The sequence below is a fragment of the Empidonax traillii genome, unplaced genomic scaffold, assembly GCF_003031625.1.
Source record: "Empidonax traillii isolate 1590-97213 ecotype Southwest subspecies unplaced genomic scaffold, ASM303162v1 scaffold1444:size425056, whole genome shotgun sequence".
NCBI lineage: Eukaryota > Metazoa > Chordata > Aves > Passeriformes > Tyrannidae > Empidonax > Empidonax traillii.
The window spans coordinates 324,102-394,521 of NW_020956637.1; the positions used below are offsets into that span (position 1 = coordinate 324,102).

Genomic DNA, 70,420 nt, shown 5'->3' on the forward strand with positions numbered 1-70,420 from the left:
CTCCCAAAAAACAGCCTCCAACAGCTCATTCTGTTCAGCTGCCCCTGAGGAGCTCAGTGTGAGGAACAGCAAGATTCCAGCCTTTCCAGGGCTCAGGAAGTCCAAGGCACACACCATCCTGTAAAGTCCCTGCCTGACAGTCTTTGGGACCTCAGGGGAGGGTCAGCAGCAACTGGGACCTCAAGGTCCTTTTCTTCACAAGGCAACATTAAATACACAGCCAACTGCTTGGTAAATAAAAACTGCAAACCCTTTATTTGGAAGATTTACAACAGTCAGCAATGCAACCTTGTGCTTCTCTGGACTCTTGCAGCTGTAATTCAATAAAGGAAAACTCCAGTTGGTTCCCACCACCCATAAGTTCAGCCAAATCCTATCTTGTCACACAAGCAGCAACTCAGACCCAGGCAGGACACTGTTGCCACGTGGTAGCTCAGGATGCTCTGTTGCAGAAAGAGGGAAAAAGAAAGGTATAAGCCTTCAGAAATATATAACACACACCCTCCTTGCTACTCCTCAAGCTTTTAATGTCCTCAGTCACTGCAAGCTTCTTACTGCAAAGAGAACATCAAACACACCAGGACAGCTCCTTTTCTCATCCCTCCCCTGGAAAACTCAGCCCCCCCTGAGCCTGATTTATACAACTTCGTGCCATCACCCACCTGTGAGGTCAGGTTAATTGGAGCCACGAGCTTAACCTCCTTCTTTCCTTCAGGTGGGACAGTTCAGTTCACTTTGTCCTCCTCCTCCTCCTCCTCCTCCTCCTCCTCCTCGTTTCCCAAACAGCCACAGATGGCCCAGGGAACTGTCTTTGAGATGTACTTTAAAGCCTCTGTGGGTGACTGATCCTGGAAGATTTGGGAAGCTTCAGAAGGCTTAGAGAGAATTACCGAGCGAGACAACTTCTCTGAGCCACACGTGCACCTCAACCACCTGTACCTGAAACATCCCTTTTTGCAACCTGCTGACCCATCCACAAAATCACACATTCAACTACCAAACACCCCTGTTTGTTAACTGGGCACTGCTGTGCCCTTCCAGATGACAGAACCCCCCCCGTGTGGGTGTGCACACACGCAAAGCCCTCGTGCACACCCTTGTGTGCAAGTGATCTCTGCTCTGCTTGTGTTTGGCTTGGCTGCACAGCCTGAGCTCTGCGGGCTCAGCCAGGAGATATCCAGGCTAAGATAAACACCAGGCAGCTGCTGGGAGCCAGGGATACTTTGGTGATTAACAGCTGTGTGGGGTTTACGACAGAGCCCCCCCCTTCCACCACCACCCCCCGACCTCCATGAGCCCTCCAGAACAGCCTGTTTCATTTCAGATTTCTGTTTGTCAGGAGAAGGCTGGGAGAGATCAGAGCAGATTGTCTGTGAAAATCACAGGTGGGAAACCTGAGGAGGAGGAAGCTGTTGCCTAAAATCCCATCCCTTTCCTCCCACTCTGGCTTTGCCCAGCACCTCATGTGTAGCCACAGCAAAGATTCCCTGAATGGGTTGTGTCGGAAGGGACCTTAAAGATAACACAGTTCCACCCCCTGCCGTGGGCAGGGACACCTTCCACTAGACCAGGTTGCTCCAAGCCCCATCCAACCTGGCCTGGGACACATTTTAGGCCTTGGTGCCTGATGGCTGCAGCTGATCATGTCCAAAGAGCATCAGGAGATTCCCAGTCTGACTTTGCCACAGCCAAGGCAGGACTGCTGAATGGAAACCCATCCCAGCAGCCCAGGGTGCCTCATGCACCGTTCCAGAGCCAAAGACGTTTGGAGGGAGAAAAGGGGTGAGAAGTGGAAGTTCCTGCAATGCCACTGTAAAAACAAAGCCTGGGGATTAGTTAATAATGTGTGGCCTGAGAAAACAAACACCTCTCCCCATAAAGACCCTGGTTCAAATGAACTGTTGTCATTAAAACCCACCATGGGAATGTCTGTTTTCTGCTGGGTCGAGTGTGAATTTAAAGGGAGAAATAGTCCTCTCAATGTCATCCATCCCCCTTGGGGGCTCTTCAAAATCCAGATATGGCTGAAAGATGCTGTGGACTGGACTCATCCCTGCATCCCATTTATAGTGAAACTAAACACATAGAGCTGCAAGTCCTTAAAGCTTTTATCCAGGGAGCCTTTGTTGAAGGCAAGAGCTCCTTGTCTTCAAAATGCTGAAGGATCTGGATCTGGATCTCTACTCCTTCTTCTCCTCTCTCCCACTCCCAGCTCTGTCCCTGCCCCACACCTGAAAAACCACGTCTAGCACTGACACATCCGAGCTCAGGGGGAGTGGAGACCTCCCTGGGTCAGCTCAGGTTGCCCTTTGATGCCTGATTGCAGCTCATCAAGGACCAAAGTGTAATAATGGAACAAGGAGAGCTCCCTCTGACAGCTTAACTGATGGGTGTAATTAGGGACTGGCCCACACAGCTTTTCATTAGTGCATGGCACAGCACAGGAATTATTGTGGCTGTTGTGGAGCAGTCCAGGAAAATGGTATTCCTCCCCAGCCTGCAGGGAAAAGGGGAACAGAAAGGCTTGATAACAACCACGATGCTCTTAGGGATTCAGGGTGTGTTTTCAGTGCATCCTGGGTACACCCAAGCACATTTTGGGTTCACTGCATGTGGTAGATTCTGAATTCTTTAAAATGCTGCAGCACCCCAGTCACCAGTCTCTGAGTCTCTGAGTCTGGAGTCTGTGATTCCTTTTCCACAGACACTTCCTTTTCTCTAGAAAAGCCTGACCCTCTCTGTCCTGAGCCCACAGGTTGGTGTTTTTGGCTGTGGTTCCCTCTCCAGCCCTCTCTGAATGCTGAGATGTCCTCCCTCACTTGTCTCTGCTGGGTACCTCAGGTGTCTGTATCACTTCCCCTGCTTCCCTTCCTGAAATATTCAAAATATTTTCTTACACAGCAAAACACAGCCAGACTAAGAAATACACTGATTTTCTAGGTAGAAAAAAAAAGTCCTCTGGGCTTCCCTTCCTCCCTCTGCCTTTCCAAGCAGAACCTGCTTCTCTCTCCTACATTTCAAACAAGATTTGGGATTTGTTAGTTTGGTTCTGCAGCTTCAAGTTTTCTTACTCCTGGGCAATGTCTGCTCTTCTCGTGGCTGCTTCATAGAAGAACTTGTGATTTTAAATGGCAAAGTGAAGGAAAAGGAAGTAAACTGGTTATTGTGCCAGAATCACTCCTGGCACTCCTCCCACTTCTATTTTTCCCTTACTTTATAAAGCTGGAATAAATCAAAGTGAGCAATACACCAGTGAACTGATGAAAGGGGAGCAGAATCAGCACTCTGGTCCCTTGTCCTGGTATAAAAAAGGTGTACTCCCAGTTTGCCTGAATTACAAGTGGTGGGGAAGGAGAATAGCCCTGGAGTGTTTATTAGCAGTCATAACCTTAATCAAATAACACTCAAGGATATGTAAAGAAATCTGTTCCACTGCAGCCTCCCAAGCCAAATAAAGGAGTAAATGGGACTTCTATCAAAAAATCCCTTTTAAACCTTCTGCCCGTTGGGCTCTTAAAAAAAAAAAGAAAAAAAAAAATTCTCCCAATGTCTTGGGGAACAGCCAGAACTCCAGAGGAGCCACCCTGGGTGAAACCAGGGTGCCAAGGACTCAGGCTCTGCTGGAACCACCTCCAGCCCTGGAGAGAAGTGATGGGCCAGGGCTATCCTGCCTGCTGAGAGGAGGATGAAGAGGATGAAAAGGATGAATGAGATGAGCTTCAAGGCATCTTCCGGCCCTAAAAATTCCAGGATTCCATGATTACATGATCACTGGCCTTACAGGCATCTCCCAGCTCAGAGATCTCCATCTGCCCATTTCACTTTGCATGGCAGGAGCCTCAGTCACTCCCTCTCCCCATCTATGGGGCTGCTCCAGTCAAGGTTTATATTATTATTATTACGTAGAATTACTTGGGAAGGGGGGAAAAAAAAAGGAAAGAAAAGAAACAGACTCTGTGTAATAGAGGTGCATGTAAATAATCACTCCCTAATCCCCTCTGACAATGAAAGATATCCAACCAGAAAAATCTTTGGGCCTGTAACTCAACCTGAAATTTAAGCACAAGGAAGTCATGTCAAAAGGGGACTTGGGTTCCCATAAAAGCCTCTCCACTTCCAGACCCTGGGCCCCTTAGCCAAAAAAACAGAGCAAACTTCCAGACATAACATCTGAGAAGCGCAGGCCTCACAAAGGGACTCTCTAACCTCTGACAGAGAGACAACCACCAGGAAAACAAGCGGGGCAAAGGAAGCCTTTGAGCCCAGATAAAGGACCTGCCACGGGACAGGGGCACGGTTTCCATCAGAGATCAAGCAGCCAGTGGTTCACCACCCCAAGAGGGCTGAGGAAAAGCCTTCCCAGGGGAGGAATTCCAAAACCAGACTGGATAAAGCCCTGGAGAAAATTTGTGGCTGGGGTCTGTTCTCCTTCACTCTGGTGCAACAGCCCTGAAGTTGAAGGATGACAGAAGAGAGCGGCTTGGTGTAGGAAGAGGAGCCCCTGGGCAGAGAGAGGGGGATTAAATAACCTAATAGTGATTTCAGTTCTCTGGCTCCATCACTTCTATCCCACTAAGGACACTCAGAGTGGGAGGTCTCCCAGCACAGCACGGGCAGGGCTGAAAATCCTCCTGGAAGCAGCACCTGGGGAGGGAAAGGCACCTCCACTGGAGAGGTTGTGAGGACACCTCTGTGTGAGGACACCTGAGGTGAATCCCTCCTCTGCAGTCAGTGATGATACCAAAAAGAAGGATGATGGGCCAAATTTCAGGTTACTTTTAAGAGTAGAAGGCCAGCTCGTGACCCAGCCTTTGGTTTCTCAACAGAGGAAGGAGATCCCTGGGACAGCATCACCTTTTCCAGGACTAGCAGCCATCCTGCTCCATTCCATGTCTCCACTCACCTTGCCTTGAGTGCCTGATCTCAGCAGCTTCTCATGGACTGCCAGAAACCCAGATCCTGTTCTTCCAGCCATCGAGCACCTGCCCAGAGCGTCTCAGAGTCTCCCCTTGCAGCAATGTCCTACAGTCCATCAGAAAGATCCCTTGGGGGTGCTATTACTGCTCTAGAAGAACCTCAAACTTAAAAAAAGAAGAGCTGCCTCCATAGCACACACAGAAATTTTCCTCCACAGTCAAGCAATGGGATGAGGGACTGGCAGGGGATGTGGGAACAGCATCATTCAATGAAAAGAGGTAACTTAGAATCCCAAAATAATTTAGGTTGGAAGGGACCTTAAAGCCCATCTCATTCCACCCCCTGCCATGGGCAGGGACACCTTCCACCAGCCCAGGTTGCTCCAAGCCCCGTCCAACCTGGCCTTGGACACTTCCAGGGATCCAGGGGCAGCCACAGCTTCTCTGGGCAACCTGTGCCAGGGCCTGCCCACCCTCCCAGGGAAGGAATTCCTCCTAATACCTAAACTTGCTAATACCAGAACGTGTTAACACCCAGTTTGCTCCCCTTGGTTTCTCCTGTTCTCTCAAATTTCTCTGTTTAACTCAGACCCCACCAACACAGGATGAGCTCCTGGAGCACCAGCTTGTGCTCTCAGTGCCCCTGTGGCCCTAACAGGTCCTGCATCTGCACTGCTGGCACACTGCACCCTCAACCTACACAGAGAGCAGCATCACCCTGAGAAAAAAAGGAATATCCAGAGGGAAGTGTTGGGAAAACAAGGAGCAGAGAACAAAAGCTGCTCAACTGCAGGGCTGCAGAGTGTGCCAGGAGCAGTGCTGGCTGCACTTCACCCCTCTTCATCCAGAGCCTCCAGACACAAGACTCCACTGGTGTTGGGTTCCCGCTGCATGTGACAGGATCCCTCCCCTGATACACCAGGAAGTCCCTCCCTGCTTGTTGGGAATTTTCCAGTACGATGGTTTCCCATCGGAAAGTGCCGACACACTTGAAATCAAAGCCCGTGGTGGGAATGTCCCAGTTGCAGGGAATCTTTCATGGGAGACTTTCCTTCATGCCCAGGCTGGAGCTTCCCCCTCGAGAAGTGTGAGCAAGGGCTCCCTGCATCCCACATCCCCATCACCTGGCAGAGCTGGTGACCCCCTGGGATGGGGACATCCCCCAGCCCTCTCTTGTATTTCCTTCTCCTCCTCTGCCCACCCCAGGACTGTGGGTTCTTGGCTCTGCAGACTGATTTTACCCCTTACAGGTGCTGTAACCCCCAGGGACACAGACCCTTCACCCTGCAGGCAGGACGTTGTTTGGGAACACGGGAAGTGCAGGTGGAATGTGAAGCCAAACTCATTTCTCTCCAAGGTCACCTGTCCACCAGATTCTCCTGAGGAAAACTGAGCAGAGCTTTGGGATAACCCCGAAGGAAACAGGCTCAAATCTGGGAGAAACTGCCATCCAGGAGCTGGGCTCTGTCCTGCACAGAGCTTGCAGGATGCTGTGCTGGCGTGAGGTTCACGAGTGTCCCCTGTCCCCCGTGGCTTTTTCCTTTGTCCCTCGGAGGCCTCGCGGTGGCTGAGACAACAGCACCATCTTGTGCCTCTGCTGGGTCTGGGGAAAGATTTTAGTGGCAATCCCAAAGCTCCCTCTCGTGGATCCTGCAGCCAGCGGGTCCCACCAGCCCTGATGCTCCTCTGCACATCAAGGCCAGGTTGGGTCCCCGTGCCAGGTGGTGGAACAAGATGAAGTTTGAGGTCCCATCCAGCCCAAACCATTCTGGGATTCTGTGATCCCTCGAATTGCAGAGTTCAGAGCAGGTGTGAGGGCAAATCAGACCTTGCACACTTTGCCTGCTCTCCAAATCCGCTCCTTGTGGCTCATTCATGCCCTGATCAACCACAACACCCAGATCCACACAAGGACATCCTGCAGGCAAAGGTTTATCCTGTGGGAGGGCAATTCTGTATGTGACAGCTCAAACCTGCCCCTGAGGATCACAGCACATTAATTTAGGAGCTACCAGGTGTCATTACATTTATTCTCCCCCCCAAAAAAAAACATCTGAAGGGCTTGGATCCTTCTAGAGGTGTTTGAAGACAAGGGAGGTATCTCCACACATGACCTGCAGTCCTGGGGCCCACAGGTACTCATGTGACAGGCAGCACAACTTAAACTGACCACTTCTTTGGAAGTTTGAGGTCGTTGCAGGAGGATCCTCCCTGCAAACACTGTGGGTGCCTGCCAGGCTTTCCACACGTCCAGGGTCAGAGCTGGCACTTTAACCGGATTCTGCGCAGCACTGGGGGGGGGGATTTGCTCATATCAAAGTGTCCCTAATCTTCCCCAAGTCATTTCTACCCCTACTGCAACCATTTTCTAATTTCACATCGTGAGGGAATCGGGTCCTTCTGAAGTTTTTCTCCCAGAAGGAACGAGATTGCAAAATTTCTCAGTGCCGTCTTATCTGCACTCCAGGCTAAACACAGCTGCTGCCAGGCAGAGGAGAGAAACTTCTTCTTAAGGACAATACAATCCACAGACCAAACATAAAGAGCTTTTTAAAGGGTATTAGTGGCTTTAGGTGCAGCTTTAGCTCTGTGTTTGCCACCTGAGTGAAGCAATGACTGCAGCCCTGCTCGCTCATGCTGGTCTCACATCTGGACGTCTCAGGGTACCTGATGTGTCCTCCTCTCTCTCCCATCCACAGAATTTTCCTCTCAAGGCACGACAAAGAGGTGCAGATTTCACACAGAATCACAGCACCACAGGACTTGGAAGACACCTTCAAAGATAAAGTCCAACCACCAACCCAGCACCACCGTAACCACCCCGAAACCATCAAGGGCCACATCCAGAGGCCTTTTGAAGACTTCCAGAGACAGTGACTCCGTCACCTCTCCGGGCAACTTATTCCAAGCTGTCCCTCACCATGCACGCTGAACCTTCCAGGGAATATCAGGCGTGCCAGCCTTGTTTTGTTCACTATGGATGAGATAATGTCTCTTAAAATCTGGATCCCTGACACGAGAGCGTCCAACCCCCTTCTGCCTGTGGCTGCCTTCCAGTTTCAGGACAGAAAGAAATGACCAGGAGAAATATGAGAAGTTAGTGACATTCTTGGCTTGGGAATCGTCAGCCTGGCGTGGAAAGGAATGTGATCAGAGAGAGCCATTGCAGGGGTTATTTTCAATAGCCATGCTGTTCTTAAGTGGCTTCTGGGCTCCAGGTGAACCTTGGGGGTGGAACAGGTTATTCCTTTAAAAAGGAATTGTGGCTCATCATGGCTATTTATACCCTGGATGCTGTTTTCCTCACGATGGACAGGAATGTATCCTGCTTTTCCAGGCAGGTGCTGGCAGGAATATCGCCAAGTAACACTGTGAGTGCCTGCCTTGAGTGACAGGGGGCTTTTCAGATGGGGCTCCTTTGGAGATGCACGTGAATCTGGGATAAAGCTCCTGGAACGTGCAAGGATGTGTTTGAGCTGAAGTGTGTTGGGAGTGACAGCCATAAAAGCCAGTTTATTGGAATTCACTTGCACAGACAAAAGTAAAAGCTTAATGGAGCTTGATGGAGTGTCAGGAGCCCAGAGCAGCCTTGGTTCAATAAAAGCACATTGGCTTTTGAGGTAGTGATGAAGTGCAGCCCTGGGAAGGCTCCTCACACTTTGTCTTCATCACTTTGTCACAAAAGGAGTGACAAGAAACAATCTCCATCCCCTCAGAGTTACTCAGTTGTTCCAATGGCAACTTCCTCTCCCAAGGCTGCTTCCAGAGGGGCAGGTGAGGTGATCTGGGTGACAAATAAAGAGTGCTGTTTGTGCTGGTGGCTGGAGCACGTGCATGGTGGTGGTGAGGGAGGAATGCAAGAATTTTTATTAGCCTAATGACTCAAAACTGAGCATCCAGTGGCATTTTTTGCAATAAACATGTCATGAGTGCCATCAGATGGAGGGCACTCGCTGGCAGCAGGAGGGGAGGTCAGGGCTGAGTGTCCTGCATCCTGTACCAGCCAGACATGTGGAGGATGAGCCCCCAGTCTCACAACCTGATATTAATTAACACCAGCTCAGCTCTTTCTCCCCATCCTATGCTGTGAGAGCTCCCAAGGCAGACAGGAATGGCATTACTTACAGAATCCCAGAACAGTTTGGGTGGAAGGGGACCTTAAAGATCACTTCATTCCACCCTCTGCCACGGGTGGGGACACCTTCCACCAGGCCAGCTAAGGGGAATTCTAGTGGATTTCTCCAAGAGAAGCAGCTCATAGCTGCCCTCACATGCACGTCACCACCTCACAGCCATCAAGTGAAGCTATTAAATACCAAGCACTTCCCATGAGGCTGACATTTTTAATCCCCACTCTGCCTTCTCTTTTCACACACTGGTGGCTGGGGCCTTTTCCCCACTGTGAGGGCTTTTCCCCTCCTCCCCGTTTCTCCAGCCTTATTGCTCCCTCCCACTCGCAGCTGAGAATTAAAGGACATAATAAAGAGCCCTTGAACTGGACGGCGGGGTGGGGGGTTGGAGAAAAAAATAAAAAAATAAAAAAAAAATCAGGTCCCTTGTTTGAGGCAGGGATTCATCTGCCTCTCCCTGTGGAGATGAAGAGGCCCTTTCACCCCAGCAACCAGAAGGTTGAAGCTGGATATGTGCTCACCAGTGTGGCCGTGGCTGGGAGCTGCCAACCCCGGGGACTGACGGCGGTGACATTTCTACCTCAGATTAGAGGGGATGGGGCAAAAACGCATTAAGAGTTGCTGGGGAGACTGTCCCTTCATAAGGCTGCACGCCTGGGAGCGGGCTGGGGTAGCTATGAAACGGGGCCACAGCGTGGCTTCAACCCTGTCTGCAGATTAAGGTTAATCAGAGCCTCCCCAGCCCACCGTGCTCTCCCAGCGGAGTCCAGACCGGCCGCAGGTGGGAGACCAGCCCTTCCAATATCCCCACCCAGCGCCCCTGCTTTGTTCTCTGCTGCTGCCCAGTGACTTTCATTACAAATATCCTGTTATTAGGGAGGAAGAGGGACGGGGGGGAGAGGGGCCCACACAAAGAGAAAGAAAAGGCTGCCTGCTAGAAACCCAGTAATTACAGGGCTTTGGCTTTCCTGCGGGAGGATTCACACGGATTCGACATGGCTGTGGTTCACACGTACGGCCCCTCTGGGGGCAGGCTCCTGGTTTGATTTCATTATCAGCTGCCAGGGGAACTTTTTGCCCCAAAATGAGTTCCCAAAAGGGCACGGTTGCACTTTTATTAGTTGCTTTGAAAGCAGTTTTGCTGTTGCCCCCAGCAGCCTCCGCGCTCACTTGGCCGCGGGATGGGAGAGCACAAGTGCTGTGCCTGGGGCTGTCAGAGCAGCCTTGTTATGGGCAAAAAGTATGGAAGAACTTCTTACAGAATCCCCAAATGGTTTGGGTTGGAAGGGACCTTAAAGATCATCTTGTTCCAGCCCCGTCCAACCTGGCCTTGGACACATCCAGGGATGGGAATCCACATCTCTCTGGTCTGTTGCTGATATGCAGTCACCACCAATTTTAGTAAAATCTGGTTGAATCAACCCTTCAAATGTCTCCTAACCCCACACACGTGAAGACTCTGTTCTCATACTGCTTATAAAAGATAAATCAAATCTGTGTTTGTCCTTTTACAAGGCAGGTAAAAAACGTAGCTCAGGTATAAATGTGTGCAGGTGAAGCCTCACAGGACCCAAACTTGACCTTCCTTTTTAAGTATTGCATGATTTTTTTTCAGTTCAAGCTCAGCACCCAGAACATTCAGTGTCAGGACTTCTGCACAGCTCTGGGCCAAGCACCAACCCCACTTTACACCTGGGTGAAAGGTGGCTCAGATTAACCAGGCCAAGTTCATTCTGGAAGCCTGAGAAAAGAGCAACCCAAACTGCCTCTTCCCTGCTCTAAAAGCACGTTAGACACCCTCTCCCCCTCCCATACAGATTGTACACAAACCTGAAAAGGGGCCTGTTCGGGGTAATTTTACACCATTTCTATTGGAAATGTATTTCAGAGCTGGTTTTTCACCTCCCCTGGCGATTTGCCAACAACTCTAGGACATTGGCAGGGCAGCTCACAGCAGCAGGGCTGATGATGAGACAGAAAACTCAGAAGGAAACTGAAGCAAGCTCAGCTCTTGGTTTCCAAACACGCTGAACGTTGCCTTGGTTCTCTCCCTTAATTCCCATCGACTTTTTCCTGCTCTCTTTATTTACTTCTTAATTTCCCCAGGTCTTAATCTCCTGTGCCCAGGCCCTGTCTACATGGGATTGACTCCCCAGCTTTTCCCTCTTCAGGGAAAGGTCAGGGATGAAGGTTGGTGTGGGGAGAAGAAAGGCAGAAGCAGACAGGCAGGGAGCTCTCATAAAGGTCTGGCTGTGAAGCCTCTCTGAGAAAATGCCACTTGGGGAGGCTGCAACAGCTTTAATCTGCAGCACAGGGGGATTAAAGGACTCGTTCTCACAGGACAAAATGGAACGGAAGGAGCAGAACAAGGGGAGGGTGAAGCTGCAAGGGGAGGAAGGGAGAAAGTTAAAGAGCTCAGCTCCAAAGAGCATCGGGGTTTAAAGAGCTCCAGTTGGAGAGGAAAAAAAAAAAAAAATGTGAAGTGGCCAGCACAGAAAAGGGCCTTTGGGCAATGGCTCTGCTTTGCTTTTTCACACTGAGCACACACACACTTCAGGCTGCTCCAATCGAGGTAATTTGGGATGTTTGGCTTTGTTGATTTTCAGGGGCAAAGGAGTAGGAGGGGGAAGCAGAAGGTTAATGAGGCTCCACCAGATGCGGCACTCGAAAGGAGCAGTGGCCATTCTGTGATTTGAACAGTGGTTCATGGCTTTGATCCTCACCCCTCCTGTCCCTCAAACCCCCCCCTTGTCCTTGAGAGAAGAGTGAAGGGGTCTGGGAACAGGAAGGAAGCACGTGGAACTGTGGGACACCCTCCTCAAGTGCTGCTTGAGCAGCCTTTTCACCCCTCCATCAGGCCTGGAGAGTAGAACTGAAAAGGTGAAGGGAAGAAGGAGACTTGAAATGCTTTTCAAAAGAAAAGGAAAAAAAAAAAAACCAACCAAAACCTCAATGCATCAATTGCAGATGTAAAGGCTGAGAAGCCACCAACATGGACAAGCAGCTGCACTCCCAACAGGGAAATGTGGCATTCCAAAACTGCTTGGAGCATTGCTCAGGAATTGCAGGAAAAGGGGCTTCTTAGGGCCAGGTAACCTCAAACCAAGGACTGCTTTGCCAGATCAGCAAGGTTTGGACATGGCCAATCCCCTTGTGAGTGATATAGTATATTCTTCTCAAAGACAGGAAGATTTTTCCAGTTTAGTCTTCAAAAACCTACGAAGAAATGGCAGCAGAGGAAGGTGAGACACCACCCATGAGTCCAGAGTCCCTCCCATGAACACACATCCCAGCCTAAGGCACTCAGAGAGGAGAGAAACAGGTTTCCAGCAGCCTTGATTGTAACACATTCTCTCATCTTTGATGTGATCCATCTTCCCAGCTTCACAGGCTTCCAAGCCAGGAGAGATGCTCCAGGCACAGTCAAATGTCTAAGGCAGGTTTTCCAGGCTATTTCAGCAGAGCTGGGGGCTGGTGGTGCTCTGTGCACAAATTCTGCTCAAGAGGGGGAAAAGGAAGGACTTGGTAACATAATAAGCAAGTTCCAGACAGAAAAGAGTGCAGCACATCCAGAGGAGACAGGGGCTTGAGTGGCATTAAGGTAGGAAGAATATAATTACCTGACCTGGACTGTGGCCAGGATAATGGTATTAATTTACTTCAACAAAGCCACAAGTGCCAAACCCTGGATTTTACATTTAAACCCAGATGATGGCAAATCACAGCGACCCTGACTCTGTTCTTCCAACTTTTGGCTGGAAGGGACAGTCCTCCTGAGAGGTTTCCATCCCTAATGCCTACCTTGGGAGCTCACCCTCAGCTTCATTTGGGAAGATCCATGCCATCCCAGTGGCTATAGATCTCCCAAAGCAATCCCTGCACCTTGCAGGACAGAGGAACATCTTCCCAGTCCCCACAACTCATCTGCAAGGAGGTGAAGCCACACTCAAGTGTCAAATTCAGCCCCAAGTTCGATCTGGTATTAATTATCCTCTGTTCTGATGAGATGAATGCTTAATCCTCTGGCTGTTGACACTGGAAATGGCCCAATCCACCCCGGGGTGGATATTATCCCAGGGAACCAGGCTCCAGCCACGATTCCCATGTCATGTACTGTACAAATGTTCACTGGTTTGCTGGGAATGGATTCCATGGGGTGCACAGGATCCTTCTGTGGCACAGCTAATCCACAATAACACATGACCCAAGCATTCATTGGATCAGGTTTTTCTTCCTCCTTTTTTTTCCCTTTGACATAATATTTCAAATTTCACATGGAATTTCTCCTTTTCAGACATTCCCCATTTCCTTAGAGCTTACCAGCTCTCCTGCTCCAAAGGGAACTTCCTAAGCTCCACTGCCCAAGGGATGTGGGGATGGGTCTTGCACAATTCCTGCTTCTCTGGGAATCCTTCCCTGTCTTCCAGGAGAAGGGCAATAAATCTCCAGGTGGCTTCCCTGGTTTCACGTTCCCTGGCAAGGCTAAACCCAGGGACAAAGCAGGAATGCTGATGCTGCCAGAGGTGGGAAAATCTCCTGTTTCCTGATTCCACAGTCAAGGACTGTGGCCTTTCCCATGTCTGAGCATGTGTGTGTCAGGAAGGAAAACCACTGTCCCACACCCACTGTCACCTGTCCTGCTTTTCGTGACACCTGAGAGATGCCTGTCCCCACCTTCCCACTGACACCTGGCCTTTCTGACTCCCCTACTTGCTCCTCTCTTCTCCAAGGATGCCTTAGAGACAGTTGCTGATCAAAGGCAAATTTCAAACCCAGACAAAGAAGTAAGTTTGAAATAAAATATTATTGCACACAGGTACTTGGGAGTGCAGGTTTGCTTCCCATTCAGCAACAAAACAGGTTTTTGAGACAATTCTACACCGATTCCAACAGCAGCACCACAAACAGCATGTACTGCTCTATATGTAACACTGACACAAGGCTGCAACTCTTTATTGAGATCAAATCTGGCTGCTCTCCCCACCCTCCCTTCAGCAAGAGGTGGCTGAAGCAAATTCCTTCTACAAATTCCTGCAGAAAAAGGCAATATGACGCACAGCTGAAGTTATTCTGTCAACCTTGTTTGTTTTCCCAAAGCAGTTTTTCTAGTCTTAGTCCGATGGAAATCAACTTCCAGCCCACCTGAATGCAGAAGTTTGCCTTTGCCACCGTTGTGCTCAATTTAATCCCAAAATTACAGCAAGGCAAAGAACTAGCAGGAGAAAAAAAGCTGAGCTTTTTATTGGATTTTTTTTTTTATTATTCCTTAACAACGAGATCTAGAGAGGGGCTATTTACTCCTGGGCAACTTCACCTCAGCTGTGAGACCAGACCAAGGAGGGAATGGGAGATTGAAGCCCAGCCAGTGAGAGCATGAGAAAAGGCTCAGCCTAAACGAGACAAGAAAGGGGGTTCTGGAGATTAAAACAAAGATCTCACAATCCCAGCTCCTGGGTGTGTTTCCAAATCTAACACTGACTTCAAAGTGCATGTAAGTAAATCTACCTCATCTCTCTCTGCCCCAGCTCCTCCCATGGAAATAAACACAGAGGGGGATGTTGCAGCTGGTACAACCCCAAATCATGGTGACACCATCCCAGCAAAGCACCAGCTCCCAAACTGGCAGTACCTACAAATTATCTCCTGAATATTCAGTCATTTGCATAACTGCAGAGGTGAGGTTTAACAGCAGGGACAACTTGGGCTTCCTGGCAAAGGAGAAGCATCAGCTCCTTCTTCCAGTGCCACATCCAGTGTGTGCAAGGACTGTGCTAGACTTTGGCCCTGACCTGGAGCTGGCAGTGCATAATTTACAGTCCTTTAATTTAATCCTTAATATTATCCCTAATTTATGACAGACCAGGGTCCTGGAACTCCAAACCATACAATTAATTAGGAAGCAACAGCAAACAAGCACACCAAGAGCATCTGGGAAGGCACTAAGTACACCAGAGCTCTGCTGCATCATCCCTGGCCGGTGGCTCCTGCTCCCACTCCTGACAGCTGGGGCAGTAAATGGAAGCAGCAGGGAAAAAAAGGGAAACAAGAGCCTGGCAGTGAAAGACAGGGTGAAGCAGCTGCTCTCCAAGCAGGTATTTAGGGAGATATTTGAGCCCTCCTTCCCAATAATCTCTGCTTTGGGATTATCCCGAAGCATCCTGCAACTCTTTGCCTAACACACTTTACACCTCCCTCCTTTCCCAAGCAAGTGGCCAATCTGCCATCCCCCAAGTGTCACTGCTGAGAAACAGTTCTGATAAAGTGATGCCAAACTGCTTTGCTTCATTATATTGGATTTTGCCTAATCTTGGCATGTCCTTAGAGCTCCCTAAAACTGTATTTTTGCAGACAGCAAGCCAATCCCTTCCTGTATTTTCACACAACACACACAAGCAGCTCACACTGCTGTGGGTCCATTATTAAGCAGCTCTTCTGGGAAGAGCAGAACAGGAATGTTGGAGTTACATTGCCCTTCCCTCCAAAAGTGCCATGGAGTATCCAGCTCCAAGGAACAGCAGGCAGTCTCTTCCCACCTGGTATTCCATGATTCTGTGGGATGAAATGTCCCATGGGGTACAGTAACTGTGACCCTGCATGATCCCTGCTGTGTCACACATGGCTCAACTTCCCCTGTGCCTTGCAGGTGACAGCCCCAGGGACTAAAAGGGGACTCAGAAAGGGAATCCTACAGTCCAGCCAAGCTGCCATTCCTCCTTAGCCTGAGGAGAGTTCTCTTTCCCACAGGATCACAGTCCACCCGCGTCCTACTGATCAGGCAGATGATGGGGAACTAGACCATGTCAGGGCAGTGGCAGTGGGAAGCAGCTGATCTTTGTCACTAAGGCAGGACAGCAGCTTTGATTCCTGCACTGCTCTCACCTCCCAGCTGTTTGGGCAGCTGGACACTGACTTCTCCACACTCCATTCCCTCCCCATCTTCCTTCTAGTAACACCAATTGGGCACTGCAGTCAGGATGATTAGACAGCAGGACAGCATTTCCCCTCCCTTCACCTTCCTTCAGGAACATTTACCAACATATCCCATCCCATCAAGTCTGTCTGTGCCAGTGCCAGGTGAAGGTTGACGCCACAAAAGCAAATCTTATGTGATGTCTCTGCCTTCAGGTGTTACAGTTGTTCAGAAACACCTGTGGGGCAGGACCACAGGGTTTGTGAGCAGCCTGAATATCCTCCTCCAACTGCTCAGGCATCTTCACTCCAGGCCCTCCATCAGGTCAGCAATGGAACAGATGCACAGTAGATGTTCAGCCCCTGACACTGGGTTTAATCCACCACCCAGCCAGGAGAGAGAAGCCTGGAAGTACCTTCCTTCAGCACTGGCTGGAAGAATTCTTTACAAGAAGCTCCCAGACACGTTCAGTAAACACTGAAAATCAAGTCATGCTATGCCTGTGGCTGCCTCTCTTCCCCACTGCTGGCTCAACCAGTCCTGGCTAAAGTGCTTTGTCCAGTCCACCACAAGCAGATGGTGCAGCAGCTGCAGCTCTGGGTTCCTCACAGGAGTCCTTCAGGACCAAGAACTCCAGCAGAATGTCCAAGAGGCAGAAAACCAGGTGCCTGAAACAGAGAGAAGACAAAGCTTAGGCTGGTCAGGGCACAGGAGGCAAAGCTCACACGAGGAAGGAATGTCTGACTGCCATCAGGGGAAAGAGGAATGATCTCAGACCCTGGAAGAAATGTTTTAAGGGATGATTCAGCTTTTATTCCACATCCCCCAAACCAGCAGGCACTGAAGCTGCTGAGCAGCACAGAAAACACAAACACACCTCCTGGAGGGAGGTGGCACGTGTTTCACAGGATTACTGAGGTTGGAAAAGACCCCTGGGATCATCGAGTCCAACCTTTGACTGAACATCACCTCGAGCACTGAGTGCCATGTCCAGTCATTTCCTAAACCAGGAATGGGGACTTCAGCACACCCCCAGCCAGCCCCTTCCAATGTTTAACAACCCATTCAGTGAAGAAATTCCTCCTGATGTCCAGTCTGACCCTCATTTCTCTGCAGTCCATTGCCAAACCCTTGCTTTCTAAACTCACAGTGCTGGGCACAGACAAAAAAAAAACCCCTACATGGATCTGCAGCTCCTCCAAAACCAAACTAAACTAGGATTGGTCTTACTGCCCTGACATCCCCTAACTAAGCAGGCCCAACAGCATAATTAACATGACTCAATAATTACCTCCAGCCAGACTGAGGTCCTGGACATGCACCCTCATCACAAACAAACCAGATGCCCTCTAATACTGCAAGTCTGGGATAATGAGCTGGATGAGTTCTATGCCAGGAAGCAGGAATTGCATGGCAAAGCCCTGAGCACAGCTCACAGATCCCATCAGAAGCCATCAGGGTAAAGACTAAAACCCACATACTTGTTTATCACAGGCTGGCTCAGGGACTCCAGCACCAGGTTCCAGCTCATCTGACACTTGCTGGTCCCAAGGATTTCTTGGATCACATCTGTGAAGAGACAAAGCTTTAGGAACTGCACATTTCCACAGGTCAGTCTTCTCCTGGTGGGTGCTGAATCACAGCTTGTGATGGTGCTCTGAGCCCGAGGCATCTCAGCCTCAGCATCACCATGACAGGAACAGGACAGACCGCCAGGAAAGGCTTCCAGGCTGGGAGGGCACATGCTGGCAGTGCTTTTTGATTCCCAAAGGATAGGGAGGGCCCCTTACACTGCAGCAAGGAGTTAAAAGTTCAGACTGCGCTCACACGGATTAGCCAGCAGGTGCTTTAATGCCAAAGGTCCCAAAGTCAAACTCCAAGAGAGGGAAATCAATCCAGTGCAACTGGGATTTCAGTCCAGTGGAAAAGCCACAGGCTTTGCCCAGTGGCTCTTCTCTGCCATGGGACACTTTAGCAGCAGGTGGGAACACAGTGTGGCTCTGGTTTTCCTAAACCCTGCCTTGGCTGAGATGGCTTGGCAGGATCTGCATCACCACTCTAAGCGTGGAATTGTGGCCAGCCCCCATCTGGGAATCACCAAGACACCCCTCCTGCCTCTCTGAGCTCTGCCGTTCCCCAAATGCTGACACAAACTATCCAGAACTGGGAGACTGATTTTTGCCTTGGCACAAGCAAACTCCATCTCTGTGTTTAACCACATTTCCACAGATTCCAGTGCACTGGAGGGCTCTCCAGCCACTCTTCTTTCCCAAGGCCAACTGACAAGTCCCTGGGACACACTTACTAGGCAGAATCCCCATCAGGCTCTGCAGGGCCTGATCTGCTGTTGCCTTCTTCTGCTCCTCTGTCCTGGGGGGTTTAGGCACTGCTGGTAAAACTCCTCCGGGCCAGATAGATTCCTGGAGCAACTGCAGGTACTGGACCCAACGCTGGGTGCAGGTCAAGTTAAACATCTGCACTTCCAGCCACCTGTGGGCACAGGGAGACAGAGAAAGGTTATGAAAAGTCAGGCTTGGGACCAAGTCAGGCCCATCACAGGCCCTGGAGGGGTAGATCAGTTTGCTGCATTCATTAACGTGCAGTTTTCAAGTCTGCACAGCAAATATTTTCATAAGTATTTATTGGCTGAGTTTCCCATGCACCAGAAGTAGGATTGGATCCCTTTGTTATGGACAAACACATGTGTAAAGTCACAGGGGAGAAGCAAGGGCCATGAAAAGCTCCATCATCCTGCTAATCACAGGAATCCGAGTGAATCACTGATTCCTAAAGGAAGCAAAGCTTAGGGATACAACTGACCCGAAGCTCCCATGTTATCTCCATGCACAAGCCAATACAAAGATGGAAAAACTGGCGTTTGAACTAAAAACAACCCCCAGGAAGGACTGGAAGGACATAAGCATGTTGTGGCAGCAACTGTTCCTCTCATCAGTCCTTCTTGCCACCAAGACAGTCAAGGCTGTCTTGCCTGGAGACCAAAACACACGTTCCAAGGATGGTATGGCATGAATATCCTACTGCTTTGCTGTCCTCTAGACCCTCTCCTTTCCTACTCTTCACTCCTGCTCCATCTACTGGTGGCAAGCAATGGAATCACAGAATGGTTTGGTTTTGGGACCTTGAAGACCATCTTGTTCCACCCCCTGCCATGGGCAGGGACACTTTCCACTAAACCACATTGCTCCAAGCCCAACCTGGCCTTGAACACATCCCTGTGGGGTGGGACAGCCACAGCTTCTGGGAGCAACCTGTGCCAGGGCCTCATCACCCTCACAGCAAAGAATTTCTTCGTTCTCATCCAAAATCCAACAGAATTGCTGGTGGGCCCTCCTGCTGGGTCTGGACTGTGCCCTTTATCTACTAACAACCTGCAGATCCCAAAATGCTGCTCCACAAACCAGCTTGGAGGTATTTGCAGCTGCACTGGGTTTGTCCCCACCAGCCAAGTGCTGGGAGAGTTTCTAAATCAACCATCTGGACCCTCTCTCCTGGGCATGAAATCCCTTCCAGTTCAACAGCAAAAGCCAGAGCTGTCAGTCAGAACCTGCCCCTGGCCTGAAATCTTTCCCCTCAGGATCAGGAGAGGCTATGGATGAATCCCTGATGGGACAGGATGGTTTTAGCCTGACTGGGTGGTGAGGGCCCAGGGAGGCTTTGGAGCTAAGACAGGAACATCAGCACAGTGCTGGGGTAGGGAAAAGGGTTGGGATTTCACCAGCATTTCAAGATTCCCAGAGGACAGGAGTCAGCCAGCAGGGCCAGGAGACCCATTCCTCTTGGCAGCCGCTGCTCGTGCTCGCAATTCCATCCCCACTCTGCCCCAGCAGCTCCAAGAGCACCGGCCCTGCCAAGGCAAACTTTATTTAACCTGCTCTCTGCCAGACTGTCTGCATTCTTCCCAGGCGAGGCATCCAGGCCAAGGGTGCCTTTCCTTGGGCTGATGTGAGTGGAGAGTCGGGAATAGCAGCACCTAAAGGTAACCAGGGCAAAGGAAGCAGGTTGGTATCGGGGACTGGGAGGAAACGTGACGTTCCCTTTGTCAGCAGGAAATGAGGTGCCAAGCTGCAAGTCTTGAGGGATGAACACCCAGGAAATGTTCATTAAAAATCTGAAAAGGAGCCCTGGTGCAGCAGGAAGGCCTGCTGTTCTCACAGTAAGGTCCTACTGGAGCATGGGCAATGATCCCAGTGATCCCAACTAATGGGAAGACACATTCCTTATGCTCAGCCTCACCAGGGACCACACATACTGATGTTGCTACAGGATAATGCCAGAGATCCAGAGCTTCCACCTGTCTTAGAGGACAAAGTGTCCCAGCCCAGTCCTGCGTGGGAAAGGCCATTTTGGAAATGCAATTAAAATTGTTTTAATCTCCAGCCATCAGCAGATTTAAACACTCTGGATCGTGTTAAACCCTCCAGCCATTCCCAACCAAATCAAAGTGTTAAACTGTGACTTTTCCAGGGGCAAGAGCTTTCATTAACATAGCTTTTTATTAACATGTTTTCCTTCACAGCCTGCTTTCCTGGCTGAGAAAACACGTGACAAGCAACACAAATTCAGAGCCTTGGGGACAGAGCTGCAAACAGTCAACCTGCACCAAGGAGATCAGATTGAACATTGACTTGAACCTCATTACAGCAACAGCCACTTCCCAGCCTTTAAAAGGTTGCAGAACGCAAAGAATGAGCTTTCTTTTCCTTAGAAACATTCCTAAAACAGAAACAAAAAAAATCAAGAAAACGCTGGGCAGAGAGAAAGCTGAACTTGAAGACAGCACATGTTTCCAGGCTGCTCAAGGGGCAAGTTGAGAACTGATAAATGCTGGAAGGTCCCACAAAATAAGTCATGGGATCATGGAATATCATGAATTGCAAGGGACCCACGAGGATCATTGAGTCCAGCTCCCAGCCCTGCACCAGGACACCCCAAGAATCCCACCCACCTCAACTCTCACTGTTGTTGTTGCAGCTCAGGGAGGGTCACACCAATGTTATTGAAAATGGCAAACTGATTTTTCCACTAGGCAGGGTTGCTGCACCAGGATGGGGATTAAGAGCACAGGAACTCCAAAGATCTGCTGGTTCAAAGCTGACCTTTGCCAGAAGGTCACAGATGATTTTTTTGTGCTATTAAAGGCCTAAGTATTTGAGATCCATGTGCCACACTGAAAGCACACACAGGCTGTTCCCAGGTAGAAATAAATCCACCAAGAAACATAAATAGACCTACCTTTTTTTATTTTTGAGTGGCTGGTGGGTTACTATTTCCATTCTGCTATTTCATGAATAAATAGCCTTAATAAGAAAGATAGAAAAAAATACACCTATCACTGAGCCATCTCCTTACACTTCAGCTGAGACCAGAAATAGATAAAGTGACCTCCTGGGCTCAGACATCTGAATGTTTTGATAATGCCCAATGCAAAGAGACAAATTCCAAAGGCTACAGAGTTCAGGAAGATCATCTGGAGGGGCATAACTTGCCCATGTCGTAAGGGACCTCTGTTGGAAAGAGCTGCTGATGGAGGAATGAAATGGCTGCTAAAAAAGAGCCAAATTAATGCCATGGCTTAAGATGGAACTCCAAGGTCAGCTGAAGGGATCCATTAGGACTGGAACACCCTGGGAATGAAAAACAAGGCCTGGTGGGAAAAACCTGGGCCTTCCTTCAGCACCTCGATGCAACAAAGGCTGCTGAGAAAGAGCAGCCTATGGAAGAGGCAGGCTGGGAGTCAGGGACAGGCATCTGGGCTCAGTTTTACCTGGCTGGATGCACTCACTTAAGTGGATTATCCAGAGGGTTGACCTGCAGATGGAGAGAGCTCAGCAAATAAAGGTTGGATAGGTTAGATTTTCTTAGCCTGAAAAATAAAGATGGACCAGGAATGGCCAAAGATGTACAAGTACTCTCCAAATGTACCAGAAGCTGCTCAAACTCTGCTTTTCTCATCCCTCAAGGTGAGGATAAGAACTGAGATCACTTGAGCTAAGGAACAATCATGTCAAATTTGCTAATTATAATTAAAATCTAAAGCTACAGCAATTATAATTTCCCCAAAACTGGGGATTTTAAGGATTTAGACAAACAGAAACTGGAGGCCACACTAGGAAGGAGACAAAGATGAGAGAGCTCCTCTGCATTAGCTGTATAAACACAAACAGCTCCATAAATATACATGAGCTGTGTGTAAGAGTAGCAAGTCCTGCTCAACACTGATTACCTTCCACCCCAGAACAAGGTCCTCCTTTCCCTGAGGAATTCACCATGGCTATCAGGAGCTCAAAAAAAGGCCTGTGAGACTAAGGTAGTGAAAAGGATTGAAGACAAAGACAACATCTGGAAAATACAAGGCATTCAAACACGATTCTTCCTGAAATCCAGAAAGGCTGGTGCTTAAATCACCAGATTTCTGTGCCATTTCACGTGTTGCTCGCTCAAAACACACCTGCAGCAAAAAGAAATCATGGAAACACACATGGGACTCCAATGTCTTCACCCAAACTGCTCTGGCTTTGCTTTTATCCACTTGGATCTCCCCAGGATGCCTTGGGGCTCAGGGAAGAGCGGGGTGTGAGGGGGTAAAAGTATGTGTTTAAAAAAAACCCCAAACCTCTTTGATTTTTCACAAAGCATCCTGGCTTTTGATAAGATCTTCATCAAGTATTTATCGAGCCAATTAAGCTCTCAATGGTGCCCCAGGGAGAGGCCAGGCTGTCTCAGCCAGGCCTTGCTCAGAGCAATTGCTTCATTAGCCCATTTCAGAATGAAAATACATAAAGCTGCTAATAACCCTTCAAAAACCAGGGTAAATTAAACCCAACAAGGACACATTAATTCCTCTCTATCCTTTTCTTCTTTGCTCTCTCTGAAATAGGAATTTGTTGTGTTTTTTTTTTTTTTTAAATCTGGAAAAAAAAGTTGGCACACCCAACTGTTGAAACAGAACCCGAGTTAAAATAATGTTGCAATTGTTATCAAAGCACAGAGTGCTTGCTTCATTCTACTGGCTGTTTTTGGAAGAACGCTGCTTCTAGAAGAGGGGGGAAAAAAAAAAATTTGTTTGGGACAGAGATTGAAAGCCAGATCCAAAATTTCCAGGTGTTTGGAGACAGCTGAATCGAGGCCCACTTCCAAGCTGATTTGTATTTACTTTACATATACACATGAAGACACAGAGTCCTGAAATCGCTTTTCCTGACATACCACAGGCCTGTCATTCCTGCTACTACTTAACAGACAAATCCAGAGAGGAAGATTAAGATGTCACAAGGTTGGTTCCCTCATTTACCGGGTCTGGTGCTGATTTTTAGGCTTGGTTTTTAGGGACAAGGACTTTGCTGCCACGAACCTGGGCCTGCCAGCACAGCTCCTCCACGTGCAGTCCTCCCCAACACGCCCAGATCAACTCCCCCTGGTAACAACCAGTGGATTTAGTTGCTCCAGTTGCATTGATATTGCAGTTTTGGCTGCTTGTTTCTGCCAGCAAAACTCTGAGATGCTGCCCAAGGCCTGGAGTGGGAAGCTACTGCTCCAAAGCCAAAGGAAAGTGGGACAATAAACCTTCCTGGCTTCTCCTGGCACCTGCAGAGCATGAGTCAACCCTAGCACCACCTTGGCTGTCAAAGGTGGCCTCTGCATGGCTCCAGGGCTGGGCAGAATTCCCTGCCATGGGCAGTGCACTCCCAGCACTCCCATCCCACAGGTGCTGCCCAGGCACACAGGTCCACTCAGGGACATCGAAGAGGGGCAGACAGTGGCGGCACTTTGAAGTCAAGAGGATGAAGGCAGCTGCCAAGGGTCTTTGTGCCCGTTCTTTTGGCACAGAGATCAAGGGAGAAGAAGAGAAAATCATATAAAAAGCACCCAGCAGGCAGCTCCCTGAAGCTACAGAGCTGACAGACTTACAGCAGCAGTTGCACAAGTGTCTGTGACACCTGGGCTGACAGTGACAGGCCACAAGAGCCCCAAAGCCAGGGTGACAGCAAAAAAACTTGCAAGAAGGCTCTCAAAAGTCACCTGCAATCAGTCTCAAAGCATCCCTGGCTCTCCATTTATAGCTCACAAGGACTGGAATGTCACCTCCCCAAATCTGCCAGCTTTGCTAAGGGATGAGGGGACAGGGGACAAAGCCCAGAGCAGCAGTGGAAATCACCCAAAGCAAAGATCAGAGCCAAGCAGCGGTGAGCTCCTGGGTAAGGCAGGGATGATTTGCATTTATTTTAAGTCATGTCAGTGGAACATGACACTATCAAAGCTGCCTGAGTAGTTCTACACGCTCCTTTCAGAAACAGGCACTTCCGAGCCCGGCACGGCCTCTGTGCCCCAGCCCCGCTCAGGTTTCCAGGGACAGGCAGTCAGGGTGAGCCAAGACAATTTACCCCACTCAGTGGTTTGCACTCCATGGCTTTCTGTTGTGCTTTCACAGGTCTGAAAGCTAGGAAAAGCTTACAGACCTGGATCTGCACCTCAAACACTCCCAGCTCTGTCCCTGGGATGCTGGCACTCAGCTGGGGCTCCTGTCTGGAAGGTGGAGCAGGGGAGCATCAAGCTGGTGGCTGTCCCCTGGCTCCACCACTGTCTCCAGCTGCTGGTGGCACTGGCAGCCCCTGACCCCGTGGGACCAGACTGAGGGCAGAGTGTGGGGTCACAGCCACAGCGTGGTTTGCGTGCTCGTCATGTATTTTTAACACCTCTTTGACTCACAAGGCTCTAAAAAGCACCCAGATTCTCCAAATGCTTTTGAGCTCTTCCACCAAACACCCCCAGAGCCCAGAATACCTCCATGTAGTCCACTTTGCAAACAGGTTCCTGTTGCAGCCTCCCAAGGGAAGAGAGATGTGCCTTTCCAGCCCGTGGGAGGGGAGCGGAGCTGGAGAGGGGCAGTGGGTTTGTTTACAGGCACAGACCCAGCACACAGAGAGAGGCTGCTGGAAGCAGTCCTTGGCCCCAGGGTCATTCCCACCCTCAGAGAGCCTCCCAGCCCCTCCACCTCCCCTCCACCCGCCTCTCCTTTCGGCTCCAAAAAAGGATCCCTCCCTGTTACATAATGGGGGGAGCGGATCGGGCCTCGCACACACGGCCTCCCTTTCCTCAACAATACCTTTTTCGGTCATGGAGCCTTCCTCTCCCACTGCCATCCAACTGACACTCAGGGGAGATGGATAGTGCCTGGCTCCAGCTATTCCAGCTATGGAAAGAGGGGAAGAGGAGCGTGGTGGGATGCTCCATGCAGAGAACGGTGAACGGGGCAGGTAGGGAGGTCCCATAATGGACAGTGGGGTCACAGCAATCACCTGATGGCAACAAAAGCACCCAAGGGAGAGGGGGATTGGCTCTTGAGAGAAACTGGTTGTTGTTCTTGGTATGCTTTTTGTTGGTTTGCAGGTATTTCTATCACTCTGCACTAAATGGGCCTCACGCCAGAGCAGAATCATCTTGCAGCTGCAAGGAGGAACAGCACCTAATCACCAAATACAAACTGGTAGAGGAGCACCTGCCATCAATCCCCTTCCTAACAATCAGAACGCTTCCAGGGCACCTCCTTTCTGCCCCATACCACCTCACCCACTGACAGGAACAGGGGAAGGACCATCTCTTGAGGGGATGATGCTCACATCTACTTTTTTCCCTGCAGCAGAGCAGCTACTAACACACTCCCCTCACTCTGCTCCACCAGCACAACTCATTTTGCTCCTGCACCTTTCAGAGCCAGGCATGTGCTGTGTGTATCCCAGCTTTCTAGTGGAAAATACCAATGCCACATGTGGGTGCTGCAGGTTCCCTGGGTGACCAGGACACAGATTAACAGGGCAGGATGATGTGCCTGCTCAGGCTCTCATACCTCCCTGCTTACACACAGGGATTGGGTTCCAGCTCATTTCCCAAGAGACCGGATCCCATTTTGGAGAAATGGCAGCAACGCCCACCTCCTGCTGCCCAAGGGCACAGACCCAGGAGTGGAGGCAGCAGTGCCTGACCTCAGAGCACTTTGGCAACCTCTCCTGAGTGCAGTTTAAGTTACCAGCTCAGTTATAATGTGCTGCCCTGCACATTCTCTGATGCCAACTTTGGGTGCCTGCAGGAGCGGGAAAAGCTCTGCTCCAAGACTGTCCCAAGCCCAAGTCCTTCAGGGCTCTAAAGAACCAAAACCTCAGCTAGTGACAGCCACCAACCCACACCAGAAAACAGGAATGCTCTGTTTGTGTGTCTTGGCCTAGAGCCTTACCACCCAGAGGCACTGGCCCTGGGACAGCTTGGCAAGTCCATCCCAGCTGGAAAGGAAGCCTTGTTCCCACTCCATGTGCATGTCCCTGCCCCAGGCACAGGCACTGCTGGCCCAGGGCAGAGCAGGGAGTGCAGCAGGGAGAGCAGAGGTCCTCGCAGGCCACACTCTGAGCTGGTTTTGACAAGCTGCTGTTCCCTTGGCCTGTTTATTCTCCTTTTGTAGACAGAACAAGCTGAGCAGTGAGAGCAGGAGGCCAGTTCTCCTTGGAGAGCCAAGGAGCTGGGCACTGCTGCCCTTTCATGAGGCAGGACTCCCATTCCCAGGGCTGGATCCATCCTTTCCCTGTCATTAAGGGATAGGAGGTTGCTTGCTACAGCTGCTTCCTTGCTCACAGGGAAACAGCTCCCAGTGCAAACCTCCAAGAGGTTTCTTTCACATACACAAAGCACCTTCTTTACAGAACCTTGTCTGATGCTCAGAAAACATTTACCCACACTCAGGCATCAGCTCCACTTAAGACTGTGCCTCCAAAGGGGATTTACCCTCCCAGAGCTGCCAGGTTGCTCACTCAGGCCTTACCTCTGAACAAGGGTCCCAAAGAGCAGGTTGAAGACCTTGTGAATGTTCTCTGTGCACAACCAACTCCAGTGATCCACCAGCACCAGGCGAAGCACATCCAGGGCCAGATCAGCCAAAGCTGTCTCAGAGTCTGCCAGGAGGAAGAGGAGGCTCAGATGAAGAAACCAACCCAGTGCCTGAGCAAACCTGGTGAAAAGCATCATCCCAAACTCACTCTTTTCTCCCAGTCTGGCACCTTTGTGCCACGCACAGATGACCTGCTGCAGCCCAGCCAGTCCAGGGAGCCTGCCCTTACCACTCTTTCACTTCCATACAAGCAGCCCCAAACCCCCACAAAGGGCCACACCAAACCAGAATGTGGCTGCTCCAAGGGCTCAGTTCCTTCTCAGTTAAAGAGAGGATGCCCAAAACAGGTGAGAATGAAAGCAGTCACTGTAGCTAGAGAAAGGTACACTGCTGAGGACTATTTTCCTGGTCTTCCCCATCACTTTCCCCTCTTCCAAGAGTTTCCCAGGCACAAGGCTCCAGATGGTGGCTGCAGGCTGCCATCGTGTGGCAGATCCCAATCTCGGCAGGAAGGTGGACAGACCAGATGCATCAGTTAAAACACAAACCCATACACCTCCTCACATATCCCTGCTGGCACAAGCCTGAGACAGCAAAACCTCTCTCTGATCCTCAGGAGAATGTCAAAACCTTCAGTGTAAAAACACTTTCTACTTGCCAGAGAATTACTTTTGGCCCCAAAGAACTCGAGGTGTTGTCCTGAACAGGCTCATTAATGTGTCACAAACCTACCTGGGGCAGCCACTCCTAGACCAGTGCCCTGACCTGAGCCTCATGCCAGGTTGGCCAGGGGAGATCAGGTGCAACAGCTTTCCCTAATTTGGATTCCCTGATGCCTCATCTTCCAACCACTCTGTCTATAGAAAATTTACACTCATAATCTACTGCTGAAAATGAAGGGGAGAGGGATTCTGGACCTTCTCCTTCCCTCTCCTCTTCCTCTCCCCACTGCATATGTGCAGGACTAATGAACTCCAGGACACTTCCCTTGGAAAAGACAGGGTAGTTGGCTCTCTTGCTCTGGGCCATGTCTAAGCTATTCCTCACTTGCTCTGCCCTCTGAGATTTGACTTCCCAGGGCAGAGTCAGAAGCAGGCAGTCCAGCTTCCCCCTAACCTCAGACAGGGACCATCCTCAGCAATTTCTGTTTATTCCCAGAGCATTCAAGTCCTCTTCCTCAGAGAGATGCTGGCCAGCCTCTTCCCAGAAGTCACTCCATGAGCAGACAGGGACACAGGCTGCCTTTTTATCCAGCTGCTCCAGACGTTTGCTCCCCTCGCCCTGCCAGCCCAGCCTGAAACACCCCAGACCTGCAGGCATTTGCCATCATTGACATTTAATCTCCCTCAGAATTCAGGGAACTTGGTGCACAACCCTGGCCTCCAATTCCAATCCTGCCGCCCCAAAGCCAAGTGTTCCAAGATTACAGGCAAAGCTGGTAGCACAAACTGAGTTTCAGGACATCAGACCCATCCTGTCACAAGCACATGTCAGAGCTTGCCCAACTTGAAACACTGGAGAGAAATTTTGGGGAAGTTCCAGCTGATACAGCTCAGCTATTCCAAGAAAAAGATTAGAGAACATATTTTTTGCTTGTGTTCAGGATAACCTTGTAACTGTTTCGAGAAGTTGTGGCACCCCTGTGCTTCAGAGGAGGGATTCAGAATCAGAAAGGGACCATCATTCCTTGAACTGGGATTACATTTTTGCTACTCCCATCAAATCTATCCAAACTTAACCTCAAAAGGTCCTTTTATAGTGCATGGACATATCAAGGCTAATTTGAGGCTATCAAGAAACTGTGATTTGGCCATTTTTCAGTTTCCAGGAGCTTGATTTTATAACATTGCCAGTTAAAACACTGTGTCCTTAAAAAACTTATTTGTGCAGTGACTGTGCTGACTCCACAAAGGTGAATATACAAAAGGATCCAAGACCCAATTTGCTTTCAACAAAGCCCAGAGCAATCACCAAGCAGGACTGGAAAAATTCAGTTTGCTTTCCCTTCAACCAAGGGCAAGGAGAACCGGTCCTGAAAACCCTGTAAATTGATTGTGGTCCCAAGGGAGAGAAATTAAAGCAGTAACAGAAGGGCTGAGCTCACCGGAGTTCGTGTCCAGATGTGTCCCCTGCTCTGGTGTGTTCATCCCATCTGCATCCTCCTGCACAGAGCTTCCCTTAGCTTCTCTGCCTCCCTCACCTTCAGGAGCTTTGCTAGGGATGGCTTCCAGCAGCTTCTCCTGCTTCTGGATGAAGGATTCCATAGCAGCCAGCGACAGGGTGCCAGAGACCTACAAAAGCCATGGTGAGTTAGCACCACACAGGCCTGGATGCCACCAGTCAGACAACCAGCCACCTCCTTGTCTGCACTTGGGGGCAGCCAACAACACATCCAGGCTTGCTCCCTGCCCACCTGGCACCTGGGAACGAGGCTGCAGCAGCCACAACCCTCGTGCACGTGGATTATTCCCAAACAGGGCAGTGAGTGGGATCATGAGGGGGTTCCAGGAGAGATGGGAACTTACGGCGCTGCCCTCCCTGATGGAGTACACTATCCTGTCATGAGCTTCACTCACACTCAGCACTGGGGTGATTTTACTGGATGAGAATCTCAGCCTGGACCTGAAAAGGAGAGACATGGCACAGTCAGTTTTCTCTGCAAGCTGTGAGGGATGAGTTTTCCAGCCTCCACCAAGACCCAGGACCTTTGCCCAGTGCCACAGCCAAGCTACAAAGTCTGATTAGAGCTAAAGTGGTTCAAACACAGCACCTGCACCCAGGATAACTAGGAGGTAGCAGAAAAACCAGGCAAGAAGAGCATTAAAGCATTTTTCCTGACCTACTCCTGAGCCAAGGCTTTCCAACATTCCCCACACAGAAGGGTGTGTTACACCTTGCTGATATCTTGCCTGTGAACATTCCAGCATACACATGGAAGCGTTCAGAAAAGCCTCTGAGATGAAACACACTCAGCAGGATTGTGAAATCCAGTCATAAAGACACACAGAAAGGACAGCACGAAAAGATGCTCAGGGTTATGGGACAAATTGTAAAACAACCTGTTTATCGTCAAGGAATGTCCTTTTCAGCCAAGATGCTTCCGAACTTGTACTTTTATTGGTTTGTCTTTTTGTTCAAAGCTGGCTTTTTCCAGCAAAACATACTTTTTGGGAACAAAAAGCAGTGTTTGTGCAGAAACCTTCCCTTTTTCAGTGAGGGAAGAGTCACTAATGAGCACAGTGAGGTTTGGCACTGCCAGCAGCACCAACAAACACTTGGTGAGCAACATACATGCAATGATCTTAAATTTACTCCTAAATAAACATTTAAATGCGTTCTGTGCAAGGCCACTGTGTGGAACTCATGGGAGAGGCAGGGGAGGGAACCTTCAGGTAAGTAATTTATAGCTGCATTTTCCAGTGGCTCATGACATACATGAGTCATGCACATGTTTAAGGTTAAAAAGGAATTCCCCAGGAGCATCAGGGTCTCTGCTGGCAAATGGCAGCACCTGACAGCTCCCTTGGGAAGAAAACCACCTTCTGTGGGAACCTAAGCATTCCTGGGAAACCCTTTGGATAACCAGGAACTCACAGCAAGGGAAGAAGAAAGCAACTTGGTTAAAGTACAACACCACATAAAGCACCAGGTGAGTTCTTCCCCACAGCGGGCTCAGTTTATGCATTAATTTCTTATTCTGGAGAGCTGGAGAAGCTCTTACTTAGTTGTCTTCTTGCCATCTGTCTGGGACTTTCCATCCACTTCAGACTCGCTCAGATCCTCGGTGGGGCTCTGGGGCTCTGACCTGGGGAATGCCGTCTTCAGGGTGTCCACAATAGCATTGACAACGATCTGCAGGGCCAGCGGTGCCGTTAGTTACTGATTAGACCCTTAGTCCTTAAAGATATTAAGAGTTTTCAAACTTGCACTGTATCTTCTATTAAACCCAAGGTTTTTTGAGATGGGGTCTGACCCTCCCGCTTTCCTACCTTGTCTATCCTGGAGACAACAAAGGGCTTCTTGACAAACGCGATCCTGGCGTCGGTGTTGAGGGCGAGAAATTCCTGCACCTCCTCACTGTTGGCAATTTCAGGGACTGCACACAATTGCTGCAAGGAGAGATGGAAATTCAGGGCTTTTTGGAGTCAACTTCCCAGCTTGATCATGTAACGATGTCACAGAGCTGTCCTGAGCTCTGCTTTTAGCTCACAGGGGCACACGAATATCTCACCTTTAAGAAGGATTCCAGCAGACTTTTCCTGGCTTCCACTTTATCGCTGTCCATGTTTCCAAAAGGGAGATCAGGGAACAGTTTCTTTGGGCCTTTGATGTCTAGAAAGGAAACAAAGCCATGAGCAAGCTCGAGAAAACTGGGGAACGAAAAAATTAATCTTAATTTAAAAGATTTTGAAATCCAAGATTAAAAATTAAGATTTTAAAATCTATATACAGATTTCAGTCTGTATTAAAACCTTAATATTCTCATAGTTAAGACTATAATCACACCCTGCCCAAGGAAAGACACTCCTCAAACCAGGTTTGCTGAATCAGACCTTCAATCCATATGCAATCTGTGCTCTGCTGGATTTCACATCTTCCATGCCTTTAAAGTTAAAAGCAGCAAGAACACCAGTCTAGCACAAGGACTCTAAATCATTCCAAGAGCCCAAATACTCTCAACAAAGCAGTTTTCCAGTCAACCAGTCAGAACCAAGGAATTATGTTGGAGTATGCTAAACTCAATGGAGCTTCATACAGAAGCAGCATTAGAAAAAACACTGTTTTGTTCCTAAAAAAAGCCCATGTCTATTTACATATTACACTATTTTCTTCTAAGCAAACAAGATTCTTTCCGACCCCAGTGTTTCCATTCACTGTTAAGGTGCAAAGCTACCAAACCAGGTGTTGTAATCAGAAAAATATTTTGAAACACTGGAATTTACTGCCAGAAGAGATAAACCCTCCAGCCAGCTCTGCACAAACCAACAGAGATGTGGGCACAGGCAGGGCAGAAAACCTTCAGGGATGAGGAGGATGAGAGGGTGAGGATTTACTCCAAGAGCTGTTGCAGGCACTGACTTTTGAGGAACTTGCGGAGCTCCGGTTTCTCCTCCAGCCGGGTCTGCAGGTTGAGGAACTCCCGATAGCGGCGGTTGACGGTGTGGTAAGCCACCTGCTGAAGGCTCCCTGCACCCTCACCCTCCAGCACTGTCTCATACTGAGGAGGAAAGCAACAACAATAATCCTTACACATCCCCAAAACAAGCCCAGTGTGACCCTTGGCTAAAAGTGGGAACCCCCAACCCACCCCCTGTGCCCGACATTCCCTCACCGCCAAACCAAATTTGTTGTGGAGACACTCACAGAGCAAATCCTCACCTCCAAACCAGTGCCTCCAGTCAGGGCAGGGACCTGGGAGAAGGGGTGAGCGCCAGGGGAGCCCTTACCTTGACAGTGTACAGGGTGTAGGGGTGGAAGCCAGTGCCGCTGTGCTCCCGGGCAGTGATGGTCCCAGTTATCCGCAGGTTCTGGATCACGACAGGCCCGTCGGGGCTGCTCAGAGGCTCAAAGCTGAAGGTGCTCATGGAAGCTGTTGGGGAGGATGTGAGCAGGGGCAGGGACTGCCCAGGCTCTGGGGGAATTTGAGGTGGGCCCTCTGCTGCCCCCAGATCTCTCCCCAGGCTCGAGGGTCTCTGCGAGGAGAACTTCCTGGGGACTGCCGGGCTTTCCTCCTCCTTCTCCACCACTGGCTCGATCTGGATGTCAGGGCAGGAGCTCAAGGCAGAGGTGGAAAGCAGCCCAACATCTGAGCTGGGAGCAGGGCCCTCCTCCAGGTCCCCTGTTCCATCTTCCAAAGGGGCCGGGCCCTCTGGCACAGAGGGGTCCTGCAGGGGCTCATCAAGGAGCTCCCCAGTGGGGGATGGTGCCAGCAGGTCCGTGTCCTGGCCCACGCTGGGCGTGGAGGGTTCCAGCTCCAAGCCCTCGCAGGGGAAGAGGGATCCCAGGGCTCGGGGGCGCAGGAAAGGCTCCTCTGTGTGGCACGACCTGCTTGTCTCCTCTCCCTCCTCACCAGCAGCCCCTGCCTCTCTACTGAGCCCCTCCCCAGCCCTCGGGGAGGGGGGTAGCCCAGCAGGAGCCGCATCCACCTGTGCTGGGAAGGGCAAGGAATCCGGCACCGGGGGTGCCGGGTGGGGCTTCCCGCCGCGGGGCTTCTTGGAGAACATCCCGATGAGCAGCAGATTGATCCAGTCGGGATCGGACATCTTCCTGACGGCCGGCAGCAGCACGTTGCAGGCCACCAGCTCCACCACCACGAAGCGCCCCGTGCGCGTTTCCAGGTGCGGCCACGGCACCAGGGCCCGCAGCAGCGCCTCCACGGCGGCCCGGGCGCACCCCACCTCGGCCGCGGGGCTGAGCAGGGCAGGGTGCGGCCCCGCCAGCCGGCTGTACTCCCGCCACAGCGCCCCGCCGCCCTTGGGGTCGTCCCTCAGGGCGTCCCGGGCCCGCAGGAAGCTCTGGAGGTGCCGCCCGCAGAGCAGGAGCAGGCGCCGGGCCAGGGCTCGCCGGTCCACCCGCGCCATGCGCCGCCGCAGCTCCGCGGCCAGGCCCACCATGGCCCTCTCCACCTCGGCCTCGAAGGCGGGCTCCCTGCTCACCGTGCGGTACCACGAGGCCACGAAGTCCCGCACCACCTTGCGGATGGTGCTGGCGATCTCCCGCTCCAGCCGCGCCTCGTCGGCGGGGCAGCCCGGGGGGGCCCGCAGGGAGCTCACGAAGCGCTCCAGGCGCAGGCGGCGGCCGCGGGGAAGCAGGGCCGGGGGGCCCAGCCAGCCCCCCAGCACCGCCAGCGCCCCGCACAGCAGCCCCAGCGCCCGCAGGTCCAGCAGCAGCTGCAGGGCCAGCAGCCAGCCCAGCGCCACCGCCAGGGCCAGCAGCGGCCGGCGGGACCCCGAGGGGCCCTGGCCCGGCATGGTGGGGTGGGCGGAGGGGGATGCCAAAGCGCCGAACACCGGGGCTGGTCAACGAGAGACGAGGCTCGGCACAGCTCGACCCGCACCGGGGCTCGCCCGGGCTCCCTGAGGGGGTGCTGGGGCTCAGCTGAGCGGGACCCTCAGCAGACACCGGAGCTCGCCAGGGACCCCCAGCCCGGGCTCTGCACTGCGGCTCGTGGAGCACAACACGCCGGGGCCCGGAGCTCAACCACCCGGCACCCTCACTGGGGCTTCTCAAGGACTCCCTTCAGCGGGCCCCGGGGCTCCTCAGCCCCCTCACCGCCCGGGCCCCTTCACCCTGCACCGACAGCGACACAAACCCCCCCCGGCCCCGGCGCTGCCGGAGCCGCTCCGAGATCCCCGGGCCCGACTCACCGCCCCGGGCCCCGCCGGCACTGCCCGCCCCCTCCGCTGCCGGCCTGGCGCCCCCTGGCGGCGCGGAGGACTCACGGGAGCGCTCGGATTTAAAACCGCAACATTAAAAAAAAAAAAAAAATAATTATTATTTTTTTAAGGGCTTCGCAGCAGCGCGAAATAAGTTTTCACCCGCCTCCACACGTTTTGTTTTTAAGACGCGTTAGGAAAAGTGTGTAAGCGCGACCGGTGGGCCTTTTATTTATCTTTATTGTTATTATTCATATGTATTATATAAAATTTAAAAATTAAATTTATCGAATTCATTACAATTTATTGTTCACCGTGAATAAAGGAAAAACCTAAAACTATTTTCAAGCTAATAAAAAACCTTTTATTCAGCTAAAACTTATTAAAACTAAATAAAGGAAAAAATCACCTTTTTCTGCTGTCGCTGGAAGAGTTTTGGGAAGGTGTTGCTGCAAATTCTGTTTGTTCTTAATGATGATATTTGTATGTGGTGCTGAGAAACCCCTTGGCTACAACAAACCAACCTGCCAGGGATTTTCTGCTTCTTCTCTGTGTATGGTTGTGGCTCTTGAGTTTGTGTTTAGAGCCAAAAATAAACTTCAAACAGGAGGGATAAGTTGCTCCGGCCCATGGGAGAGGGGATTGGATGGGATATGGGAGCTGCAGGTGCCTGGGGTTCAGCATTTCCCTGCTCAGCTGCATGTGCCATCCTGTTCTCTCATTCTTGCAGAGCACAGAGTCCACTCACAAAACCAAAAACAGTGGCTGGTCCCACGGAAAAAGTTCTGGGAGAAAAAGCCAGCACTGGGATTCACTTCTCTTTTGCAGCCCGGCCAACAAGGAGATGATGGGCTTTATTTCCCACCTATATGCCAAGATCACATTCTTTCAGCCTCGAAGAGCCAGGATCCGAAACGGAGCCCTTACAGCTACTGCTCCCACAGTGATGATGCCAGCAACAAAAACCTGTTGGTGTGGGGTTTTTTTTAACCTGCTCATCAAACCTCCACACGATGGCGGTGCGGACCTGCCAAAAAAAGTCAGTGTCCCAGAACGAAACCAGCTAAACCAACCCAAGAGCGGATCCGAGTGGCGAACGTCACTTCACTGGGGATTGAAAGGTTTGCCCGACCTTCGTGTTTGAACCTTTCGCGTTCAAACTCGTAGTTGCACCACGCTCGAGAGGCAACACGAACTCCTTCCCAGTTATACGTGCTAATACATTCTGCTCTGGCAGAATCCAGCTGTGGAACTGAAAACATCCGGCAAAAGCAGCGCTGACAGAAGTGCCAGGTGAGGAAACAGTGCTGGCTCCACCTTTCGCTGCCCCCACTGAAGTCACCACACCCCCCGGGATCTGCGCTTTGCTTCTCAGCTCTCTGCACCGTCATAACCGAGCCATCTCTGTGCCACCCAAAACTGAACCCCACCACTGACTGCCCAGGCACTGAAGTGAGCAACATGAGAAGATCAACAGCTTGCCTTTTACATTCTCGCTCCAGCAGTTCAGCAGCTCTAGCCAATACCGTTCTGTACTAGGGAAAGCACTTAAATTCACCAGGACGCTCTCTGAACGGCCCAGGGTGTGAATCCAAAAGGGATTTCCGTGCCAAAGAGAGGAACTGCGACCCCATCTCCAAAGAAATGTGATCCCCACCTCCAAAATAGGAAACATCCAGGGATTATTCCCACTCAGAGGTTGCAGAACAGAGTTATCTGTCATTACCTCCCCGAGGCAGTTTATCATCTGCACACCCACACTGGGGGAGAGCTGCTTACCTTGCCAAAACTTCAGAAGACCACCTGACAAATGGAATGTGTTGAGAGGTTGCTCCCACACCAAAGCTGCCAGACAGAACAACTGTTGCTTTCCCTTCCATTCCCTGGGCACCCAATTCTTTGCAGCACAAGCCCCAGGACTGTGTACTTCTGTTCTTCACCCTGTTCAGAAGGTGAACCCCAAAATTTGGTTACCAACTCCATAATTGCAGTCGTGGGGGGGATTGCTCCCACAAAAACTGTGCCAGGACAGAAAGCTGCTCCTGGCTGCTGTGGCCAGTCATCTGCACCTGAAGCACTGGGCCTGCCTGCCTTCCTTCCCATATAAAAGCACTGGGAAACACTTCCAGGAGCCCAGAAACAAAATTCAGATACCACCTCCAGTCTTGCCTATGTCCAGGAATTGCTCCTACACACAAGTGGCCTGAGCAAGAGGCCCTGAGCCAAAGCTGACCTCTAGATGAACCTTCCAACCTAATGTTATATTTATCTGTGTATCTGCTCATTAGCAAAAAATAGGTGTATTTGTTAGTAAAATAGGTAGTATCATAAGACTACACCTGTGTATCTGCTCATTAACAAAATGTGTGGGCTTATTAGTAAGATAGATTAGTATCTGCTCATTAGTGAGTAAAGCTTAGAAGGGTAGGTGTATGTAAGGAGGGATAAGGAAAAGGCCAAGGTGAAGGCCAAGGTGCTGGCACAGTTTTTACAACCCCATTTGTAAGAAGGAAGGACATTGGAAGAGAGAATGTCTGCAGAGACAAGCAGGCCCTTGTGTGGCAGAAGGCCACCAGCTGATGGAAATGGATTGTTAGGGGTGTCAGGGGCTCCCATTACACCAAGGACCCACCACACTGGAGCCCTTCTTAATGTACTGGGGCCTCTTGTTCTACTTCAAATTTTATGCCAAAGGGGGGACAGTTGTCAAAAGGATCATTAGGAATTCAAGGAGTAAATGGGAAAGATGAATGGGTGTGCCACTGTTAATAGAAGATGTGGGAGATACATATGAAATGCATGAATTTTTATTTGTTCCTAATTGTGATTGTAATCTACAAGGGAGAGATTTGATGGCTAAGCTAGGAATGCAAATGATCATTATTAAGAATGACAAAGAGGCTGATACTGTTGTAGCCCTGTGTATGGTCTCTGATAAAACCCCTGCTGAAAGAGATCCAGAAGTGTCTGCAGTCCCAGGAAAATATGGAAAATCAGACCTAGAACCTCTTCAAATATCTTTAAAGCAACCAGGTCAAGCGGTTTCTAAACCTACCTCATGGGATGGAAGAAAAGCCTATCATTAAATCTCTGCTGAAAGCAGGCCTTTTGGAGCCATGCATGTCTCCCTAGAACACTCTTATCTTGCCAATAAAGAAACTAATGGCATGTACAGAATGGTACAAGAATTGAGAATAATAAATGAAATTGTTAAACCAAAGTATCCCACGGTCTCACACCCCTTTTCTGTCCCAAACCAGATTCCCCCTCTCACATCACTATTACTCAGGACTTCATTTAAAGGATGCTTTTTGCTTACTTACAGGAGATAGTAAACAGTGTTTTGACTTTGAGTGGGAGCAAGAGGAAGAAGGGAAAATGATAAAGCAACAATTGACATGGACAATGTAAGGAGGCACCGGTCCCGTCTGGGCAAGCCTTGCAAAAAATATTGGAAGGGTTCATTCCACCCCCAGGAGTTTGATTCTTGCAGTATGTGGACAATTTCCTCCTCTCAGGAGAACAGGAGGAAGTGGTAAAAGAAGCCACTGTGAAATTACTTCATTTTCTTGCTAAAAAGGGGCTTAAGGTGTCTCAAAAGAAGGCACAAAGGGTGGAGAAAAAGGTTACATATTTGGGACATACTTTGACTGAAGGCTTGTGATGTATTGACCCAAAAAAGGGGTTCAGGGGATTTTAGAAGCACCATTACCTAAAACTAAAGAGGAACTGGAGCAAAAAAGCCCTGGAGGGTTGTTTAAAAGGTCCTTTGGGTGCCTACATTGAGTACAGGTGTTTTACAAGTTATTGCAGAGCCTTCCTCTAGTTATATCCCTCCTTGCCTGGGTATTAGAGCAGACTGACTCCTTGTAGTTGATTTTTGTTGTTGTTGTTGTTGGGGTTTTTTGTGGTTTTTTTTCTTTGTTTTGTGCCTATTTGGGAAAACAGGGTTATTAGTAAGGAGACAGTCTGTACAGTGTCTGGAACAAAAAGACCATGGTGGGACCCTCTTTGCTATAAAAATGTTGTAATTTGGAAGGTTCTTTTCCTCCTAAGTGAACCTTTAAGTGAACAAGAGTGTTGTTGCTTTTTTTGGTGATGCTCTGCCAGTTCTGAGCTGGGCTTTGTGCTCGCTGTCCTGTGATGTCGATTTTGAAGGGGCTCTTGGGCACTGGGAGCTGTTCCTCCCATAAATATCCTGGAGCTGGGAGTCTTTTTTGCAAGGGTTGATAGCTCTGATCTGCCTGGGTGATTTAATAGTGCACCTCTGTGTCTGCCAGCGAGAACAGGGGAGTTGTTCTGAGGTGAGGACTGGGCTGACAAGTAACAGGGCACGAGGAAACGGCCTCAAGTTGTGCCAGGGGAGGTTTAGGTTGGATTTCAGGGGAAATTTCTTTTATGGAAATGCTTGTCCAGCCCTGGCACAGCTGCCCAGGGCAGTGGTGGGGTCACCATCCCTGAAGGGACTGAAAAGCTGTGCAGATGTGGCACTTGGGGACATGGGTTAGTGGTGCTTTTGGCAGTGCTGGGGGAACAGCTGGCTCGATCTCAGAGGGGTTTCCCAACCTAAGTGATTCCATTAATTTCCTATGGAAATCCATCAGGGCAAGACGTGAATAATCTTTGCAGCCAGTCCTGACCCTGGCAGGATCTTGGGGTATGATCAAGTCATCTCAGTTTGGGATCAGTCCTGTTCTGGAGAGCTGGGAAGGGGCAGGATGGGTGATTGCTGTGCTTTCCAGGTTTGAGTTCCCCTTAGAGGATTCCTGGTGTCCCAAGATTTGAACATGGATAATCATTACACCCAAGCTGCACTGTGCCTTGATGACCTTGCAGGCATGAACCACACAGGGATCCCACTTTATCATTTACATCCCTGAAAACCCTCCACACAGCCTTCTGTGCCCTTCTGGGAAGCAACATCCCTGCTGAATCCCACCCTCGTGTTGATTAACCTACTCCAGACTCATAAATCGAAGCAAGTAGATTTGGGGAGAGAACTTCCCTGCCTCCAGTAAAACTTGCCTTTAAATTATTTAACAAGCTGCTTAAGCAACTCAGCCATTTTGCATGGAATTTGTCAAGGCTCCATCAGCTCTACCCAGCACAATGTGACAGCCATACTTTTATTATGAGCAAGCGCATTAATCTCGGAATGGTGCTATTTGTTTTCCTCCCTCGCTTTTATGGTGTTTAAAAGCATGTATCTTCTCCTGAAAATCAATAACTGAAGCTATGAATAATAAAAAACACTGCAGTGAATGGCTCGGAGAGATCCTAGGGATGGAAGTTGCGGCAGTAATGACTCTGTTTGCCATCCATTAAATATGGGAACTTGGAAGAATTATGCAGATTATAATAGCTGTATCAACATAAGTATGTTTTGCTGATAGACTTTCCTGATTGGATCCACGGGATATAAGGCTGCTAATCCCTTGTGCAGAGGACCTGATTATATTAGAGTGCTCTGCAGATTTGCTGATAGGAAGTTAAGAAACAATTAAAAAAAAAAAAAAAACCCTTGGCCGGTGTGGGGGGGTTTCTCAAAGCCCCTGTGCTTTGGTTTCTGTGGGTTTTCCCCTGCCTTTGGTGGAAGCCCAGAGCCCAGCTGCAAGCCCTGGTGTAAGTGCTGGGTGGTTTATGTACAATAAGTGCGATTTGCCCCGTGCTGAGCTTTAAATGTCACAGTGCTTCGCGCTGGGGCTGCTCAGCCCGAGGCTTGAGCAGCAATTTGGGGCTGGGAGGGGACCTCAATCAGTGCATGTGTGGTCATAGCCTTGGAAATGCTCATCCAAGTGACCACCTCCTAATTGCTGTTGGATGCTGTGATGGACCCCTCCAGCGTTCCAGTGATGTGGCTGAAGCTCATAATGTGGAGCTGCAAAGGGGGGGTGGGGGGGGGAAAGAACAAAAAACAACCCACCCTGTAATTAAAATAATCAGTTTGCTGCGCACTTGGCACAAGGTTAAACGTCACTGCAGTTCTGTGGGTAAAATTCTGCATGTTAAATCTGCTTATTAATATCACCTTGTTAATGGAGGTGTCACCTCAGGAGGTGACAAGTGTGCTCTCAGGAGGTGACAGCGTGCTCTCCTAAATGACAATATGCTCCACAAAATCTGCTACCCTCTTTTTTTTTTATGATGCTCCAGCACTTGTAAAGTTGGGGAAGCTCAAATTGTGCCCCAGGGAACTGATGGACTTCCCTTGCATGGCTTGGCTTTCACTGGTGAGGCACCTCAAGTGCTGTGTCCAGTTTTGGACACATCATGACAAGAAAGTCATTGGAGGGCTGGAACGTGTCCAGAGAAGAGAACAGAGCTGGGGAAATGGCTGGAGCACCAGGAGTTGAGGGGGCTCAGCCTGAAGAAAAGGAGGCTCAAGGGGGACCTTTTCACTCTCTACAACTCCCTGACAGAGAAGGTGGAGCTGGGAGGGTCAGGCTCTGCTCTCAGGGAATGAGGGACAGGATGAGGAGAAATGGCCTCAAGTTCCACCAGGGGATGTTTAGGTTGGATACCGGGGAAATTTCTTCCTGGAACAGGTAGTTAAGGATTGGAACTGTCCAGGAAGATACTGGAATCCCCATCCCTGGAGGCATCCAAGGAAGGACTGGCCGTGGCGCTCAGTGCTTTGTGGAACAAGGTGGGGATGGGGCACAGGGTGGGCTCGATGATCCTGGAGGTCCTTTCCAACCTAAATGACTCGGTGATTCTGGGAGGATTTACTGCTGTTCTGTAACGCCCTGAGCCAGCTGAGCCGTTTCCATTCCCTACGGGAGGCACAGCCATGTGGAACGTGTCGAAATCCCTCATCCATGCACCTGCTGAGTCTCCTTGCTCCTGTCAGTCCTTGTTCTGCCAGGGGCTGTTTGGTCCTGAGCTCCTGGTGCCTGACAGACACCTTGGCTCCCCTCTGCCTCCTGCATCACAGTCTGCAGAAACTCTTGCAGTTGCTGAAATGAGTGGGAAGGAGGTTGCTGTGCGTTAGGACTCAGCAGAAAAAAGATCCCCCCCAGCCAGCAGAGCTGAATATAAAATTTGAAAAAAAAAAAATTTTTTTTTTTTTTTTTTGAGAGAGAGATGAAAGCACCTTTCCACCAGAATATCTTCCAGCATCTCTGCTCCATGCTGAGGGATTGCCTGGCAGGGAGGGGGAGCACCGAAGTTTTGGTGTCTCAGCAGAGATTCATGTGATCTGTGAACTGATGAGTCTGTGATAGTGTTTTCTCCAGAACTCCTTGGTTTTTGGGGAGAAATCAGCTCTGGGATGGATGGCTTCAGCTGTCCCTCGGTGTGGGGGAGGCTTGCAGTCAGCAGTATTACCAGGAGTGAGATTTTTGTCCTTGTATCTGTCTCCTGGCTTGAATTTGCCTCAAAAAAAAGTATGGCAAAAAAAAAAAAAAAAAAAAAAAGAGTGAAATTTATGGCTTGATGGCGCTTCAGGATGCACAGGACAAACTTTTATAGCTTGAACTCCATCTGGGGTGCGAATGCACTTAATTCTGATTCCCAGGCTGGTGGGGGAACTGCAGTGAAGGTGCTTCATCCATACCACATAACATCAGCCACAGGCCTGGCCTTAAGTTTTCCATACGGCCAACTGGAAGGGTGACGCTGCAGATGGGGTTGGATGAGGAATTTATTCCCAACACTCGTTATTTTATGGTCGGGGCACCCATTCTGCTGGATGCCACAAAGCAGCAGCCTCCCCTCCACCAACCAGCGGCTCATTAGCAAATAAAATCGTTATTTTCGGGCTAAGGCCGCGAGTCAACGCGACGTGAGCGCCACGAAACCCCGAACGTGAACGTGGGGGGGAAGTCGCGGCGATGAATGTCACGCGCAGCTCAGAGGCGCTAATTGAAGGTGGTTTCAACAGAATATTCAATTAATGCTCCGTGCGTCGCAGACAGTCTGGAAAAGGCTCTGTTTTCCTCCCGAGGATCTGTGTTACTGCGCAACAAACAGATGAAAATGAACCGTTTTACGGCCTCCTAATTGAAAGCCGATGCGCCGGTTTTATTAAAATTTTCACGGTGGGGGGAACTGGGGTGCCTCGAGGGCCCCAGTAATGGGATGAAGAAGCTCCCTCTCCTCTCCTGCCTCGCATCCAGCCCCGAGCAAAAGAGGCTGCAAAGAAATGCCTGAGATGTCCCTGGTGGGATCTGCGGCCTCGGCGTCTCTTCTCGCGCTCACAGATCCGTTTTATCCGCGCCCGCCGCGCCCCGGAGAGGAGTGAGGATCCTGGAAACGTTTCTTTGTGGGGATTCGTGGGTGAGGAGATGGGAAATGCTTTTTTCCCCGTCTCTTCTGGGGGTAAAAGTAGCGGTTTCTTCTGGTTTTGAGGCTTTTACCCTCTGTCCTGCTGCTGGGGTGCCACACGTTGGGGAGCTGAAGCTTGTGAGTAGGAGGATGTAGCAGAAGCCCTGTCATCTCTCCAGGGCAGACTGTCCCTGAGGTTGCTAGGAATGAAATAATTAAATGGGGAATAAAATAATTCAATGAGAATTTTTCTATTTTTTTTTTTCCTCCTGTCATCCTGCTCCACTGCATTTCCCAGCCAGTGCTGGCTGAGGGGAAGCTCTTGAGGACATGGCTGAGGGTGATTTGTTCCCTTCCTCCATCATTTTACCAGCCCCTCTCTCTCCTGACTTCTCAATTCCCAAAGGTTATTGGCAGGGAGTTGTTATGTATTAGAAGCAAAATGCCTGGACCGGTGTTGTTGTTTCTGGGTGCTGGGAAGCAGCAAAAGGAAGATGTTTTCCACTCAGCTTCCAAAAATCTCTGTTTGATGCATGGAAGTTGTTATCTGAGCCCTTCTGTGGTGATTCTTCAGACTATTAATTTATGCCCTTGCATCCAATGATGATTTAGCTATTTTAAAGCCTTATTTATGGTGAGTTCCTCTCCCCACTTTGCCATGGTGATGTTGTTGTGACAATGGGAATTTACAGTTCTTCCTGACGTGAGCCTGTAAACCAACCTGCTGGATATTTTTGTATTCCTACAGGCCTAATTTGTAACATAAAGCACTTAATAATTGTTATTAATGAACCTGCTGTGGTCGGTCTATAGACCCAGCTGGAAATCACATCTGCTGGCAGATTTGCAGCAAACTCTTCTGAGTTGAGGGAGATGTGAGCAGCCAATGGTGGTGCCTGAGGATCCTGCTTGGGATGTGGTTTTTTTTTGGGGGGGGACAAAAATCATGGAAATCTTAAAATCTAAATGGCTGCTGGGTGAGGGAGGAACATCAGAACAAAGAGGATTAAAAAACCCCAGCTGCTGGTTTCTTAGGGACAGGGTTTTTGGGACAATTTACATCCGTGCTGATAAACAATTGCCAAGGACTTTAGCAAACATCCTCAGGGATTTTCAGACCCATTCCTCACTTGAAGGGAAAGCAGCCAAGCTTTTTGCAGCCAGTTAGTGATTTCTGACTAGTTCCAGTCTGGGATATCCAACCTGGGATGGAAAGATAATGGATGCTTCTCATTTTTTTTGCCCATCTCCCCCGCTGGGCTGTGTGACCTTGAGAAAGGTGTTTAATCTTCATTCCTGGCTGGAATAAGGTGATGCTGTGTTCCTTTGGGTTGTGGCCAAAATGGTGTGAAGATACAGGCCCAGCACAAGCTTTATTGGTAATATCTTTGATTAAACCCAGAAAATCTCATTCCTGGTAGTCCCTGTTATTTATAGAATCACAGAATATTGGAAGGGACCCACAGGGATCATCAGGTTTGAGGATATTCACTGACCTGGGATAACAGGCTCAGCCCTGAGTAGAGGCATCTTCATTACAAACAGCAAATTAGAATATTTTTCGGAAGTGCACTGACTCTTTCAAGCCATGATGTCAGTAATTAGGTGACTCCAGAGGGTTTAATCATCTGATCATCCCCCAGCTAAGCCTTCCTTTTCCAATCCACATCCCCGTTCCTCGACCATGGCGTGGGGAACGAGGTTAATTCTTCCAAGAATCACAAGCGGGTCTTCGAGAGGAGGATATTTTGCATAACTGGTTTCTGACAAGGCCTAAAATACTATTTGGAGTTCCATGAGTGCTAATTTACGCCCTTTTGCACCTTGGTTACGTGGCAGTGTTATTTATGATGCGAGCTCAGCTCCACTCTGTGTGTGTGTGTGTGTGGATAATGGAGATGTATCGCTCGGTGTGGCGAGAAGCTATAAAAGAAATGGGGAGATTGTTTCTCTGCAGTTATGGACTTAATTTTTTAATGTGAGCTATGAGAGTGATGTGATCTGACAGTCAATAGGAAGCAGGATTTATTTTTTGGGGGGAGGAGGGAAGGAATAACTTTTTTCTGGAACATGGTTTGGGTTTTTTTTTTAAGCTCCTGCTGAGCCTCAGCGCTTCTCCTGGCATTTGAAGTGACTTGGAAATCAAAATAGTGGGTATTGACTTGTCGCTTCTTTGTTTCTCTTAAATATAATTCTCACATTTAATTAAAGCTTAAATCATATAAAAATTTAATCCTGTATATTTGATGTGATACAGGAAGAGGTGAAACAAATTGTGTTCTGCTGTCAGTTTGACTGTTTCAAGCACTTCCACTTGATGGAAAGGGTGACTTTATTCTCAGCCAAGGCATGAATTTTGAAATACAAAGAAAATACATTTTCATGCCCTTCCACCAGCAAAATTCTGTCTTCAGCTGAGAGATTTGGTGAAGGTGGCTTTGATTTGAAGGGGAACAAAATACTGCGTTTCCAAGCTCCTTTAAAACGTTTCAGGCAGGGACATATCTTGGGTTTGCATTACTTTAGTTATGTCTTTTTTTGCAAAAGCACAACAGGGAAACAATTGGGGGAAAACAAGGCTGAGGTTAAAAAGTTGTTTTGAAACAATGCAAATACCGGATTTGAGGAGTATCAAAGCAGGATGATTCAAAGTTGTCAGATGTGATTTTTTCCCCCCCCTCTCTACTGTGAAACGAAATTTCTGCAGGAAAAAAAAAAAACACCTGACTCTGCAGAGCTCTTCCCTCCCAACAAATCTCCTCTCTCTGACGGGAAGCGGTTCCATCCCAGCTTTTTCCAGTCAGACCTGCGACTTACCCTTCCCTGGGCCAGATTTATTCCTTCTCTCAACATGTTTCCTTGTAATAGAGGCGGCCCCAAAGCTCTGGGAAAGGAATCAAAACAGCTGCAGGTGCTTCAAAGGGTGGAAGTCGCTCCAGCACATCGTGTCAGATGTCCTGCGACAACTAATCCGGCGTGTGATGTGACCCCTTTCCAGGTGTCCCTGCCTCTCTCAAAGACCTTGAAAAGAGCCCTGATAGACTGAACTCAACTCCTGCTTGAATCACCTGCCTGTGGAAGCGTCCCTGTGAAAATGCAGGGGACTGGGGGATATGAAAGACGCGCCAGGCAGATGAAATGAGAAACGAGGGGAAAGCAAACAGCACACACGTGGGCAGGGGGCGTGGGAGTGAGATGGAGAGAGTAAAGGCTTTACTGCAAACAGTAAAAGCCAATCTGAAGCCATCAGGGTGGACATAAAACCAACAATTCACCGCCAGCCCGTGGCAGTAAATCATGGGTGAGCTCCACCTAATGATGAGGAGCGCTGGTGTGTGCACAGGCAGCTCAGGGTGGGGAGGAAAGAGGTTTGGATGAGCAAAAGGGTCCATGTGCTGCTAGAGGAGGGTTTACAGGCTAAATATGTGCAAAACCTTTCTCCAGCGTGGAGGAGAGGAGCAAAGGGGAGACCTCAGTGCTGTCTGCAGCTTCCTCATGAGGGGCTGTACTGATCTTATCTCTGTGACAGGGACAGGACCCGAGGGAAGGGCTGGAGTTGGGTCAGGGGAGATTCTGCTGAATGTTAGGAAAAGATTCTTCCTCCAGAGGGTAGTTGGCACTGAACAGGCTCCCCAGGGCAGTGGGCACAGCCCCAAGGCTGCCAGAGCTGCAGGAGGGTTTGGACAACACTGTCAGGCACGTGGTTGGATTGTTGGGGTGTCTGTGCAGGGCCAAGAGTTGGACTCTGATCCTTGTGGGTCCCTTCCAAATCAGGATATTCTGTGATTCTATAAAATCAATGGCTCATCCTGGCTGAGTTCATAAAAGGCACATCATCAGCTTCATGGGACAGCCTGGAGAATGCAGTGAAACTGCTGGTTCTTGGCTTTCCTGTGTTTTTGTAGCTTCCTGGGAGCTCCTCACAGGAGTAAAAGTAGATCTGTGTTTTAGTGCATTGAGGTTTAAAGTAACGCCCATAAGAAATGGAAGGATTCTATTGTTTAGTCTTCAAATCTCACCCCTATGTGATGCACAGGATGCTTGTTAATATTCTCTTGGAAGGCTGCTCCTCATCATTCTTCACTTCTCACATTGCATTTAAAAATTTTTCTTTAACAGCCATCGCTTAAAATCTTCTTTGCAATTATGGTTGTTAAAAAAAAAAAAAAACGCCACAACTTAAAATCCCCAAGGTCAAAGCAGTCTTTTCTTTATATGGCTCACAATAAATTACTTGAAGTCTATTCATAGCATAGGGAAGACCTTTTTATGTAGAAAGGATCATTATAGAGTTGCCAGGTCGTTAATTACATTGGGTTCTTCTACTTGCTATGTGAGTAATTTCCATGAAGCAGCGAAGATCCTGGTGAGAGATAATGCACTAAAAAGTGTATTAAAATGCTCCAAATGTCCTTTTGCTCATATCTGTACATCAGTCAGAGCGACAACTGATTCCAAAAGGGCACTGCCAATTTAAATCAATAAACTTTTACTGGTGTGACTGTGACCCGTAGAGAGATTTGGAGCCGGGGCAGGGGGCTGGGAGCACACTTGTTGTTGATGCTCAGAGGTATTAAAGTTTAATAGACTCTCCAGACAGTCCCATCCTGGCTGTCTGTGATGTTGGTGCTATTCCAGAGTCACTCCATGGCAGGCAAGGCAGGGATGCAGGTGCAGGAGCAGAATCTGGCCCTCGGTGCCTTATTTACCAGCCCCACCACCTGCTTGAGGAGATAAAGCAGCTGCTATCTTTGCAGCTTGAAATGTGACATTCAGCCAGTGATGTGCCTCGTCCCCTCAGCACTTGAGATGCTTGTTGATTTTTCTTAAATGTCACAGGAGTTTTTGAGCCTGATTGGAACTGGGCTCGGGCGGCAGCGCTGTCACCTCCCTCACGTCTCTCCCACGAGGTCCTGTTGGGGTGTGGTGGTCTGTTAAAATGTTGATCTGGGGGGAAATGAGCCCTTTTTTTACCTGCAGGGAGAGATTTTTGCTGTGATTTCTCTTAACTCTACCCCTTTCCGTAGGCATTGGTGTGGGGCTGGGCTGTTCTCACCCTGTTCTCCTTCTACCCCACAATGACCAGAGCTGACCGGTAGATAAGGGCAACATGGCTTTTTCTAAGGTACTTTTGCTTAGAATGGTGGCCAAAATAAATGTTTTTCAAGGGAAAACTCAACCTATTTTCTCAGCATTTTTCTCCCTAAGCTCCATCAGAGCAATCCCAAGGCATTCCCTTTCAAGCTGAGGCATGGCCCTTGTCCCCCACTCACCTTGGGGGTGATGGGATCACTTGGTGGTGATGGCATCAGGAGGAAGAGGAGGTTTCATCTTCCAACCTTGGCTCCCACAAGGAGGGCTGTGGTGGTTTTGGGTAAACCCAGGCAGGTCTCCTCCTGCCTCCATCAGGTCTGTGATGGGGGTTTGTGGCTGGGAAGGCAACTCATGCTCTCCCAAGGTCTCTAAGCCCCAGTGGTTTGCCAAACCCTCGTTAGTAGTCCTACGAACCTGGAGGAGAAACTTTGTCTGCATGGAAAGGACAACTGTCATCATCAATGTGGCTTTAAGGAGAGTTGGTGCTTCAGATTATTGAGGTCTTGAAAACATGGAGCTGACCAGCTGCTCTAAATCAGCATTACTCTATAGCCTTAAAGCTTTCTACCACCCCCTTAAAGCTGGATATCATCTCAAAGCTGGAAATCATCCCAAGCCTGGAAAACAGGTGGGTTTTTTAAAGCTGTGGAGACAGAAGTGTTCAAGGCCAGGTTGGAGCAATCTGGTCTAGTGGAAGGTGTCCCTGTCCGTGTCAGGAGGTGTCACAAGATGGGCTTTAAGGTCTCTTCCAACCCAAACCCCCATGGGATTCTTTGACGTGTGGGTTGTGAGGAAGGGGAGGAGGAAGCAGCACAATGTGCAGCCACAGCATCCCAGGCACTGCTCTTGTGCAGGTCGAGGAGCATTTCCAGCAGCTCCAAGGGCCTGACAGGAGCTCTGTTCCCCCCTTTTCCAAGGGACACGGTGGTCATGGGGCAGGACAAACGTGCTGTGTCTAATCATGAGCTCAAAACCTTCGCCATCAAACCTCGAGCTCTTCACAGCCTAATTACAACTCGCCCGGTGCATTGGCTACGAGGAGCAATGAAGATACAATCACTGCTCTTATTTGTCCTCCCTGGCTCCAGCTGTTAAAACAATTCCTCCTTCACAGCCCAGCCAATTTCATGGCTTTCATGTGTCCCCACCACTCCCAAATCCCGCCTGTGAGGAGCCACGCACCAGAATCTCCATGAAAGCAGCCTATTTCCTGCGTGAAGCCCGTGAAATTGGGGAAGATAATATTTTCAGAGCTGCTGGGACCCTGATTGCATGTTTGTTTGAAATGACAGCTTATGTTGTCTCTCTCTTTCATTAGGGAGGTTCAGCGCTCGCGATGTTATTAACTAACAACAGCACTCACTGCATATAAACATGATTCCACTGAGACACTCCAAGGAGCACTTGAAGGCAGAGGGGAGGGAGATGCAGAAGGAAGAGAGATGTGATATTTCTTCCTTCTTTTTTTTTTTTGGCTCCCTTTCCAGAGGAGCGAAGGCCTAGAAGAGATTTTTAACTCGATTAGAAGCTTGGAAGAGTTTTGTTTTGTACTGAATGCCCTGGCAGCGAAGGGAACATATCAGGCTCCAGTGTGGGGTGTCTGGAATTCCTGCAGTGCTGGGCTCTTCCAGGGATCCAGGCAGAGCATTGGGAAGCTGCTTTCTGTATAAACCAGTGTCTAAAAGATGAGTCTGAAACAAAACCTTCCATCTCAATGTTGCTGGCATGGCACAGGCTCCACTGGCCACTCCTGCCACACATTAATCCATGTATCAAAATTAATCCATATATTAAAAACTATACATTAAAATAATGGCATGTTGACAGATTTTACAGAATATTCTGAGTTGGAAAGGACCCACAAGGATCATCAAGTCCAGCTCTTAAGTGAATGGCCCATATGGGGATGTTGACAACCTTTGTTACAGCAAATGATATAAAAGCAGGTATTTCCCCAGACTTGGATGTGTCAGGAAATTTGGTGATTTGTTCTTGAAAGACCCTCCAAAACTCTCTGAAAAGACAAAAATAATCTGCTTCCAGCCCCTCTAACACAGTGGATGGTTTAGAATGATGGCTCATCCCCAGCCCTGGGAAATCCCTGGGGATTTGGAAGTTTTTCCTGGTGCCTGTGATGGGAGCTGGGACTGCAGGACTGTCTTATCCTGATCCAGTTTAGAGACAGGAATCAGTGTGGACTAATGAAACTGTTGCTGGAGGGGGAGGGAAAGGAAAAGGGACTTTTCCAGTTTTATAACTGGATGCTGAGTTGCTGGAGTTTCCATGGACAGAGCTAAAATACTCCACTCAAAATTCCAGCAGATTCCCACCAGTGCCTCCAAATCTCCCTGCCCCGAGCCTTGCTGTGCAGCTGAGGGGCAGTTGGGCTGTGAAAACAGCTCCTTCCTCAGGTTCTGCTGGCACCATGAGCTCCATAAGGGAAAGTAGCAGTGTCTGGAAGTTGATATGATAGTGAGGATGAAACAGAGCTCATCCCTGGAATTTGCCCTTGGAAATCCCGGAGGCAGCTCTGCCTGCAGGAGGCTGTGGCTGTCACATCCCTGGGTGGGATTGCCAGGAAAACAACAGCTGGTTATCCTGTTGGGACTGGGGCTTTGCCCTTAAATCTGTGCTGAGGGAGGGAGAAGATGAAGGGGTTTGGTTCATCAGCACCCAACCCCCGTGCTGGATGTGCTGCTCACTTCCCATGCTGCTGTTGCTGCCTCTTATTAAACATAAATAGCTGTGAAATGGGCTGCGGGAGAGGGGAGGGGGGGAGGGATTTATCCCGAGGTGTGGAACTTGCTTTAAATGAAGCCACTCAAGTTGTTTATAGCCAGGACTGCCCATTATAAGATCCTGTTTGCAGCGAGTTAACTCTCTGCCAAGCGATAATTGTTCAGGCTCAAAATTTCCATGCAGAAAGTCTGCCTGGGGCTACATGAAACTGGGGGGAGAAGGGGTAGGTTTTATCCGGTTTAAAGGAAAAAAAAAAAAAAAAAGAGTAACTTAACGGAGCTGAAGAGATCCAGTCTCTCCATGAGATGGAGGCAGAGACTTGGAGTTTGGCAGTGGGGATGCAGAGCCTGCAGGAGCTGGGCTTGAGCAGTGGGAAGAGCAGGGAGAGATGGGTCTGGTGAGAGATGACAGTCTATTTGCATTACTACCACTCGTAAACAGGAGATTGTGTGTCGCGTTCAGCCCCGTTATGGGCTGGTTGGTTCATGTGGGTCTCCTGGCTAGAGAGGGAAAAGGTTCAGGGGGATTGTTAAAAGGGCTGCATGAGAGGTATAACAGTTTAGGAGATGGCAGAATGCTCCTTTTCTGCCTTAATTTGGCCATTTGCATGGGTTTGTTCGCTGTGATCGTTGGGAATGATGTGACTGGGTGTTATTTTCTCTGCGGGAGTGCTCTGCCTGCTGCGAGGCAGTGGGAGCTGCAGTGCAAACACACCTCCCTGGCTTCTGTTTTATCTGTCCCGCCTGCAGGAATAACCATGGACAGCAACAGGCCAGGAGAGGCTGGAGATGTCCTTGGATGCTGCTTTCCAGCATCCTGTGCCTTGGTGAATCCCAGAAGGGATGGATGTGTGAGACTCTTCCTTTTCTCTCTGAATTCGATCTCTTACTGCCTTTGCCCACACTTGTGCCCTTCACAGCGCCCTGGTGCAACAAGTTGGAGTTAATTGTGTGTGTTTGCTCGGAGAAAACTCTTTATTTTTACACTTGAAGTCGGCAAAAACCCAGTGCCTCAACTTCCGAGCTGCCTTTGCTTCACAGCGCCGGTAGAGGAATCCAGGGAGCTGCACCCTCTCCCTCCCCCAGGCAGGAATTCTGGGCTGTGGAGGTACCCAGGCCCCTCCCCGAGGGCTGGCAGTGCTGTCTGGATCCCTCCCTGCATGTGCCAGCTGATTAGAAAGCAGAGGAATGGCAGGAGAAAATGAAAACGGGAAGGAGCTTGACAGCCCATGGAGAGGTATTTCAGCTGCAACACAAAACATTTGGTGGTAATTATAGAATAACCTTCATTTAAATGCAAATAAGCCTGTAATTAAGATAAGGGCTCTGTCATTTGCCAGTATTCCTCCTTCCCTCCCTTGCCAGCCATGGCTTTGGAGATGTTCCCCATCTCGCTGTGGTGCTGCGTGTTTGTCCGGGGGCTCCTGTGGAGAGGGATGAGTGACAAAGGAACCCGGTTCTGCTGCCCTTGGAGCCCATCCCAGGCAAGCAGAGGAGTCTGGGGTGGGGCTGTGCCCCGCTTGGACCCTGTGATGACAACTTCAGCTAAAACCCTCTCTCCAAACTCCTCTCAACTCAGCCTTTTGACAGCTGGGTTTGGGCTGTGCTTGGATGTTGTTGAGATGAAGAGCTTCTCCACGGGCCACACTGAGGCTGTGGTGCTCAGCAGGGTCTGCAATGTCCTGCTGCATCTGGGAAGAGCTTGGGGGATACATTTGGAGCCCAGTTCCTTCAAGGTCAGGGCGGTCCACAGCTCCCATTGCACAGGAGAGGTGCGAGCAGCTCTTGTGCAGGGTATTTACAGCCTTCCTGTAGTGAGGGCTGGGAGGAAAAAGATGTTACACTCTGGCCTGAAACACTGAAAACCCACTTAGTAGGTTGAGTTGGAGTGAACTGCAAAGGTACTGTCCACACAGGGCTGGGTGTGGTGTAATAATGGGATAACAACACTCACCATTCCATCGGTGTCACAGCACTGACAAAACACACAGGACGACTTGTAACCCTTGGAAATGAGTGCGTGGGGGGGCAGCATCCTGCCGTGGCATCCTGGGAGCACTTGCACAGGCACCAGCTGGGTTTCCAGTGGTTTTCCTGGCTGGGGAGGGAAACCAGAGCCCTGGAAACAGCCACTGCTGGAAAGGTTAACCAGCAACCTTTGCTTAAACTGTCTCAATCTGTAGGAAATGTTATCTCTCTGCCTGACTAAAGATATGTGAGCCGAGGGAGCGGAGATGCTCCCGGATTGTGTTTATCTAGGCCTTTGAAAGGGCGTTTGAGGAATTAACTCGGCAGCTTAGGAGAACTTTAATGTTCCGATAAGTGGCTGGGGCTGCGTCTCCACCTGCCATGGAGCACCTCCGTGGCCTGCTTAGGAGGAGGGAAACTCCTCATCCCAGCTGAACAAAAGCTGCCAAAATGCCCAGTACCTCTAACACCTCTTTCTTCCCAGGCTGTTCTTCCCTGCTGGGAGCAGGGAATGCCGTCCAGGCCCATCAGCAGAGTTGGGTGATGCTCAGGCTGAAGTGACCTCCCCCAGGCCCATCTGCACTGCAGGTTCCCATGCAAAGGATGCCTGGTACATTCATTTATTCCCTTTTTCTTGTCCTTCTTCCATTGGAGGCTTCTGCAGGTGGCAGGGAGGAAGAAAGGCAGGCTCAGATCCTTTTTGCATTGGAAGTGGAGGCGACTCCAAGTTGGCTCCAGGAGCAGAGTCTGAGGTGCTTTCTGGGGTTGATGGTGGGATTTTGGGACTGAGACTTTTCCATTCAGTGGCTCCTGGAGCTGGAGGTAGAAAGGCAGCCAGAAGCAGCTGGAGTAGGTGGTGGTGTGAATGATTTCCTCTGGTCCAGGGCAGAGCAGGAGACCTCATCCCCCCTAAGATGTGATGCTAAAGAGAACACATTTCCCTCAAATCCTGGCATCAGGATTTGCTCCTGAGATTGCTGTGCTGAGCAGGGGAGGTGGGAGAGGCTGCAGTGAAGGGTTTTCCTTGCTACAGAGGACCAGAACTTTACAGCCTGCTGGCCCAGGTGGTTTCTGTGCTCCCAGAATGGTTGACCAACCATTCTCCAGCCAGAGAGAGAGAGCATGGGGGAGTGTAAAGGTGCAATTAAACAGCAAGACACAGCAGGAAGCCCTCAGGCTGCTCAGGAAAGTCCAAAGGAAAGAAAGGAAAGAGGCAATTTACTGGTGGAAGTGTTGAATATACACAGAACATGTCAATACAACTCTGCTTTTAATATTTGATACTGGCCTATGAATAATTCCCACTCGGTTTAGTGACTTCTGAAGTGATGCTGGGGCAGCAGTAAGTGCCTGGACTTGGGATAAATGCTTGATAAGGGTAAGAAGGGGAAATAAACCCCGGGGGGAAAGTCTTCCCGGTGCCCACGAGGTGGCAGACAGTGCCCACGAAGGCACCTGAGCACCCACCAGCTGGGCAAGGGGTGAAACCACACCTTGGTCCAAGCTCCCAGAGTGGCCAAAAACCCCAGCACCTGGGGCTCTTTTAGCACATCCGAAGTCAGGAGCTGCTTTTGCACCCCAAAAAATGGGAGAAGGTGAAGAATTAAGGAATGGTCTGAGCTGGGAGGGACCTTAAAGCTTGTCTTGTCACCTTCCACTGGCCCAGGTTGCTCCAAGCCCCGTCCAACCTGGCCTTGGACACTTCCAGGGATGGGAAGAGAGACAAAGAGGACCTTCCATCCCCTTATTTCCTCTAAGATGGAGTTAGTGCTCATTCCCTGTTGCAGCCAGGCTGATGGGCCTGCTCAGGATTTCTGCCATGGTGATGGACTTGGGAGGGGAGCCCTGTTCCCCTGAGGAGGCATTGCCTGGTGGGGAGGGGGAGGGTTCCCATCATTAACTGTCTAATTGCTCTCCCAGGCTGAGCAGAGGGCTCAGTGTCAGTCTCCTGATGCTTTATTGATTACTGCCGCTTGGAACTCTTCATTTCTTCATTTTCTCCCTTTCCTCCCAATCCAAGCAGCTGGTGGGTTTTTGGCTCCCTCCTCCCAGCCTCTCTGAAATCACTTTGAAGATTTTTATTTTTTTTCTGTGATTTCCTATGTGTTAAATCCGTTTTTAAGTTGAAAAAAGGAAGGATTGAACCCTGCAGAGGGAATGAGGGGGGTCCACAGCTGGGATAGATGGAGGGAACATTGAGGTGCAGCAGGAGGAGTGTGGGTTGGTGCATTTGGGATGCAATCCCACCTCCATCACCCATCCCAAAACTAACCGTGGAGCACAGCAGAGGGCAGCAAGGCCCTGCTCAGCCAGTCCACCCTGCTCCCCCCTCCTTGCCCCTACAGCCACAATAGTTCATGTGCTACAAACAGCCCCAATTACAGTATTGATCTCCTCCACGCTGGGAGCTGATGGTGGGTCCCTCCCCAGCTGCCTGGGTAAACAGAGCTCTCCATCAGCAGGCACTCCGTGAATGTCACGGAGCAACTTCCTCCTCATCCCGAGCGGGCAGAGCGCTGCAAGGGAAGGAGGGGCCACCGTGGGAGGAGCAGGAAGAATTTGGGTCCTTCCACAGCCACTAGGCATTTTTTTTCTGTGGCCTTAAAACTGGATTTCTTTGCCAGGGAAATGTCCATGGCAGGCTGCAGGCAGCGGGTGGGTGTTTGTGCTGGAGGGTGATGACTTGTTGATGGGACTGTATGGGGCTTCTCATTTTCCATGGGTTACTTAAGTGTGTTCCTGGGAAAGGGGAGTGCTGCCCACCAGAGGAACCCTTAATGGAGTGGTGGAAGAATCCTAGAATTATTTAGGTTGTCCCCCTAAGGTCAAGTCCAACTGTTTTTCCAGCACTGCCAACCCCATCCCTAACCCCTGTCCCCAAGTGCCACATCCACATGGCTTTTAAATCCCTCCAGGGATGGGGACTCCACCACTGCCCTGGGCAGCTGTGCCAGGGCTGGACAACCCTTTGGGAAAATGGGATGTGGTCCATGGTCCGTTGTCCAAGTTAGATCCAGCTTTTTTTATTTGCCTTACATGACATGCCTGGAAATTAAATTACTTGCTCTACCCTCAAGGGATCTCATCCCCAGCAATCTCACATTTGCTTTAGTTTTGGTGGAGAACACCACGGCTGGGTTTGGTTTGGGTTTGGGTTTGGTTTGGGTTTGGGTTTGGTTTGGGTTTGGTTTGGGTTTGGTTTGGTTTGGTTTGGGTTTGGTTTGGTGTGTGCCAGCCTTGATTGCTTTCGTGGCTGAGCCAAAACAATTCATCACTTGCAAAGCCCTGGCTGCAGGGCAGGTCCTTGGGGACCAGGAGTGGAATATCCTTCCTGGAACACTTGAAGTTCAGAGTAGACGGGACCAGACAAGTGTGATGGATAACGATGGGTCAGGAGTGGATGAGACCTGCATTGTTTTCTGGCTGGCAATGCAATGGTTGACCATGCAAAACCCTGCAGTGTGTGGGGCATATTAATCTGCCAGACCTCAGACTGGAAACCTCCTCATGCTCTCAGCAGCTGGATCCCAGCTCAGGAAGGTTCGTTGTCTTTGCAAGCCCAAGGTGAATGAATTTTTTTTTTTCCCCCCTCATTTTATCACTCTGGTCATCCTGTGCTGCTGATGTGGATGGAAATCAGGAGGGTGCAATGCTTGCTTTGGGAAAGCTGCTTCCCTGCTCTGTCCCCCTGCAGGGACCACTGTGCTGAATGAGCAGAGATTTGCACGCTCTGGTGGAGCTGATCCCACAGCACTGAGGATCCACCACAGCCAAGGAAACCCATGTCCATTAAGAAATGGGGTTCCCAGCAGTGCTTTCGCTGACTTTAATTAAAATATTGAGGGCCCAGGGGCTTCCTGCTGTCCTTGGGGTGGGATGCTTGAGGAACAGAGAGGAGGACTGTGTTCCTTGGCAGTGCAGGGTGACTTGGTACCTGCTGGTGGAATCAGCCTTGTTATCCCTGAGCTGTTAAAATCCAATATCTGAGTGTGCACAAGGTGATAAGGACAAATGGGGAAAGCCAGAGGTTTCCCTTCCTGGTGTGCTCTTGTGCTGGCTGAATTAAATGGTCCCAAGCTCTGTTCTGCAGTGCTGCTGGAGCGTTCAGCCTCATCTGGAATGGGCTGGGTTGATCCCAGCCTGACTTTTGAGGTGTGTCTGGCTTGAATTATCAATAAGCAGCTTGTGTGGGGAAGAGTGTCCCAGCAGGTGTGAGATGCAGTGGATGAGTTGTCTACTTTGAAACAAGGTCCTGCTTGTGCTCCTTTGGGTGGGGGAGTGTGCTGGGAGTCTCAAAGGACGTCATTCCTTACCTACCACGGGGTCCTGAGGGCTCTTCTCTGGCTTTTCAGGCTCCCTGAGCAACCACAATCCAATCAAGCCAACGGGACAGCTCTTACCTGTGGGGGGATTCACCAGGAAGGCTGGCAGGGAAGCAAAATTCAAACCCCCCCATTTGCATTCGTCCACCATTGCAATTTGCAGCCAAATAATGAGAGTTGGGTGCTGAGGGAAATCCAGAGTTGCCATAACAACCAACAAACTGTAATTAGTCCAAGAGTTGAGGAGAGGGGTCCAAAGAACTGGTGGGGAAAAGGAGCTGCTCTTTGAGGGATGCTGATTGAGATCAGAAAGCCTGGGCACGAGTGTGTTGTGGGAGAACTAATCTCTCCAGAAGCTGTGTCTGACTTTAGGTCCCCCAGTAGAGTTGTTTGAAGTCGTATAAACTCTGGGTTTTCTGATGTTTTCACTTCTGGAGGATTAGAAACACCCCATGTGTCGAGGCTGCTGCTCTCGATGCGTGACTGGGTTGTGCTGGTGGAACTCTGTGGGCTGATTAAAGGGGCTGATTAAAGTTTTTCCGTGACCTGGAGACATGTGGGATACGAGGAGGAGCAGAGCTTGAGGAACCAGGCTGAGCTGTGGGAAGGGCTCCTTCAGCTCATCAGAGAGATCAGGAGTGAAGGTTGGAACCTGCTGAGTAACCAAAATGTGTGTTGTTGGCTGCTGTGGCCACAAGAGCCTCTGCTGAGGGCAGGTTTAACTTCCCAGTTTAGCTGGGGAGGCAGGTGGGGATCTGGCAGGGCTGTGTTTTTGGTTTTTGTTTTTTTTTTTTTTCCTAAAAAAAACCACTTTTCCTCTTTCATTTCACTCATTTGGGGACTTTGTTAAGCTGTTGTTAAGACTGAAAACTGTTACTAAAGTTATAAGAAGCGGCTCTTGGCAGCAGAAAACAATCCAGTGGTGATTTCAGTCAAGATTAGCAGGGAAGTCCTTTCACAGATACTGGGACAGAAATTCCTGGTTGGTGATTTTTTTGGGGTATTATTTCCAGTCTGGCCCGGTACAGACCACTCTGTTTGCTCTCCCAGTTCTGCAAAGAGAATTCTGGCAATAAACCCACATTTAATGTGGGGATATATCATTAATTCCACTGTGACCCTGAGCAGTGTTGTCCTGGTTCCTGCCCTCTTACCCCTTCACATGCTCATTTTTGAGGCTCCTGCTCTCATGTGCACAGGGGCAGGAGCAAGGCAAGCCTCCACATGGAAAAAGTCATGCTAGCATGGGGAAAAAAAAAAAAACCACCCCTAAAACACCTCACAGACAATATAGAACAAAAAGAATGTATATAAAAATTCTTATAATATGTCTGGAATACAATAGAAGCAAAATCTCCTGGCAGCAAACATTCATGCACTTGACTGCCAAGAAAAAAGGACTTTACAGAAGATGAGACATGAAAGGGATCCCTGCACAAAAACTAAAAGTCGGAACACAATAGTGTGTATTTCAGGCATATGAAAAGGAAGTGCCACAGAAATACTAAGGAGACAAGATACTCCAACAGAACCAGGAGGCGAGGAGGGAAGAAACTCAATCAGCAGTGACACAGGAGGGCTGGAGGAGGCAGCTCTTTGAATGGATCCAAGTCCTTAAAAAAAAAAAAGAAAAAAAAGAAAGGGCAGCAAAGCAATCCTGCCTGTTTATTTTATTATTATTATTTTTTTTCTTTTCCTTGGGTATTAATCTTTCTCCATTCTTCTCAGCTTTTAAAGGAACAAGGGAGGGCATGAATAATGCATTGGCAAGACCGAAAAGATACAAGGGGCTGTGTGTGCAGGGGACCCGTGGAATCCATAAAATGCTGTGTCTACAAGGAGGGTGCTGCTGGATTTTGGCTGGGCAAGGGCTGTGCAGGGATGCAGGAAACTGGGGAGATGAGGATGGTGCTGGGTGGGCTCCTCAGGAGAGGCTGGGAGATGTGGACAAGGATCGTTCCTGCCTTGCTAGTGCCTATCAAAAATCATGGAATCAAACTGGTTTGGGTTGGAAGGGAACTTAAATCCCATCCAGTCCCACCACCTTCCGCTAGCCCAGGTTGCTCCAACCTGGTCCCAAGGATTTGGGATCTCTGAGGGACCTGCAGGAGCCTTTGGGATGCAGAAGGTGCCGGTGCTGCTCGTGTTGGTGCTGCGGGTGCTGCGAGGGAAAGATGATGAGAGAGAAATCCCTGAGCTGCTTCCTGGCTGTCATCTCTGTGACAAGGAGGGAATTCCCAGCTGGGCACCTCCCACATCTCTCCCCTGTCAAACCCCAGCAAGACGTTCAGCCTTAGAAGGTTTTCTTGGTGTGCGTATATTTAACAAAAGAGATTATTTTTGTCCCACTGGGGCGACTTGAGCTGCTGCTGCTTTAAGGGGAAGAAACTATCACTGAGCTAAAACTGCAGGAGCTGTCAGTGCCTTGACTCTCCTGGCCAAATGAGTTGGTGCCAAAGCAGCGCAAGAGCTGAATTTTTTTTTTTAATTAAATATTCAAATACAGTTGAAGGGCCTAAACCTGGAGTTTTGCTGTCCTTGAAAAGGTACAAGTGCCCCGAGGCAAAGAGCAGGGCTTTCCAAGAGTTTGATGGCTCTATATGAGAAGCTGAATTCCTTTTTAATAGGTTGTTCTCTCTTTCCAAGATCAGAGGAGTCGCCTTTCCCCTCGCTGGTCCCTGGCACAGCCCCGCCGACTGCACTTCAAGCACAGACATTATTTTTAATGATGTCCTGTAACGAGAAGCCTCCTGCAATCATCCCCTTTAGATCTGGAACCTCTAAAGGATAGCTCAGGAAAACCAAGGGCTGAAGCAACCTTGGGAAGAAATCAAAACCCCCTCTGCCAGGCATTTCCTGCTGTGGCAGTGCTGGTCCTGCAGCCCCAGTGCCACCAGCTTGAAGGGTTGGAGGGGGGAGGAAACAATTTGATTACCTGTGATTTCTCCAGCTGAGCATCGTTTTGGAGCTCACAGGGCAGCCAGGGAGGCTTTTGGTCTGGTGCTGCTTGCCCTAAAGCAGGTGTTTGGCTGCAGTGTTGGAGCCTGAGTGATCTCAGAAACCAAACCCTCCGTTTAGGGGTCGCTTTTTATTCCTATTTTTGCCCGTTTTGCAAGGAGAGAGTTTTCAAAAAGAAAACCGTGGTGCCATTGAAGTCAAATTTACCTCTTGGGGGTAAGTAAGGAGGAAAGCATCCAGTTCCCAGGCTAGGAATTCCCAGGACCCAGAGATAATACCCAGAGAAGATGGGGCTGCCCCATCCCTGGAAGCGTCCAAGGCCAGGCTGGACAGAGCTTGGAGCAACCTGGGCTAGTAGAAGGTGTCCCTGCCCATGGCAGGGGGTGGAACTGGATGATCTTTAAGTTCCCTCCAACCCCAACCATTCTGGAATTCTAAATTCACTGTGTCTCTTGCAAGGGACTGAGTTCATCTGAATAATCCTGTGGATGATTCTGCAGGAATGTGAGGGACTGGCAAAGCCAAGAGCAGCTTGTAGGAGCTCAGGACCTTGTTGTTTTGCCTGGCTGTTCCTCTGTTTACCTGTCCTAATGCTTTTTATGGGGCTGCCATAAAAAAAACACTCATTAGTGTTGATTTTCATTAATGTTGATTCACCAAAAGCTTAATCAATCTTGTGTGACCAACGACCCCCCCTCCTTCCCAGGGGAGAACAAAGCTGTTGAACAAATTAGCCTTTACAGATTGGAGGCAGAGCTTGCAGATGCCACAGCCTGGGTACCAAAGCAGGAGGTGGGAGGATTCCTGTAACATGCCAAGGAAAAAGGATACTCTGAGGCCTTTTCCCTCCACACTTTTTTTTTTTTTTTTCTTTGCAATTTACACCAGGGGGATGGAGCAAGGAGGAGAGCTGTTCATGGACTGGGATGAAATGTGGGTGCTCTCTGCCTGCCACCAAGTTCTGAGGTGGCTGTGAAGTCCCTCATCTCTTGGTGCTGTGGCCCCTCGCCCTTAATGATGAATTTAGAGCTCTCCAGCTCCAGGGGAGTGCAGAGAGGATACAACTTCATCAGTTGAAGAGGGGTTGGTTCTGCAGTGAGAAGTTGTTAAAAACAGCAGCATCAAAGTGTGTTCCTTCATCTCTGCCAGCCCAAAACGTTGCAGCATCCTCACTGGGAGAGGAGTGGAAATACTTCCATGGGAACAGGAGGGAATATCCTCAAGCTGTAGCCAAGGAGGGGGTGAGATGCTTCTAAACTCATCTAAGAGGGCTGCTCTGGACTCCACAAAGTGGGAAGGAGGATCTGCATTTCCCTCCTGGCTGGTTGGGAGCTGAGGGGATCTCTGTCCTGGTTCCACTGGGTTCGTGGCATCAAACTGGTGTTGCTCAGAGGGTCTACAGCCCATCCCTCACTTTCCTTGGGGTCTGCAGACCCACTGACTCGTTTCACCCCGGCCATCAGGTTGGTAATGACTTTGCTTCTGCCTCCCTGGCTGGATGTGAATGGCTGTGCTGGAGGTGAAAGGCCCCCGTTCCCATTACCGATCCAATTTCCTGGACTTTTACCGGCTAGATAGGAATTGCCAGAGCGGAACAGCCTGATGGGCCATCGAGCCCGGTGTCTCCTCTCTGACAGCAGCTTGTGTTTGGCGTGTAATTAAAAGCCTTTTGTGCTATTTGACTTGTAATTTAATATCACGCTGCCACATCCATATCTCATTCAGGAAAGAATCAGCCCTGACATTTGCAAAGACAGAGACGAGCCCTCACCCGCGCTGAGCATCGCTCGGGGTGCTCAGGCAGGGACTCGGTGCCCTGAGCATGTGTTTGGTGTGAGGGTTCAGGGATGCTTCCCTCTGGCACAGAGGAAAAACCCGGGAAGAGCGGGGTTTGCAGGGAGCTGGCGCCGCGGCTGCCGGTGGGGGGGAAGTTGTGCTGTGATTTATTGGGTTCTGCTGCCAGCACTGAGATTAAGGAAAACGCCTTAAATGGTCCTTAAAAGCTGGCTCTGGGAGCAGAGATGAGCCCGTGTGATTACACACCTTCCCTGCCTCGGGGGGTGGGGTTTTCCCTGAGCCCCTCTGGGCTTGGAGCTGGAGCAGGTAAGGAGGGTGCCCAGTCCCATCTGTGCAGGATGGGGTGCAGGGGCAGGATGGCATCAAACCATCTTTGACCCATGTGGATGGTTCTTTCTCATAATTTCCCTATAATTTCCTCTTTGTTCTGCAGATGGCTGGTGGCTGCCCTCCATGAAGGGTTTGTCCATCACAGGAGTTGCATGTCCAAGAAGACAGGAGCTGAGGAACCCCTGTGCTCTGGAGCCAGGCTGGGAGAGCTGGGGGGGTTCACCTGGAGAAGAGAAGGATCCAGGGAGACCTGAGAGCCCCTTGCAGGGCCTAAAGGGGCTCCAGGAGAGCTGGAGAGGGACTGGGGACAAGGGATGGAGGGACAGGACACAGGGAATGGCTTCCCACTGCCAGAGGGCAGGGAGAGATGGGATATTGGGAAGGAATTCTTGTCTGGCAGGGTGGGCAGGCCCTGGCACAGGTTGCCCAGAGAAGCTGTGGCTGCCCCTGGATCCCTGGAAGTGTCCAAGGCCAGGTTGGACGGGGCTTGGAGCAATCTGGGCCAGTGGAAGGTGTCCCTGCCCATGGCAGGGGGCTTGGAACTGGGTGGTCTTTAAGGTCCCTTCCAACCCAAACCATTCTGTGGTTCTGAGATGAGCCAAGCTGGGCTCAGAGGGCTGAATGCCAAGCCCAACAGGTTTGAATCACTCTGCTTGTGATGGGAAGCAGAACGAATTTTTGAAAGCAAATTTTACTGGGAATGAGGTGATGCTGAACACCTTGCCTGGCCATTCTTCAGGGATGAATCTCACCTCAGTGGAGCTGCTCAGGGAGGTTTTGCATCAGCACCAGGCTTTGCCAAGCCCTTCTCCTCGGGCAGGCTCTACTTAAAACTGATTAATTTACCCACCTGAGTGCTACTCCCTCTAATTGACTGAACCTACAAGAAAACAAACCTGGGCTGATCAATAGAGAAATAATTTGGCAAATTGTGGCCATAAATCATTTGTGATCGACGTGTTAATGAATAAACCAAACTAAATCAATTTTCTTTATTAAAACACATTCCTTTCATCCAGTATTACTTTAGGCAGGTGCTGTGAGGAGGGGGGTGGGGCTGTTTACTCACCAAAAGCTTGTTGTGTTGAGCTGTGGTCAGAGCACACACCAGAGCCAGTTGTTCCCTGTGGTCCATGTGTGTATTCCAGACAGGCAGGTGGAGTGGGAAGCATCTTTTGGGAAGCCCTCTGCCCCCCCAGCTGAGTGGAGTGGGGTGTTAATTAACCTTGCTACTGCAATACTTCTATTTGCAAGGAGGAGGTAAAGGAGCCAGGTGACTGTGTCAGTGTTTTGTGCCACTGCTGTCACCCATCACTCACAATCCTGGGATGGAAGTTCAGCAGGATCTTCCAGCTCTGATATTTTCAGTGTTTATCCCTCTGCTCCCTTTCCCACCAGGAGTTTTCCCTCCTTGGTCTATGTGTTTTGTTGCTGGCAGAGCTGGAATTGGTGCTTTGGTCCATCCTTGGACCCTTCCCATGACTGTTAGTGGTGATATTTTACTTCCAGGCCCTGAGGGGCTCTGATCTGCATCTTGGCAATTCAAATCCCAACTCCAAGGTGAAAAGCAATTTCCAACTCCCTCAACAGTATTAAAAGGATCCAGGCTGCTCTGTGTCCTGATTTACAGCCAGGAGAGCTGCTCCAGGTCGTTTGCCTCTCGCCATGAGGGAGACCCACCTTGGAGAGCCGTGTGTGGGTGCTGCAGGAATCTGTTTACAGAGCCCCATCCTTTTTAACTGATATTGGAATAGTCCAAATGAACAAATAACAGAGCAACAATAAAAAAGGGGGGGGGGGGGGCGATAAATAACCTGGCACACCCAGCCAAGTGAAATGCGTGCGCTTGGAGAAGGTCAAGTTTTTAAATCTAAACGGGAGTTAAGTAAAATATGGCCTAACTAACTGGATTCCAAAGCTCATAAAGCGTTGATAGCGCTGAATGTCAGCCGGAATATATCTCCTCATCTTTTAGACGGAGAGCTGCTGCTTTCCTTGATCTTCCTTTCCCGGGGAAACGTTGCTCTGGAGCGGGAGGGAGCCTGTCAAGTGGCTTGTTTTGCTGTGTGCTGGCAGGGCAGAGCGGGGGAGGTCGCTGGGGTTAAGAGCAGCAGTGAAAGCTAAGCTGGAAGCGGCGCTCTGAGTGGCCGTGCTTCGATTTCTTAAGCTGAGCAGCGGGCTGGGGTGTTTGTGGAGGAGGCCTGGGAGAGGAGCCCAGGGCTGGAGCATCTCCCTGTTGCTGTTGAGTGCCTGGAGAGAGGGTTTGGGGTAGGGGTATATCTCCTTAGCTTGGCCATGGTGTCCTCCTCCCTTGGCCTTCATGTCTTGGAATTTGCCACAGACTTGCCATGAAGATGGATGTTCCAGGTGAGACCTTTCACTAGATCTGTGATCCCAGAGTTATTTGGGTTGGAAATCTAACCCTAACCCTGCCATGGGTAGGGGCACCTTCCACTAGCCCAGGCTGCTCCAAGTCTGATCCAACCTGGCCTTGGACACTTCCAGGGACGGAGAAGACACAGTTTTCCCTGGGCAACCTGTGCCAGGGCCTCAGCACCCTCACAGGGAAGAACCATTTGCATATTTAAACCTGTAGAGGAGGTACCAGCTGCATCACTGCTCCTCCAGAGGACACAGACACTCCCTTGACTTTCAGAACCAGCCCTTGAAGAAGTTTAGTACAAATCTTCTGTGTTTATTTGTTTTCATTTATTTTCTCCATTCCCTCTCCCGCGATCGATACCGTTATTTGAATAAAAATGCACTATGTACAAGAGCAAATGCCACACAGAGAATACCAATTGAACACTCTGCCTTGAAGTGAAGCCACCGAGGGGGAACGCAATTCTCCTGGGGAGCAAGAGGCCATCAAACCCTGATAGCAGCACACGAGGAGCCACGCTCTGCACGCAGCTCTGACGGGGAAAAAAAAAAGAAGAAAGGGAAGCAAAAGAACCAAATCCCCACTTCAAAAGCCTCCCCGTTTCAAAGCAGTGCACAGACATTAACTGGCTTGTCTTCCCCACACCCTGGTGTGGTAGCACTGTGTTGTTTTCTGCCCTGCAGGAGCGGCTCAGTCGAGGCCCCAGCCCAAAGCTTTGTGGGCTCTGCAGGTTGGAGGTGGTGCTTCAGCAGGTCAATGAGCAGTGGGGTCCCCTGGGTACCATCCTGCCCTCCCCTGGGGCTGGTGGGCTCTGCCAGGCTGGAAAAGGGTGGCACAAGTGGTTTCTTTATCAATGTGAAGCTTTAGATTTGTTAATTTATTTTTAGCAGGTTCCAGTATGTCAAGGGGCTCCCAGAGAGCTGGAGAGGGACTTGGGACAAGGGCCTGGAGGGACAGGATGGGGGAATGGCTTCCCACTGCCAGAGGGCTGGGTTAGATGGGATAATGGAAAGAATTCTTCCCTGTGAGGGTGGGCAGGCCCTGGCACAGGTTGCCCAGAGAAGCTGTGGCTGCCCCTGGATCCCTGGAAGTGTCCAAGGCCAGGTTGGAGCAACCTGGGCTGGTGGAAGATGTCCCTGCCCGTGGCAGGGGGCGGAACAAGATGATTATTTAGTTCTCTCCCAATCCAAACCATTCTGTGGTTCTACAGTTGGGCTTGCAGCTGCTTGTAAATACTGATCACAACCCCCTGTTATGAAGATACCTGGCAAGTCTGCCCAGAAATCAGTGTATTGCACCAGCCCAGCTCATGGAAAGGCCATGGACTGTTGCATTACTCTTTCCTCCTCAGAGCAGACATTCTATCACTGTTTCTTGCTCCTTTGTGAGTTTTGTGATGAGGACAAACTCTCCTTTTTTTGTTACAAGTATTTCCAGGCCTTGTGATGGATATGAAGGCAAAAGGCATTGTCTGAAACACTTGCAAAGACTTTAAAAACCAACTTCTGTGTGGTTTTGGTCTTTTATTGGTTGGTTTTTTAGTGTGTGTGTTTTTTTTTAACTAGTCCAACCCAGGGAAGGTGTTTAAAGGTGAGTTCCTTCAGCAATACTAAATCTTCACACCTAAAGGATAGGAATTCCTTTCTCATTCTACACTCCAACCTGCTCCTAGAGCTTGGGGCTGTCCTCTCCCAGGTCAGATGTGGCCTTCAGATATTCCAGGTGAGCATGTTACCTTGAGTGGCTCCTGCAAGGGTTTGGGAGTGATGGAGTGTGCCGTGGGAGCTGGCCGGCTCCAGCTGACAAGATAATGAACTGCTAAATAAAGCACAGGAGAAAGGGAAATCCATGATAAATCCACCTCTCATGTGCCGTGGAGGAGACGGATAAACTCCCTCTCTGCTCCTGACAGCGGGATTTTTCTCTCCTTTGACTGTTGCAGGAGATGTGGTGAAGATGCTGCTCCATCCCCGTCCTCCCCCAGCACTGGGGGACAGACAGACAGACACAGGGCAGTGCATCATCACAGCCTGTTGGATTGTGTCCTCCTGGAAGGTCAGGCATGGCTGGGGACACGTTCCTCCACAGGGATGTGTCCCTCTAGTGCTGCTCAGTGACTCTTGAGCCCTTGTGTTTAACCAGTGATGATTAATTTGAGGGCCATCAGGCTCTTGTCCCTCTCTCTGGGGTGGGAGGGTCCTTCCCCCTCTTTCCTCCTTGCACAGTGGCTGAAGCTGCTTCTCCAGCTGGATGCCACAAACTGCAAATCCAATCCCAGCTCCCCACTCCAGACCCTGCTGCTCCTGTTTCTCCCCGTGCTCTCTCCATGGGGATGTGATAAACTCTGAAATTCTCTCTGAAATCATTGGAAGGCCCATGCTGAGTCGATGAACCAGGGCCAGAGGAGCGTTGGGGGTGGGGAGCTGGGGAGTTTGGGCCGTGGGTCACTCTCTGCTCTGGCTGTGCTGGCAGCGCATTAATGCAGAGGCAGGCAAGGAGCTGAAGTGTGTCACAAAAACACTTTATTGCGTGGGTCACAGGCTGGAATAACGGGGCAGTGACAGGTCAGTGCTGGGATGTGTCACTGGAGCCAAACAGCCCCCAGGAAAGTGCCATTAGGGCCGTTCTCGGAGCGTGACGGAGCCGGCCCGGGGTCAGGCTGGCTCTCAGCCTTGCCCAGCAGCTCGGAAGAAGTTGGCTACTTCCTTTCAGTGCACTGCCTCTCCCAACTTTTTTTTCAAGGGCTGATTAATAAATCATGTCGTTTGCCCAAGACTCCCTCGGTCCCCACCCAAACACAAACACTCCCCGTCACCACCACCTTGCGCCTGGCAAAGCTGCTCCCTCTGACAATCAATTACCCTCCGGAGATGAAATTATTGTTTAATGGCTTTTGGAACAGGCTCCTGCTCTGACATTCATCACAATCAATAATGCATCAGCGGGGACAAAAGAAATTACCTGCCTCCTGCTAAGTGAAAGGGTCCATTTGTATTCTGCACGGCCCCTTCACGCCCACTGAGCTGGCAGCCGCGGGTGGATCGTGCCGGTGGCGCTGAGGGCAGCTGGCTCGGGCTGAACTCCACAAAACTTGGCTACAACTTCATCACCAGGGCTGCTTTTAGCAGGGCTGGGTGGGAGGTTGGGGATTAGGGGTGGTGGATGCCCAGTGCAGCGGGGTGCTCCGTCCTGGAATGTGGTTGAACAACTCCAGCAGTCACCCCAACCACCTCTCCAGTCACCCCAGTGCCTCCACAGCCCCTCCATCCCAGCCTCACCTCATCAACTCCACACCACACATACCCTCCAGAAGCCAGGATTACCATCCCATCCCTGGAAATGCATCTCAGCCTCAGTGCATCAACTCTACACCACTGACACCCTCCAGAAGCCAGGATTGCTATCCCATCCCTGGAAACGCATCCCAAGCTGCATTTCCAGCAAGACACAACCTATAAATATCCTAAAATCTTAATCTTATCCTATGGGAGCCCTGTCCCAAACCATTTTGGGAGGCTCTCAGTGGTGGGCTGACAGAGGGTGTGTCTTGCTGGTTTTGGTGTTGAATTGTGCTAAAACCAGCCTGACACATCAACCCCAAATCAACATCCTGATATCAAGGCAAAGATTTGGGAGATAAGGTGCTAAGCTGACCTGCAGTGTGTCTGCAGCCAGGCCTCCCAGTTATTCCAGGCCCTCAGCAGGGGTGGAATGCTGGGCCCAGGGTGTGATGATGCAGCCTCAGGGAGCAGTGTTTTATCCCAGCCATCCCAGATGAACCAGTTGTTATAACAGCCTGGGTGTCTGCAGGGAAGGTTTTCAGCCTTTAAATAATCAATTAAAAAGCCCAGATACTCAATAAGCAGAAGATGATCTTAGTGCTTCTTCCCTTAAGGTGACTTTGAAGGTGCCAGCCTTCCAGAGGATGCCATGGCCATGCCTGGAAGGGTCTCAAGGCAATCAGCTTTATTTTATTTTAAACATCCACCCCAATTAGTGGGGAACCGAGGAGCTTAATCAGCTCAGGGCCCTGAACACTGTTTGCCTTAGAGCCACTTGATCCCCATTGTTTTCCCACTTCAGCTGCTGCTTTGCCCTCAGTGCAGCTGTGGGAGCTGGGATCAAGGGGGTGCTGGATCAGGTGGGGTCAAGTGTTCTGAGCAGACAGGTCCCTGTTCCCCATGGGAGAGTCTCTGCTGTAGAATTCAGAGTAGGAAACACCCTCCCCCCAACCCCCAACCCCCAGTTCGTTCCTTCACTGCTTGAAAAATAACATCTTTATTAGGGAACCTGTTTCCAAGAAGACTTTGGGAATTTGGCAACCCATAGGACTGCCCAGGACTTAATTGGCCCTCACTGGGACACAGTGTATGACCAGAAGCACTGAATGTGTTGATTTTCCCGTTCTGGCTCCTCATGAGGCTCTTTGCTGCTGGTTTCATCCCTTTTGCTTCAGAGGTACAAGCCCTGAAGAGCCTCTTGGGCTGTGTGGTCCTGAGTGACACACCAGTCCTGCAAGGGGAGGGGAGGTGCAACAAACTGGGCTAAAGGCAGGCATTTCTGTGATTTTTCTTTTCTTTTTTGGGGAGACATTAAAATTGTCTCCTTGCTGAAGATGGGATGAGAATGCAAATTGGGTAAAGAGAAGCCTTTCTGCTGTCTGGGACTGTTCATCCTGGAGCAGAGAAGGCTCCAGGGAGATTCAGAGTTCCTTCCAGTGCCTAAAGGGGCTCCAAGAGAGCTGGAGAGGGACTTGGGACAAGGGACTGGAGGACAGGACAAGGGGGAGTGGGGGATAGATGGGATATTGGAAGAAAATTGTTCCCTGTGAGGGTGGGCAGGCCCTGGCACAGGTTGCCCAGAGAAGCTGTGGCTGCCCCTGGATCCCTGGAAGTGTCCAAGGCCAGGTTGGACGGGGCTTGGAGCAACCTGAGCTGGTGGAAGGTGTCCCTGCCCATGGCAGGGGGGTGGAACTGAATGATCTTTAATTTCCCTTCCATTCTCTGATTCCACGATTTCTCTTTCTCTTTCTGGGACCCCTTGCCGAGAGTGGCTTGAGCAAAGGGCTTCACCTCCCCGTTTGGCTTTGAGATCATCCCCTTGAGCAGATGCCCGTGGGTTTGGGGCTTGCTGGGGACCGTGTGATCCCCGGGCAGCAGCGAGGGGATGCTGCGGCAAGAAGGGAGCAAACCGAGAGGCTGGAGAAGGTGGGAGGAGGCTCCGAGAGGCACGTTCGCAGCACACCGCGTTTCTCTGTAATCCAACATGACTTTCCCCTCTGTTGGCAGGGGGTGCACATGATGTTAACATTCATTATCGTGTCAGAGCCGCCCGACTGCCAGAACACATTACGTGTTCTCCTCTAACGCGCGGGGCGCTGACAAACCCCATCCGCTGGCTCCGCAGAGGTCTGAGCCTCCGCAGCCTCGCGGAATGCCAGGGATACCGCTGGAATGAGCGGCATTCCCAGGCGGAGGGCTCCCCCCGCTGCTGCTTGAGGGCTTGGGATGCCGCCGCGCGGGATGCAGAAATAAATTAATAATAACAATTAATGAGAGGATGAGCGGGGTGTGATGATATCTGCGAGCAGGGATGTGCTGCAAGGACTGCGGAGCAAGGCAGGAGGGGGATGTGGCAGTTTAATTCCCGAGGCTCGGTAATTGAGGAAGTGAAATGCTTCCTGCAATCCTGGAGTTTGGGTTTGTGTCCGTGCCCAGAGAGGAAAACAGGCGCTTGCAAAGGGAGGAAAACTCTCTGCTCCCTGTGCAATAAGCAGGAAAACTCATTTTCTTCCTCCAGGTCAAATTTAAACCTGGCCAGGGAGGTGGAAAGGGTTGTCCAGCCCTGGCACAGGCTACCCGGGGCAGGGGTTGGACTCCCCACCCACGGAGGGATTGAAAAGCTGGGTGAATGTGGCACGTGGGACGGGTTTGGCAGCGCTGGGACAGTAGTTGGGCTCCATCTCACGGGGTTTTTCCAGCCTTAATGGTTTTGTGGTGTTCTCCCCCACGTCAGACAACACCCCCTTCCCTGTGTGCCCCCAGGCTGGAGCTCCTGCACCTCCCCAAACTTTTCCCAGGCTCCCCATTGATCCCCTGGCTGATGGAGCTGTTGAACCAGCGCTGGTGTCGAACTGTCATTTTTCTCCCAGGTCCTTAAAAGGGTTTTTAACTGTCAGCCCTCTCCTGCATCTTTGCTCCTAATAATCAATATTGATTTTCCTGTAATGCCGTCCATCCAGGTGCCACGGCCTATTTGTTGTGAGATGAGAATCTCGATGAGCTTATCAAATGAAGCCCATATTTTTCTCATGTCTCTGCACGTGTGCATATGCAGAAA

At 50.1% G+C, this 70,420-nt stretch overlaps 1 protein-coding gene across 2 annotated transcripts; it reads right to left on the bottom strand.

Annotated features, from left to right (window-relative positions):
• Positions 1–16,310: 16,310 nt before the first annotated feature.
• SNX19 (sorting nexin 19) lies at positions 16,311–34,004 on the bottom strand. 2 transcript variants are annotated; one of them, XM_027907351.1, is made up of 13 exons: positions 33,990–34,004; positions 32,298–33,926; positions 31,930–32,068; positions 31,082–31,182; positions 30,840–30,959; positions 30,572–30,702; positions 29,376–29,472; positions 29,207–29,263; positions 28,955–29,141; positions 26,785–26,914; positions 18,262–18,446; positions 17,438–17,525; positions 16,311–16,624 (listed from the first exon to the last, which is right to left on the bottom strand). In XM_027907351.1, exons 2-13 carry the CDS (start codon positions 33,819–33,821, stop codon positions 16,501–16,503), a joined length of 2,883 nt encoding a protein of 960 aa, XP_027763152.1. In that variant the 5' UTR covers positions 33,822–33,926; positions 33,990–34,004; the 3' UTR covers positions 16,311–16,500. The 2 variants fall into 2 exon arrangements, with proteins under 2 accessions (XP_027763152.1, XP_027763153.1); XM_027907352.1 differs by lacking the exon at positions 29,207–29,263.
• Positions 34,005–70,420: the final 36,416 nt, after the last annotated feature.

What these genes read in the sequence shown, in the direction of transcription:
- SNX19 (XM_027907351.1), bottom strand. Translation starts at nt 33,821, where the DNA reads ATGCCGGGCCAGGGCCCCTCGGGGTCCCGCCGGCCGCTGCTGGCCCTG. An exon ending in CCCCAAGTGCAGACAAGGAG is followed by an intron (nt 29,142 to 29,206) that starts GTGGCTGGTTGT and finishes TGGCTTTTGTAG; the next exon opens with GTCTCTGGCACCCTGTCGCT. An exon ending in CCTGATGGGGATTCTGCCTA is followed by an intron (nt 17,526 to 18,261) that starts GTAAGTGTGTCC and finishes GTCTCTTCACAG; the next exon opens with ATGTGATCCAAGAAATCCTT.